The sequence below is a fragment of the Prunus avium genome, chromosome 1 (assembly GCF_965620075.1).
Source record: "Prunus avium chromosome 1, drPruAviu1.hap1.1, whole genome shotgun sequence".
Taxonomy (NCBI): domain Eukaryota; kingdom Viridiplantae; phylum Streptophyta; class Magnoliopsida; order Rosales; family Rosaceae; genus Prunus; species Prunus avium.
Window position 1 is genome coordinate 20,971,748 of NC_142284.1, and position 72,089 is coordinate 21,043,836.

The 72,089-nt window shown below is 40.1% G+C and overlaps 3 protein-coding genes and 1 pseudogene across 4 annotated transcripts; 2 read left to right on the forward strand and 2 right to left on the reverse strand.

Annotated features, from left to right (window-relative positions):
* Positions 1 to 209: 209 nt before the first annotated feature.
* Positions 210 to 3,843, forward strand: ABCF4 (general control non-repressible 4). 2 transcript variants are annotated; one of them, XM_021956521.2, is made up of 2 exons: positions 210 to 523; positions 1,426 to 3,843. In XM_021956521.2, exon 2 carries the CDS (start codon positions 1,438 to 1,440, stop codon positions 3,589 to 3,591), a length of 2,154 nt encoding a protein of 717 aa, XP_021812213.1. In that variant the 5' UTR covers positions 210 to 523; positions 1,426 to 1,437; the 3' UTR covers positions 3,592 to 3,843. The 2 variants fall into 2 exon arrangements, with proteins under 2 accessions (XP_021812213.1, XP_021812212.1); XM_021956520.2 differs by having other exon boundaries at positions 210 to 515.
* A 2,005-nt stretch (positions 3,844 to 5,848) lies between these two features.
* PEX13 (peroxin 13) lies at positions 5,849 to 9,405 on the forward strand. The gene is made up of 5 exons (XM_021956523.2): positions 5,849 to 6,010; positions 7,494 to 7,730; positions 7,820 to 8,163; positions 8,524 to 8,616; positions 9,093 to 9,405. Exons 1-5 carry the CDS (start codon positions 5,986 to 5,988, stop codon positions 9,303 to 9,305), a joined length of 912 nt encoding a protein of 303 aa, XP_021812215.1. The 5' UTR covers positions 5,849 to 5,985; the 3' UTR covers positions 9,306 to 9,405.
* Positions 9,406 to 26,966: 17,561 nt separating this feature from the next.
* On the reverse strand, positions 26,967 to 30,377 carry LOC110755350 (putative LRR receptor-like serine/threonine-protein kinase At3g47570). Its single transcript, XM_088254217.1, has 2 exons — positions 27,644 to 30,377; positions 26,967 to 27,496 (listed from the first exon to the last, which is right to left on the reverse strand). Exons 1-2 carry the CDS (start codon positions 28,434 to 28,436, stop codon positions 27,051 to 27,053), a joined length of 1,239 nt encoding a protein of 412 aa, XP_088110343.1. The 5' UTR covers positions 28,437 to 30,377; the 3' UTR covers positions 26,967 to 27,050.
* On the reverse strand, positions 28,473 to 30,354 carry LOC148297548 (LRR receptor-like serine/threonine-protein kinase EFR; annotated as a pseudogene).
* Positions 30,378 to 72,089: the final 41,712 nt, after the last annotated feature.

Here is a 72,089-nt window from a genome sequence, read left to right on the forward strand (position 1 = left end):
TTGATTTTGAAAATTAGTGATTCAATTTAATTTACCAAATTATTGAAATGGATTAAAATTGAATTGAATTGAATTGAATTGAATTGGGCTGAATCGGTTTATTTGGGCGGATTGAATTGAATCCTGTGTTCACTTTACCGTCTTTTGTCGGTTTTGTTGTAAATACCGTATATAACCTTGCTCTGCATCTTATCTTATGACAAATAATTTTTTTATTTAAAAATAACCTTGCTCTGGATCTTTTCATCTGGCCGCCGCCACGACACACCAGTCCCCCACCTCCATTGGTGTTTTCACCTGCTGGTCTCCCTCTTCCCTTCACGGCATCTGCAGTGCCCGTTGCCAAATAAACCTTTCTTATTCCCAGCAGCAAGTCCGTTGTTATTTGGGCTTTTGAATCTCACCAATCATTATTTAATTTTTTCTTTGTTCGGCTGCATCTGTGACTGTGGGTTTTCAGTTTTGGGTTTTCTCTAGAAACTACAGCGACAACATACTTGAGCTCTTGGTCTGAGGTTTGTAGGTTGAGTTTTATTTCTTTTAATTCGATTAAGATTCACCTATTTTGCAAGTCTTGATTCAAGTCTGTTAAATCATCGCATACAAAATCATGGAAATTCATTACTCTTTAGACTGATTTATGTGTTAGGTTCTTCAATTGAATTGAGTGATAAAACTTATGGATTTATCTTTTGATTACTTGCATAAAAATCTTCCCAAAATTTTGGGTTAGGAACTGGATGATTATAGGGGGGGCTGTTTTTGGAGCTTTGGTATTTTAAAATTCTTAGCCAATGAAAAAAAAAAATCCTCTATGTATATAGAAAACAAAATTTGGAATAAGGAATTTGGAAATCCTTGCAAGCTTCCAATCTGAAGTTGAACACCTCAAACTTTGTCGAAGGATTTTGTGTACACTGTCCACGAGAACCATCATGATGAGACAAATTTGTACAATATAGGTGATGCAGGAGCATCTACCCGTTAGCCAATACCGCTAAGTTTGAGTTATTTTAAATTGATAAGTTATCATTTGTTTTCCTATTCCAACTAGGATTTGTTTTAATTCCCTGTTTTGGTTTAGTTTTCCTCTGTCAATTAGGTTTCCCTTTTATTCTAAGGTTTGATGGCTATATAAGCCTAGTTAAGAGATGTAATAAGGGTCTTTTATCAGTTTTATTCACAAGTTACAGATTATAGAGTTTCTTTTGGGTCTCTATGCCCTAGAACTCAATTATCTTCGTTCCAACTTCTATTCTATAGCTTTATCCTTCTGTTCTCTGTATTTTGGGACTGTTTGGGTCACTGGACAGCAGCTTATAGCCGCTTTTGATGCTATACTTCTTTGTATTGTGCTGATCTGATTGTAATTTAACATCATCTATAGCTGAAGTTAGTTGAGTTTTGTTCCTTTTTTTTTATCAGATAACTGCTGCAATGGGAAAGAAGAAGACAGAGGAGGCTGGTGCAACCACGAAGGTTAAGTCAACCGGAAAAGATGCTCCTAAAGACGGGAAGAAAGAGAAACTATCAGTCTCTGCCATGTTGGCCAGCATGGACCAGAAACCTGATAAGCCCAAGAAAGGATCTTCCTCAAGTACAAAGGCGAAAGGTGCTCCAAAGCGTCCATCCTACACTGATGATATTGATCTCCCCCCCTCTGATGAAGAAGATGAATATGTGTTGGAAGAGGGCCAACAAGAAGAAAAGCAGAAGAGGCCAGAATATAAGCCACTTGATGTATCCATAACAGACAAAGAGTTAAAGAAGCGTGCTCAGAAGGACCTTCTAGCTGCCCATGCTGTTGAGCAGGCTAAGAAGGAGGCCCTTAAAGACGATCATGATGCTTTCACTGTTGTTATTGGAAGCCGGGCATCGGTACTTGATGGTGAAGATGGCGATGCTAATGTCAAGGATATAACAGTAGAAAATTTTTCTGTGTCGGCTCGGGGAAAGGAACTTCTAAAGAACACCTCAGTGAAGATATCACATGGGAAAAGATATGGTTTGGTTGGCCCTAATGGAATGGGCAAGTCTACTCTCTTGAAGCTTCTTGCTTGGAGGAAGATTCCAGTACCCAAAAACATTGATGTGCTTTTGGTTGAACAGGAGGTAGTTGCTGACGATAGAACTGCCCTTGAAGCAGTTGTTTCAGCTAATGAAGAACTTGTCAAAATCCGGAAAGAGGTTGCAGATTTGCAGAATTCAGCTTCTGCTGAGGAAAAGGACGGTTATGATGATGATGTAGAGGGAGAGAAACTTACTGAATTGTATGAGAAATTGCAGTTGATGGGGTCGGATGCGGCTGAAGCTCAGGCTTCAAAGATTCTTGCTGGGCTGGGGTTCACAAAGGATATGCAAGGCCGTCCAACTAAGTCCTTCAGTGGTGGTTGGAGGATGAGAATTTCATTAGCAAGGGCACTTTTTGTCCAGCCAACGCTTTTGTTGCTTGATGAACCCACTAACCATCTCGACTTGAGGGCTGTTCTCTGGTTGGAGGAGTACTTGTGCCGCTGGAAAAAAACTTTGGTCGTCGTCTCACATGACCGGGATTTCCTTAACACAGTTTGCAATGAAATTATTCATCTCCATGATCTGAAACTCCACATCTACCGTGGAAATTTTGATGATTTTGAAACTGGGTATGAGCAACGTCGCAAAGAAGTGAACAAAAAGTTTGAAATTTATGACAAGCAGATGAAAGCTGCCAAAAGGAGTGGAAATCGGGTTCAACAGGAGAAGGTCAAGGATCGAGCAAAGTCTGCAGCAGCTAAGGAAGCATCAAAGAGCAGGGGCAAGGGCAAGGTTGATGAAGATGACATACCAGTTGAGGCTCCTAAGAAGTGGAGAGATTACAGTGTGGAGTTCCACTTTCCTGAACCTACCGAGCTTACTCCTCCACTCTTGCAACTTGTTGAAGTCAGCTTCAGTTATCCAAAACGGGAGGATTTCAAGCTGTCAGGTGTTGATGTTGGTATTGATATGGGGACTCGTGTTGCCATTGTTGGACCTAACGGAGCTGGAAAGTCTACTCTGCTCAACCTTCTTGCAGGTGATTTGGTTCCTACGGAGGGTGAAGTGCGGAGGAGTCAGAAGTTGAGGATCGGTAGGTATTCACAGCACTTTGTGGATCTCCTGACAATGGGTGAGACCCCAGTTCAGTACCTTCTTCGCCTTCATCCAGAACAAGAGGGACTTAGCAAGCAAGAGGCTGTCCGGGCAAAGCTTGGGAAATATGGACTCCCTAGCCACAACCATCTTACTCCTATTGCAAAATTGTCCGGAGGGCAGAAAGCACGAGTTGTCTTCACATCAATATCCATGTCAAGGCCCCACATTTTGCTGTTGGATGAGCCCACGAATCATTTAGATATGCAGAGTATTGATGCCCTGGCTGATGCGCTTGATGAATTCACTGGTGGAGTTGTACTGGTGAGTCATGATTCTAGGCTGATATCACGGGTGTGTGACGATGAAGAGAAGAGTGAAATTTGGGTTGTTGAAGAGGGTACTGTGAGGACTTTCCCAGGGACTTTTGAGGAGTACAAGGAGGAGCTACAAAGAGAAATTAAAGCTGAGGTCGATGACTAATAAGGCCAGAGGCATTTGTTTTTCTTTTTCTTTCTCTCTTTCTTGTAATGATAGTAAAATTTTGCAGATTCCATGTTTTAAGATTTTCCATGAGTTTGCTTGCTCATGGACTACATCCTACTTACTGATGCATTTTTATTGTTTCTGTCATTTGAGTGTATTATAATTCTACTTTGGTTAAACGGAGTGTACCATTAGCTCATTGATGTATTTACTTCAGCATTTTATATGTAGTTTTCATTTTCAACAGCAGAGCAATTCCCATAAATTATTGTATTTTTTTTTAGGGATTTCTTCTAGGGGAGTTTGTTCTATACTTGTAGACTTGATTATAAGGAAAATTCTGTTGAGAAGACAATTACTTTCGAAATTGGAAAAATATTGTAATCTTGTTGTTTATGGTTTGGTTTGCTGTCTGTCTGTGTTGTGTTTAAGCCCCAACAATTGTTAAATTCTAAAAAGTAGCCTCTCTTCCCCCACACTATTATTCTAAGATACCCAAATGTATCAATCCAATTTCTCATCTTCGCCTAAAATAAATTTATGGTTTATGGTTTGGTGTAAATTTATGGTTTATGTTATTTGAGGGAATATAAGGGGAATGTATATCTCAGTGAGCTTCAATTAGGAACAAAAAGGGTATATAATGCAACCTTTTCACAAAAGTCATATTTAGTTCATGGTTAATATTTTAACAAGGTTCCATGTGATTGTATTAATTAGCTTTTGATTTAGTGATATTTATCTCTAGTTAGTTGGAGGAAGTCTCAGATTCAACTCACATGGATGACGATGACAATATATATTTGTGGTGGGTTTTATATATAATTAGTTGTGACTAGTCTCATTGTGGTGATTTAACCTTATTGTGTGTGTATGAGCAAATCACTAGGGAAAAGTTAGAGAGAGAGGCTCCTCCTTCTCTCTAAGTTTTCTCTCATCTCCACCGCCCTCTTCTGAGTAGCTGGTGTCTCTCCCGCCGCCCTTCGGGGCGGCTGCTCCGCCACCTTTGGTGTGGCTACCCTGCCTCCTTTTGTGTGGCTCTTTTCTCTCACTTTCGTTTTGTCCTTTTGAAAGCCCTTCCTATTTTGTATTCTCTGTTGCAGACCCTTAAGTCTTCTACTCCTTCCTCTGATCTTTCTCTCCCTTTGTTCTACAGCCCTCACATCTCCCTCATCTCTCTTTCCCTTCATCCCTCCCCCACTCCGTCGACCTATTTCTCTTTTCCCACAAAATCTAAAATCCAAAAGTCCTCTATCCCTAAGATTTATTTGGTTTGCCACTGGATTGCTGCAGTTGTTCTACTCCATCAACCCATTCTCAGATCTCATACTTGGATCTGCACTTGTGGGTTCTGCAAATCTATGGTCAATCTTGACCGCAACTTGATAGATCATTTGAGTATGACGCATGGGGGCTTGCTCTCCCAAATCCACACTCTACAGATCTCCTCTCTTGGCTCCCATGGCCTTTGCTTTTCTTGTGGCGGCGGCGGCATATCTGTGGGTGGTGACGGTGTCTTATTTTATTTAGGATTAGATATTAGGGTTTTTGCTTCTTGTGGGCTTTTGTTGTGTTGGGCTTGCTATTTTGGCACTTTAGGTTGGGTTTTTATTTTTTTTTCTGTTTGAGCCTAGGCAGTAGTCTTATGTTAAGAGATGGACTGGCTCCCCTGGGAGGTGTCAATACTCTGATCTCTAACTTGATTACTTGTTCATAGTGTCTGTTTGTGTTTAGTTTGCTTTATTTTGGGCTGTTGGTAGCCTTGTCGTGCTTTGCTCTTTGTTTGTTGTGTCTGGCTGTTGGTAGTCATGTCTCACCTTGATGTACTGTCTGTTGTTTAATGGAAAGTACATTTGACCAAAAAAAAAAAAAAACCTTATTGTGTGTGTATTGACTCGGTGTAAGAGTATACGAGCTAAATTGGATTTCATCAAGTCTCAAGTTTCATGTTTAAGTACATGAGTTAAATTGGCAGCTATCATGTTTACATCTCAACGTTTTAAATGCCAAATATCAAACAAAGTTCTTTCTGCATTTCATTCTCAAAGCCTTGAACAAAATGAGAAAAACAAAAACAAATCCGCCCAACGTGTTAAACCTACGCGGTCCATCGCTAAACGTCAAAAAGTCCACCCAGCAACGACCGGATCATAGCCGCCACTAAACGTGGGGCCCAACAAGGATTGACGGTCCACATAGCGATAGGACCCTTCTCAGCACTAGCAGAAATCCACAGGCCGACAGGTCCACCGTTCTAACCAAAATTAAAAATTAAAAATAAAATATATAAAACAAAAAAATCAATGAAAAAATAGTGAGAACAAGAAAGAAAGTCTGTCTCGAAAAGAGGAATGAGCTCTTCTATCGCATGACGTGTCTTTGCAAATTCTGATGGAGTCGAACCCCAAGCCTTCAGGTTCGTAAATTTTCCCATGAAATTTTTCATGAATTTCTGGCTATTCGATTTCGTTTCTTTTTAATTCTGTTGAATTTCGCGGTGTTTCTTTTCTGGGTTAGACAAAAGTTGGATTTTTTTTTTTCGGTCTTGTTTTCTTTTTGACGTTATTGTTAGTTTGGTTAAGGGGTGGATGGTTTGGGAGTTTTGGTGGGTTGTTAAGAGTTATTGGAGTTTTGGGTTTTGATTGTTGAACAGGGATTATGAATTTTATGTTGGAATTGTTTTGAGGATAGGATTTGTTTGTTTGTTGAGAAAATTTGCGAGAAAAAGGATGGAATTCCAGTTTTGATTCATTTCTTGTTCATCTTTTATGACCCTAGAATAACAAGCACATCCAATTGACTGGAAAAGACTCCTCTGCGCCCCCTTTTAAGTAACAAAGTGTTGGGTTAGTGTCAATGGGTCGAATTGTGGTGATACAGATGACGATTCGGCTACTGAAATATTTATATAATTTAGCTCTTTTATTAATAAAAAAAATGATTATGATTATTGCAATTTGGGTGATATGAATGATGGTTCAGCTATTGAAATGATTGACAGAATGGATTATCTTTTAAAATGGAGTACTAGATTTTATTCGAGCAAAATTAACATGTAGCTTGCTTGCTCATAGCTCTCTTTGTAGCTAAAGCTGTCGATAAAGTTACATAAAGTTTGTTCGCTCAGTATGTTGAACTCGTGGACTATCTTTAATGCTAGGTGGTAACCCCTTAACTCATTTATCACCCAAAATCCCCTTAGGTAGTTTGAGAAACTCAATGTCTTCTGTTGGAAAAACGGTTTCTCTTATTTTTTGTTTTCTTTCTTCTTAAGAGTTTTGTCGGGTCTGTCAGAGTTACCATAGTCCTTCTATGTTGATGTTCTTAGGGTTGTTTGGAACCTGTTGGAAATTTTCTGTGGTGTTTAATGGGTTCAACCAGATTTATCAGAAATAAGAAAATCAAATGGATAGCAGGGTAATCAGAAGCATGGGGGCAAGTAGGAAGGCATAATAGGAACTCGAGGGGAAAAAAAAACAAGAACGTTCAAATGCTTACCAATAAAACCCTAGGCAGTACAAATCAACTAATTATGACCTCCGAACAAAACACAAGAGAATTACCTGAAGCACCCGTGCTTCTACCAAAGTGGCATGGACAGTACCACTTGGACAGTAACTAGCTACAGAAGTTGAAATAAAAAATTTACAAAAACAAACTTTCAAAATCTAGCAAGGACACGCTTCGTGACCACAAACTGTTCCTGTAATTCAGAGATTTAGAGGCAGGCAATGTGCTGTGACATTTTTGGATTTTTGTAAATTTAAAAGATGTAGGAGTTGTAGGAAGTCTGTTTCTGTAACTTCAATGTTTATTAAATTGGTAGATTGTGGTTAAGGTCGTGTGGTAGTTATGGTATTTTTGCTTTGGAAAGTGAGTTACATTTTTGCCTTTCACAGCTAATGGTCCTCCCCCAAAACCGTGGGAGAGAGCAGGTTCCTCATCTGGTCCTGCACCTTTTAAACCCCCATCAGCTGGAAGCACAAGTGATGTAGTTGAGGCTTCAGGAACTGCTAAACCTGGAGAAATAGTTTCAAGTTCTGATAGAAATGCCACTATTAATAGAAATGCTCTTGCTAGGCCTGTTCCCTCAAGGCCTTGGGATCAGAACTATGGGAGCAGCAGCAACTACGGAGGTTAGTGAAAGCATGAACCTCTCCATCCCCTGATTTGTCACTTTCCAAAATTTATTTGTGTTTATTCATCTGTTTTTTGTTTTTCCTAGGCTATGGTTCTACTGTGAACTATAACTCGGGTTACGGCTCTGGAATCTCTGGAATGTCTGGAATGTCTGGAATGTCTGGAATGTATGGTTCATCATATGGCGGAACTGGAGGATTATATGGTGGGGGAATGTATGGCAACAACAGCATGTATAGGGGAGGGTATGGAGGTGGAATGTACGGATCTTCTGGGATGTATGGAGGTGGAATGTACAATAGTGGTCTTGGAGGCCAGATGGGTGGTTATGGAATGGGCATGGGTGGCCCTTATGGAGATCAAGATCCAAATGATCCATATGGTGGTCCTCCATCTCCACCAGGGTTTTGGATTTCAGTACTTCGGGTGGTAAGCATTTTACGTTTTTACTTGTTTATACTTTCATATTCGATGGATGAGAAATGCATAATGTAATAAACAAATGTATTATGAAAGTAGTAAGGTATAATAGACTATCAAACTTTCTAAATGAATGTGTCAAAATTAGCATAACATGAATCGTATTGTTTGCCGGTTTACCTTGTTTTCTGGAGCCTGCTTATAGGGCATCTGTAACTCTTTTCTTTTGGATGGGGATTGGTAGAACAAGAAAGGGATGTGCTTTTTAACACCCCTTATAATAATAAATAAAAAAATTAATTAGAGTTATTTTGGAATTTTGATGACTTTCATACTATTACTTATTCTCAATTTTTCCTCTTATGGCAGACGCAAGGTGTGGTTAACTTTTTTGGTCGAATTGCAATTCTCATAGACCAGAACACCCAGGCATTCCATATGTTCATGTCTGCACTTCTTCAGGTAATCATCTGTCATTGCATCTCTTTATTTGTCGTCAGTGTAGAATAAACTTTTGTTCAACACCTGTGAAATGAATTATTTCTTAGAGAAGCCCATCATTTTCAATCCCAGACATGAAGCATGCAGTAGGAAATTCCAAAGTCTGACATATTTTAATCGGAAGTTTAATGTGGTGGTTTAGAATATCTGGCCATCTTACTTTTTGGTTACATCTTGCCACCTTCCTTTAGTAGATGATTATTGAAATGGCAACTGGAGGAATTCCCATGTATCAGTTGCTGTAACTTTCATGCAAAAAGCACAGAAAGTTCCTATATCTATCTTATTAAAGATGTGGTGACTGGTTTGATAGTGCTTTCATATCCTCGCTTCTTTGGGGTGGAATGGAAAACCAATGGCCATAGCTTTGGAATTATTTTGCAACTTATTAGCCCCATTTAAGCATTTTCTAACTGGTTGTCAATACTTTGCTGCAGCTTTTTGATCGCTCTGGATTATTGTATGGAGAGCTGGCTAGATTTGTATTAAGGATACTGGGAGTTAAAACAAAACCCAATAAGGTTCATCCACAAGGTCCCAACGGGGGTCCTCTCCATGGACCCCATGGACCCCAGAACTACATCGAGGGTCCGAGACCTGCTCCGAGTGGTGGTTGGGACAATGTTTGGGAAAATGATACCAGTAAATGATGAGACTTTACGAAACAGTGTCATCTTGCTTGCCTCTGTGAATCTTGCTTGCATTTAGAGAACCAGAAAAGGAGAAAGGGATCTCTTCCACCTCCAATTTGAGTGAATGGAAATGCCAATATGAATGTTGATGTGGTGTCATGTAATCTCTGCAGCTCGTGCCAAATTGTTTATGGCTCATTAGATGACTAGCCAGTAAAAAAAAAAAGCAATAATAAGATATAAGCTTTGTATCAAGAATTTTAATATGGATGACTACCAATTATAAGTTGTGATGTTACATTCATGACATCCTCATTCTTGATCTTATTCTACCTGCCACAATAAATCCTCTGATCTTGGAAATTAAGCTGGGGTATTTGCTTTGTTTTTTCATCAATGTAGTGCTACACTAGGAGTGAACGTACTTCCACATCGTCCAACTAGTACATTGCTCCCTTGGGGTGTTAGTTTGTGTTTAAAAACTAAAATACATTACAACTCCTAAGCACAACACTACTACTTTAAGCACAGATTATCACTCCAAGTACAATCACTCCAAGCACGAACATTTGAATTTGGTACACTTCCACTCTAAGCACAAATATTACCGCTAAAAGAGTATGCATTGCCGCTCCAAGCGTAGACACTACCACTATTCGCACTTAGTGCAGTGAAGCACCTAGAAAAACTATATTTCCCTATAGTTTTTCATGATAATTGGGGGAGCAAGCTAGGCACATTCATTTTATAGGAGGCCAATGAGTCTGAAGGACTTAGTTTGGGGTATTTTTTTGTGCAAAAAATTGGCTTTATTTTAAAGTTAAGGAGTTTAAGGTCTTTGGAAAAAGTTAGCAGCACTCTGGCCCCCTTTCTCCTTGCCGACAACGCTAGGGGGTAGGTGGCCACTGCCCCTACTCCCCTCCGCCCATCTTCCCCTTCCTTTCCTCATCTCCCCATCTTTTTCTCCCATCTTTTCCCTTCGTCTTATCCCCTCTTCTCCTCCCCAAATAATCTAGATCTGTTTGTCTGTTTGTTTTGTTTGATTGTTTTTGCAGTGTTCTAGGTGGCTGGTGTTGTCTTTATCTCGACGGCGGCGACAGTAGTGATGCTGGATTATGTCTATCATCGGGAAAGTTGTGATACTTGGTGGTTGATGTTTCGTCTCTGTTTCAATGACAGCGGTAGCAATGACGCTAGTGGTAGTTGTTGGGATGTGGTGCTCTTCTCTACTTTACACTGACCAAAGAAATATGCTTGGTCATAGGAGGTTTTCTTTGCCCAATTTTGAGTTGAAGTGTAGTGCTTCTCAAGGGTTCTTTTATCGTTGTTGATGTGGTGACGATGGATTGTGTTTCTCCTCGGGAGAGTTGTGATACCTGGTGGCTGATGTTTTGTTTTTGTTTCAACGGCGGCGGCAGCAACGACGCTAGTGGTAGTTGTTGGGATGTGGTGCTCTTCTCTACTCTGTGTTAAGCTCATAATTTCATACATATACATGCCCTATTTACTTACTTCTTTTGCTTAGTTTCCTAGACTTCTAAGTTATTTGCCTTCCTTTGTGTGTTTTGTAGGCAAATAGAGCAAGAGAGCATAATTCATGCAATTCAAGCATGTTAAGGCCTAATTTGGATGAAGGGAAGAAGAGCTTAAAGACAAACTCAATTTTGGCTACAGCCCCCTGCCAGTCCAGTTTCGTAGGTCATATTGTAAGCTTTGTTTCAGCAACCTACATAGCTCGAATGAGGCCACATTCTTCATGAAAGTTGTTCCAATTGGTGTGTACTATAACATATCCAAAATTCAGCCCCATTGGATAAATCTGGAGTCCGTTACCTAGCAAACACAGAACCATGCTCAGGATGGATCTTATCAGCGCGGAAAATGAGTTAGCAATTTGTTTCGGCCTTAACTTCCTCCTCCGACCTTGGATTGGCCCAAATGATATATGGCTGGAAAGAAGACATTCTGAACTTCAAGTTTGAGTGCTTAAAGTCTTAATTTGCTTAAGGGAAGCCCAAGTTGTAAGCCCTTGAAGTTGCTGGTCATGCTGACCTCAGCATGTGCTGGTTGGATGCTTGGTCATGGTGAGCTAGGTATGAGCTATCATTTCTGGTTGGAAGCTTGGTCATGGTGACATGAAGATGAGCTAGGGCTGCTGGTGGGATCTATTGGTGAAGTGCATCAACCAATTCAAGATTTTCTAATACAAGTGCATCACCCAATTTAGATTTTCTAATACAAGTGCATCAACCATTTCAGATTTTATAAAACAAGTGTTGTATGCATTAGCCATATTGAATTCAGATTTTCACTTCCCCTAGGCCTATAAATAGGGAGGTTCTCTAAGCTTGTAAAAACACCCCAAGGGGGGGAGCTCTCAAGCACTTCTCTAGAGCTCCCTTCCCTTCTCTCCCTCAAATTCTCTTAGTTTTCCTTTCTAGTTCTCAATTCTAGCTTTCTTTAATGTTTTCTTAGTTGTAATTTATTTTTCTTGTAATGTACATTCTTTCTTAAGTATTCAAGTTTAATTAGTTTCCAAGTTTCAATTATGGTTTTTGTTCTTATTCATTATGCTTATAAGTTAATATTCTAGTTTGAATGATTGATCACCATTTAGGCTTGCATGTTAGCTATCTTGGTTTGAATTAAGAGTAGACACCATGCTTTAATTCGAATTGAACTATGAATAGGAAGAGTATGTATGGACATTCGACAACAGGGATTAGATACATACTTGGTTGTTTAAAATGTTCTTCTATGCTTAATGGGTTCCTAATGCTTAATTTTAGGTTAGACAACAAATGATCAAATTAGGGAATTAGGAACACAAGGTTATGACCACACACCATGGCTTAATCATACTTTAGCTAGAATCAATCCATTAATCTAAATTGAACTTGGGAACTTATTTGCTTGAGTTACTTATTTCTTTCTTCCTTGTTTTATGTTCTTTGTTTTTGTTTCTATTTTGTGTAGGGAAACTAAATTGGATCATTCAATCACCAATCCCTGTGGAATCGACCTCGCACTTACATATGCTATACTACCAACGGTTCGTGCACTTGCGAGTATCACAAGTTGAGGATGCAGCTTAATCCATTTTGGTGGAGCTAAATCTACGCAACAAGTTTTTGAAAAAAAAATGGGTTGTGTAAGCTGGGACTTAAACCCAGTTCTCTTGCTTGTTGGGCAATTGTCCTTTTCTGTTGGACTACAAACACAACTTGTCCATTAATGTCATTAACTTTAAAACTTGAAATTGTCCAGTTAAGAAAAAAAAAATAAAGTAGGAAAGCCAAATAGAATCAAACAATGTTACCGATCCCCGGCAACGGCGCCAAAAACTTGTTGCGTAGATTTAGCTCCACCAAAATGGATTAAGCTGCATCCTCAACTTGTGATACTCGCAAGTGCACGAACCGTTGGTAGTATAGCATATGTAAGTGCGAGGTCGATTCCACAGGGATTGGTGATTGAATGATCCAATTTAGTTTCCCTACACAAAATAGAAACAAAAACAAAGAACATAAAACAAGGAAGAAAGAAATAAGTAACTCAAGCAAATAAGTTCCCAAGTTCAATTTAGATTAATGGATTGATTCTAGCTAAAGTATGATTAAGCCATGGTGTGTGGTCATAACCTTGTGTTCCTAATTCCCTAATTTGATCATTTGTTGTCTAACCTAAAATTAAGCATTAGGAACCCATTAAGCATAGAAGAACATTTTAAACAACCAAGTATGTATCTAATCCCTGTTGTCGAATGTCCATACATACTCTTCCTATTCATAGTTCAATTCGAATTAAAGCATGGTGTCTACTCTTAATTCAAACCAAGATAGCTAACATGCAAGCCTAAATGGTGATCAATCATTCAAACTAGCATATTAACTTATAAGCATAATGAATAAGAACAAAAACCATAATTGAAACTTGGAAACTAATTAAACTTGAATACTTAAGAAAGAATGTACATTACAAGAAAAATAAATTACAACTAAGAAAACATTAAAGAAAGCTAGAATTGAGAACTAGAAAGGAAAACTAAGAGAATTTGAGGGAGAGAAGGGAAGGGAGCTCTAGAGAAGTGCTTGAGAGCTCCCCCCCTTGGGGTGCTTTTACAAGCTTAGAGAACCTCCCTATTTATAGGCCTAGGGGAAGTGAAAATCTGAATTCAATATGGCTAATGCATACAACACTTGTTTTATAAAATCTGAAATGGTTGATGCACTTGTATTAGAAAATCTAAATTGGGTGATGCACTTGTATTAGAAAATCTTGAATTGGTTGATGCACTTCACCAATAGATCCCACCAGCAGCCCTAGCTCATCTTCATGTCACCATGACCAAGCTTCCAACCAGAAATGATAGCTCATACCTAGCTCACCATGACCAAGCATCCAACCAGCACATGCTGAGGTCAGCATGACCAGCAAATTCAAGGGCTTACAACTTGGGCTTCCCTTAAGCAAATTAAGACTTTAAGCACTCAAACTTGAAGTTCAGAATGTCTTCTTTCCAGCCATATATCATTTGGGCCAATCCAAGGTCGGAGGAGGAAGTTAAGGCCGAAACAAATTGCTAACTCATTTTCCGCGCTGATAAGATCCATCCTGAGCATGGTTCTGTGTTTGCTAGATAACGGACTCCAGATTTATCCAATGGGGCTGAATTTTGGATATGTTATAGTACACACCAATTGGAACAACTTTCATGAAGAATGTGGCCTCATTCGAGCTATGTAGGTTGCTGAAACAAAGCTTACAATATGACCTACGAAACTGGACTGGCAGGGGGCTGTAGCCAAAATTGAGTTTGTCTTTAAGCTCTTCTTCCCTTCATCCAAATTAGGCCTTAACATGCTTGAATTGCATGAATTATGCTCTCTTGCTCTATTTGCCTACAAAACACACAAAGGAAGGCAAATAACTTAGAAGTCTAGGAAACTAAGCAAAAGAAGTAAGTAAATAGGGCATGTATATGTATAAAATTATGAGCTTAACACTCTGCGCCGACTAAAGAACTATGCTTGATCATAGGAGATTTTCTTTGTCTGGTTCTGAGTTGAAGTGGAGTGCTTCTCAGGGATCCTTTTACTGTTGTTTATGTGTTCCTCCTACGTGTTCTTTCCTGATTTCTGCTATGGTATGCCTTGCAGTTTGTGTGGGTGTTAAAGGACTATGATTTTACTCATAGAAGACTTCTTTTGACAATTGGGATGTTTTGCGGTCCTCTCATGTGGGTCTACTGTGTTGGTCTATAGTTGCAATTCTCGTTGGAGGTCTATGTGTTAGTTTTCGTTTTTTGATTTATTCTTTTATTGTAATGGTCCAAAGTGACCTGAATCGGACTCTCATGTTAGTCCATGACATGTGTGGTACTCTTTGCTCCTCTGGGGTTTGTCCCATGAGGTTGTCCTAGGAAGGATTTAACGAGGCCACTGTATCATGTCATTCTTTGTACGTCTTTGGTTCTATGAATGAATTCTCTTTCTTTAAAAAAAGGTCTTTGATAAAAATAAAATATGTTGATTATTTTAAAAGCAATGGCCTGCTGACAAGAACCTCTAGGTTGCTTTTTAAAGCTGCTTTCACAAGAAGCAGATAATAGCATTTAATGAATTTTTAAAATTCCCATAATACCATCAATAGTTTTAAAAAATGACATCGTCTACCACCACCACTAACCACCACAACCACCACTACCACCACAACTACCACAACCACCAACTCCACCTCCATCTATATCATCATCACCACACCTCCTCCCCACTACTACCATCACCACCACCACCACCACCACACCGCCACTACAACCACCACCCCTATGTAGTTAACACATAACACTTTCAACATGATGTCCATTTCAGTCATTATCAACAGTTACAATAGCTTTATATTAAAATTTACCAACATCATGTCCATTTTAGTCATTATCCACAATTATAATAGTTTTGTATTAAAATTTACCAAACGGTTTTCACATTACTTTTTTTTATACTAACAACATTTTAAAAATATTGTTTACCAAACATGGAAGTGATAGCAATCCTAAATTGACCCTTAGTTTATACATTTACGAACCTTTTTATTTCATTGTTTTTCTTTTTTCCCATTATGACTTAAAATGTAGCTACGTTAAGGGACTTGGATATTTGATAATTGACATCACTAGAGAAGTTACTGCTTCAAAATATTTAATTGATTACTGCTTATTTTGCACATAATTTGCAGGAAATAATATGAAAATTTGCACCAGTAACTGAAGAAATATTAGTTATACCCCAAAGGTTCTCAGTATAAAGACAGGCAAAAAAAACAAAGAAGGTTATCACCGTAGACAATACATAAAATTGATTTCCATATAATCGAGCGGAGGTAAATTCGATAGAAGCTCAGACATTGGACCATTAATTGCCTTGTCGATGATAGTAAAGAGTGATCTGTGAAAACCCATTCCAGTTCCGGATCACATCGATACGCTCCCACTGCGACACCTCAACATCTCCTATTGCTCGGAAGAGTGACACTCTAGGGCATAACTCTACAATAGGGTTAAATACTTTTTTGGTCATTGAGTTTTACACGAAAATTCAATTTAGTAATTGAGAAAAAAATTTAACTAAATTGATCATTGTGTTTCCCAAAGTTTACAATTTATAGACATTCCGTTATCTTTGGTTAAATGTAGTTTTTATTTTTATTTTTCTTGGAAGCACCTTCAATCTTCTTCCTCTAACTCAACAAATTAGGGTACATATATATACTGTTTGTGACAATAATCTCGCGGGAGAATATTCGCTTATGGATCCTTCAACCTTCGATCTTCCTTCTCTCTCCTTCTCGATTCCTGTAAAAAAGACTGGAGTAAATAAACCACACCCGAGGGTGTTGGCCAAAGGCCCTCCGATGCCTAAGTTAGTTCAAGTGTTTGTAGGAAAACAATAACTAAGCAAAGGGTACGGAGTTGTATGTAGGGTGTGAACCAGGCGGCCGGAGCCGTGTGTGGTGGCCGGAGCCGTGTGGAGAAAATATGGAGAGTGGAGAGTGGAGAGGGAGAGAGAGCTTCGGGTATTTTTCTCGGGTATCAGGAGTAGGTTTAGATGTACCTTGAATGATGAACAAAGTCATCTATTTATAGGAGCCTCGGGGCTAGGGTTTCGAAGAGATTGAGTCGGACTTTGATAATATCTGAATTATCTCGTTTAAATATAAGATAATATCCTATAATTAGGATATTATCCCTTTGATAAGATAATACCCGAATTATTGATATTATCTCATTAATTATAAGATAATATCCCTTTATTATGATAATATCCCAATTAATGATATTATCTTTATTAACTATGAGATAATACCATATAATTAAGATATTATCCAAATTAATTAATTATCCCAATAAATGGTTTAATTAATTAATTTAAGGGATAATCTTCTTTTCCACGTGGCGTGCTCTGATTGGAGACGAAAATATATGCTCCCACATATACAAATTAGGGGAAATCTTAGGTTGAAATCGAAATTGTGAGATATAAGGAAAAATAAAAAATCCAAACCAAATTAAAATGAAAATAACAACTTACCAATATATTTTGGTGCTCTATCACCTTGATTACTTCTCCTTTCCATCCAAAGTCACAATACTGTTCTTACTCAATTGATTCACGCTTCAATATAATATCGAATTCGTGAACTTATACCTCACAATTTTGATTTCAACCCAAGATTTCCCCTAATTTGTTAAACCCTAATATCACAATATATCCTAACTAATTGAGTTAGAAGAAGAAATTGAACGTGCTCCCTTAAAAAATAAAAATAAAAATTGTACTCAACGGAAGTTAATAAAATGTCTATAAATTGTAAACTCTAGGAAACACATTGACCAATCTGGCAAAAAAAAAATTTCAATGACCAAATTGAATTTTTGTGTAAAAACTAGTGACCAAAACGGTATTACATCATCAATCTTCCATTTGCACTGCAGTAGAGAACAGAAACAGTTCATTTGTTTGTCAAAATAATCATTTTGCGTTCTTGTTCAGGTATTTCTATCGTCCTGCTTAATGCACATGACATTCAGGTGATTACATGATTATTTGCATAGAAGCATATATAAGCAAACAAAGAATGAATGAACTAAAAATTACAAGAGTTCTACATTGATGGCTTCCTAGACCAGCTACAGAAATTACATTAGTGTGGATAGGAGTCACAAGACAAACCGTTTAAGTAACTTCCATCGAAATTTTCAGATCTGTGCACCTATGCAGTTCCAATCATCTCGTTAATGCTGAAATGTCCAAAATCTGGACCGGTGACTAGCCTTCTTCAGCGAGCAACAAGCAGCCAATGGATTCCCAACACAAGATCTCCTATGCCATCAATGACAATGGAGAATGGGCTAGTCCATATTAATTTCCCGACCCCATTGTAAAGCTAAGACCTTCTTTCAGCTCACGCACCTTCAATCGTGCCAGAATGGAAAGAAGAAAAGGATAGGAAGCTCCTGCATTTTAGCTCACACAAGCTTGAGGATGGATGTGAAAGCATTTTAGCATATTCTTCTGGAGTCCTCTGAAAATTGACCACGAAAGCCTCATAAGATCCTATAGTAGGCCCACCAACTTCCTTAATGCTTCTAATGCACTGCGTATACATAAAAGTTGTGCTATCAACACAAATATCAATGGGTTTGAACAAATCTTTGTTTTAAGCTTCTGCATATCATCTATCTAACAAATTCAGGACCACTTGCTGAGAATACAGTTAAATGCTACTACGGCGTCTCAAGAAATCCCAATGTATGAAGAAAAGTTAAGAGTATCTCACTACACTACTACATTTTACTATTTGCACAGCGAAGAGAAATTCGTCGCACATGACACACTTGCGCGACGAAAAAACTCATTCGTAGCACAAACTATCGTAGATAATAATTTTATATTTGTAAACTTGCACGACCAAAAAGTTCGCCATGAAATAAAACTTAGCGCGGCCATAGACATTATTGTTGTGCAAAGTTAGCAAGAAAAACGCGGGTTTATTTTATTTGGAGCGCCAAACGTTTGTGCGTCGACGACTGTCGTCATGCAAGGACACCTAGTGCGACCATACCGTCATCGTCGCATAAAGTTAGCTAGAAAACTGTGCGTGATATTTTATTTGGTGCCAAATATTTGCGCGACGACAGCTGTCATCGTGAAAGAACAATTAGCGCGACAACACACGTTATCGTCGCGTAAGAAAAACACGGGATTAGTTTTATTTGGCCCCAACAAGGTCTTAAATATCGGAGGTATCGGAAATATCGGAAGTCAAAAAATATGGAAATATCGCAGGAAATATCGGGATATTATCGGTATCGGAAAAAATTGAATAAAAACCACGGAAATTGTAAGAAAAACTTGGAAATTTTTATTGAAACTTTGCAGGATGTTTATTTAGTCAATTATCTATTAGTTTATCACAAAAAATTGGAAGGAAATGCATTGCATGATGGATTTAACTAATTTAAGTTGATTATATAGCGAGCTGGCAAACACCGTAAGTGTAGAAAATATGTAGTAATTAATGAAAGAAGATTAAACACACCATAATCATTTATATATAATGAATTACTACAATATTTTACACTTTATACATTGCATGGTAAGATACATGAGTGACTTAGTACCACATAGAGTTCCTATGAAGTTCAAAATTTTCACTATCTTCATTATCTCTATGTGTAGAGTAAGTATATTTTGAAGAGTAGTCATCAAATGATAAATCCCCAAAATAGTTTTGCATGTAATTGTTAACATGCCACCCATATGGATCCGAGATTGGTTGATGTTGTCCATAAGCAAAATCATTTGAAGATTGAGTCTCGGATTCTTTCCATGAGTCGCTTGATTCCATCCCAACAGGAATGGGATATGAAGGGTAGGGAAATGGTTGGTTATGAGTATAACAATAGTTACTACTCATCTCATGTGAAAATTTGTTTCTTGCAAAAAGAATTCAAAACAAAATCATGTATATATATAAATATTTTAGTATTTTCACAAAAACATAAGTGATATGGTGGTTAAGGTGTTGAAGGAGTAAAATGGTTTTCACAAATACCATGTATATAAATATTTTTGGGTTTCGTATCGGGATATTATCGGGATATTATCAATAATATCTCGATATATTGCCCAAATCATTCATAAAAATGTTGAAAATATCTTCCCGATATTATCGGGATAATATCAATATATTGACGATAACACTATGGTTAGTTGTTAAAATATCGGACCCCCAAAAATCAGATATTATCGGGATAATATCGGGGATATTATCGATATTTAATACCTTGGGCGCCAAATACTTGCGCGACAAAAAAAACCTATCGTTGCATAAAGTTTGATGTCGGCACGTCCATGAACGACGAAAATGGTCTATTGCGCGATAAAAGTTGTATCGACGAAAATGATTTCTCGTCGCGTACAAGTTAGATGTCGACACGTACCTGCACGACAAAAATGGTATTATGGGCGACGAAAGTGACCACTTGTGCGACGAAGTGTTATTTTTGCGTGACGAATCCCTGTTCGTCACGCAAAACCCTTCGTCATATAATCTGGATTCAGCCATTGTAGAGGCAGACTGCAAAAAAAAGCTATGCCTCTGCCTTTGCCTTTGCCTCGGCTTCTGCTAAGAATTCACTATGTTCATTGGGTAAGTATTTTTTGTCGTTAGTTTAAAAGTATTAATGTAAATTCATACTAAAGCTATTAATTTCGTTGTCTATAGGGATACTATGTGTGATTAGCGATTGGTGGAGAACGATTGAGAATGTATTTTCTTCGTTTTATATTTTAAAAATATAAAATTAATTACATTATGTTAAACTCATGTTGTTTTGTGAAATTATTTTTATATTATGTTGTTAAATTTGATTCGTGACATAGAACAATGTGTTGTGATGTACGAAGTTAATTGAAATTAACTTCGTACTTTTTTTTGATATTTTTATTTATTTATAGTAAAACTTAGTTTCCCATTCGAGGATTAGTTGGATTTCGTGCATGTATGCGAAAGCAGGACTGTGGTCCAATTAATTCTTGAATTGTCCCATTATTTGGACAGTTTGGAAATTCATAGTCATGTCACGTAATTTACGGCTACAGGATTAGGTTTTGGTTGTGAAGATTTCGGTCTCATCTCTGTACGTTCTTCAGGTGGTACATAGATATTTTATACCTACGGTACACCTCAAGAACTGTATCAAGATGCTGTCGAAATTCATCCATGTCGAAATCTAATCTTATGTAGCCGTAAATTATGTGACATGACTATGCATTCCTGAATGGGATATGACTCTTACCGGAGGCATAATGTGACATTATGATTTCGTATGAAGTTGTTGTGATTGTGGTTCCAGGAATTATGAGCAGGAGGTGGATACAGAACCCGAATAGATGCGCAGACGAATACTTAGATGGAATTGAGGATTTTATTGATTTTGCATGTACACACAACCCGGGTGCAACTAGAATCTGGTGTCCTTGTAGGAGCTATAACAACAGGTTGTGGGAGACAATTGAAAATGTTCGATTCTGCTCGACGAAGTTTCTGTCGTGCTGAAATTTGTGCGACTCAAATGTACTTTGCGCGAACAAATGTTCTTTGTTGCGCAAATTATAAAATGATGTAGCTAGATCTAGAAAAGGGAAGTACTGATACCTCTTTGGAAAAGAAGGTACTAGACTACTCAAACAATTATAGAGCCATCATCATTTTCGTGAGACAATGTCTGCTTTTCTTCTACCACTGTCATGGGTGAAAAAGAAGTGTTTTAGTTTTCGCTTCCTACCAAAAAGATGGGAGAATATAGGATAAATAAAAATGAAAATAAAAAGTAAGACAATGCACCATTTTATTTGGGGGAACTTTTGATGAAATTAAGTGTCTTTTTGGCACAAAATAAGAAAATCAAAACAAAAGGAAAGAGGCCCTTTTTCAATTTCTTTTTCGAGGTACCCAAACTAGGGTTTTTGGCAAGGAAGTTTTTGGGGTTTCATCCGCCAAGCGCAAAGAAATCATCCAAGTGAGAGTCGAACCTACGAGCATTAGGTATTCAGTGGGCTCCCATCCAATGTCCAAGTGCCGGGCATAGGCAGCAAGTGAAAGCTTGAGATGATATTGCTCACCAAGCCTAGTACTAGTGTTAATACCACTTTGCAAAACCCAAGGGAAGGTATCGTATAGTAGTGTAGTTCGGAAGTCCGAGTGTCGTATCCACAGAGAGCAGTGTAAAGAAAATAACAGAGATGAAAAAGAACAAGTGTGATTGAGAGGTAGATTTATGCAAGATTTGATTTAAAGAAAATTTAATTGATTAAAACACTAAGGCATTGGGGTTCCACTTTTGACATAAGCATGCAACTCTTAATAATTTGATCCACAAAATATTTTCCAATGTAGTTGTTCAAAATAATTAAAGCTCTTTTTAATTTCCTTTAGAAGTATTCTAAGCATAACTTGTACCATTGGCAACAAACTATCAAAAAATAAACTTCATCAAAATTCTATTAATCTTTAGTAATTCTCTTCTCTTTTAAAAGCATGAAAGTTTTTACTACACAATGGGAAAAACATGATTGAATGCATGAAATAGATTATCAAACATTCATCAATTAATTACAAAAAGAAAACTACAAATTCCATTTGAACAAAAACTACAAAATCACATTAAAGCTTAAGTTTGGATCAAACTAATAAAAATTACACACTCATATTAAAAGCTTTCCCCCTAGCCTTAGCTAGGGAGTTAGTTCCCCATAAAATAAAACTAAAACAGAAATTTAGAACTAGAAGAGTTGGAGGAAGGAGAGAGAGCTCAAGAGAAGATTGTGAGCTTGGTTCTCTAACTACTGCGGAGGACTTCTCTATTTATAGGAAAGTGAGAGTAGCTTTTGTTTCATCAATTCCATTCATTGATTGAATATTTCTTCCACTTGCCGACAAGCCAATTGCCACTTTGCCAATTTTGTCTATTTTACTCTAGTGCTGGCAGCATCTTCCTTTTCTTTTCTTCTTTTAGCATGGGTTGACACCTCTTGTTTTATCCATCATTGCATTTGCTGCAAGATCTCTCCTCCCATTATGTGTTTTCTGTGCATAGTCCAAGTTGATTAAGCCATCCTTTCCAAGTGTGGTAAAACGCAGAAAAAGAGTTGACACAAAAAATGATGCCACAGCAGCCCAAAACGAATTCTCTGAACCATGTTTGGAGTGGGAAGGCCTGAGGTGTCAATACGAGACACCCATTGGATCAACTTTCATGAAGATTGTATTCTCATCTGAGCAGTATAAGAGTGCATTTTGGGGCTTGCAAGTTGACTGCTGAAAATGGACTGGAGTTGGGGCTTCATTTCTTTTCTCTCCTTGGGTTGCTGCACAAGAAAGAGCTACCAATTAGAAAATTCAATTGAATTAGCCTTTATTTCAATGAAGTGCAATTGGATTTGTAAAATGCAATGTAACATTCTAATTGGTGCAAAATTAATTAAAACAAAGTACTAACAAATATAGATTAGGGATAGAAATTGTAATAATTATGTGTTTATCAACTAGTATTAATATTTAATTGGAAATCCCATAGGCAAACAAGTCTCGTAGTTCTACCGATTATCTAAGCTTTAAAGATGCTACAGAATCAAGTAAAACTTTAAAGATGGCAGGACCATTAATACTCATTCTGCGAACATGAATGAGATGCTACTACTTATATGCAGAGAATGATCACCAACAAAATTTAGTAAACTACCATTCGATTAGTTGACATTTAGAAAACAATTTCCTTGAATGATGTTCAGTTTACCATTCGATTAGTTGTTCTTCCATCTAGATATAAGTTTACAATATTGGATACCATTCCGACTGTGCCTTAGAAAAGGCATGACATGAGAGACAAGAAAAGCATAGACACATATGTACTTGACATCAGACAGAGTTGATTTTTAATTTATTTAACTTGAAACCTTAAGAAAGTTTATGCATTCTACCAAAAACATCGGTGTAAAACTTTCGTTCCTTTATTTTATGTTAAATCTCCCTATGTACATAGTAATCCTACACATCGGACATGACTCAGGTTCCACTGACAAACACCGCCTTTAAATTATAGGAATTCCTAATGCATGTAAAATGCAAACAGACTGAAACCCCATCATGTGTGAAATCCAACTAATAGAATTAACAGAAGTCTAACTAGAAAACTCCAAAATCAGATAGTGAATTCAGATATGGAAGAACTTGAAGAAATGACACATCATATGCTAATATGTATGAATATTTATGAATATTGGCAATCATATGTTGATAGGACTCCTTGCCATAATTCAATTTTATCGGGGCACATATACGTTAAGAGTTATTGAAAGGACATCCGGATAGAATTTATGACTCATTTCGCAGACAAACATGTATTTTTAAGGTTGTGTCAAACCCTTGAGACTTTAGATCATTTACATCATGATAGGCATGTGGGTATTCAAGAAGCAGTGGGTAAAAATGGGTCTCTCTCTCGCTATGCAAGGAAAGCCGTGCGTCACATCTAGGGTTTCTTCTCGCGTCCAGCCATCGTCTTCTCTCGTTCAGTCGCCTTTTTGCACTTAGTCGTCGTCGCCCTCTCTCTCTCGACCAGTCGCGCTCAGTTGTCTTCTTGTGCTCAGTCGCCGTTGTTGTATTCGATGCCTCTTCTCGCTCTTGTCGTGCATGTCTCATTGCCCTCCTCTCCTCAGTCCGCTCTTGTCTACGTCCTCGCCTTCGGTACAATGTCAACCTCTCTCAAATCCGTCGTTGCTGTGACTCTTCCCACTCTTCAGGGTTTGGTTCGATCGCTGTCGGATTTTCCTCCCTTGCTATTTGGTGGTTTGTCTCCTTGTGTTTGGGCCTCGTCTCCTCTGGTCCCTACCATGTTTGCGCCCATTTCTGATGATGATACCTTGGTTTCTAGGGTAGACTTCAAGGTTCCTAAGCGCCTGTGCACTGATGCCTATTCTAACAAGCCTATGGAGACTGGTCTAGTGGGGTCTCCTCCGAGCCTTCCTTAATGTGTAATTGGAGCATTCGTAGGCTTGGCATTCGGGGAATGCTTTTTTGCATGATACTTTGTTTTAGGTTAAGTGGCTGAGGCTAGTTTTATTATTGTTGTGCGGTGTTTTCTCAGTTATCCTCTCAACACATCTTTAACTCTTCGCCTGTCTTAAGGACTATGGATTCATAGGAGGTTTCCTTATCAGTGTTGGGATGATAAGATGTGTCTTTGAGGACTTTTTTGTTTCTTTTTTTCGTGGAATATTCATTGTACTTTGTCTCTTCTCTTGTGTTGCTCCCTCTAGACTTCTCTATTTCCAGCGCCATTCGTTATTGAAGGTGGATAGAGCTGGTATAATTTGTGGGTTATCTCTTTCTTTCTGGAGCTTTGGTGTGTTCTCTGTTAAATGCTCTCACTACCTTGTGGCTGTGCAAAGGACTATGATTTCATAGCAGGACACAGTTGGGTTGTGTTGAAGTGTTTTCGTTGGAGGTCTTTGTGTCAGTGTTGTGCTGAAGTGTTTTCATCGGACTCTCTTGTTAGTCCATGACATGTGTGGTACTCTTTCCTACCATGGGGTTTGTTCCCTAGGAAGGTTTTAACGAGGCCACTATATCGTGTCGTTCTATGTACGCTACTTTTGTTCTATGAATGAAATCCATTTCTCAAAAAAATAAAAAATAAAAGAAGCAGTGGGTATTTTCTTATTTATAGTTTCTCATAGTATGTGAGTTGCAGCTGAGCGTTTTCAACAATCTAAAGACACAATTCACCGACAATTTAAGCGTGTGTTGATGGCTTTATTTGGATTATCACCACGTATTATACGCCCAAGTAGTAGAAGGGAAACACCCCTCGAAATCTTGAATAATCCAAAGTATTATCCTTATTTTGTGGTCATGAATTTTTTTTTTCTTTTTGCAATTAATCATCACATGATACCATGTATTTCATTTAGTTATATTTATTATTTAACTTAGTTACTTTTAACTATATTGTGGAAGTGTATTGGAGCAATTGACGAGACACATGTAGCTGCTTGGGCATCAGCACAAAAACAAACTTCATACCATGGTAGAAAGGTTCTTATTACTCAAAATGGTATGTGCGCATGCTCTTTCGATATGAAGTTCACATTTGTTTACGCCGGATGGGAAGAGATTGCAAATGATTCTAGAGTGTTCACAGATGTTGAGGCCAGAGAACGAATTTCCTTTTCCAGAGGAAGGTATGAATAAATACAAAAAGTTAAATTGAAACCATTACTAACGTTATTATCACATGCAAATAACGAATTAATTAATAGGATATTTCTATGTTGTGGATGCTGGGTATATACAAATATGCCTGGATTCTTGGCAACTTACCGAGGTGAGAGATATCATTTGCGTGATTATAGGGGACTGCGCCGACCACCAAGAGATCCTATAGAATTATTCAATTATAGACATTCTTCATTACGTAATGTAATTGAGTGGTGTTTTGGTGTGTTGAAAGCTCGTTTTCCAATTTTGAAATTGATGCCCAGTTATCCTCCGTGTAGGCAGCGGCGTATCCCTATTGCATGTTGTAAAACAACATAATTTAATCCGAAGGGATGCACGTCGTGATAGGTTATTTGAAGAGTTTTAAGTAGAAGACATGATTGTTGAGGGTGAAGATATGGCTACACCAAATTTAGATATGTCTTTGGGAAATAATGCACAAATGACATAATTATGTTATTGTAATTTTTATGTAGTTTCTTTTTTTTTTTGGTTTTGCAATGAACATGTTTCTGTAATATTTGGTCTAGAAACTTGTGTGACTAAACACCTTTAGTCATAGATAGTTAAGATATTAACTTGGATAATTATATGGACACCAATGACTGTTTCGATGGACTAATTTAAACTTAGCCAAATGCATAGCTTGATCACTTTTTTTAATTCTAATTTAATCCAAGCTCCTTGATTTTAGTAAAATGAGTCAACTGAGGAAAAAATGTTTGGTGTGCATAAAAAAAAAAGAGTTAGACTAATTACATACATAAATGTATGAAAATGTTAGTTAATTTTTGTTTTTAAATCCTCCTACCAGACGCATATTCACTGTTTTTGTCATTTTCACATATTAGTGCCAGACACATTTTCATTGTTTTTAGACTAAGCTACCAGACGTGTTTTTGTTCTTTGAAAATGCATTTTTATTTTCTCGTTTTCATTCTATGAAAATATTCTCTGAAAATGCCCTCTAAAAACATAACTAGATGGGGCCTAAGAGCATCTTGGAATTCTTACAAGCTTAGTGGAAGGAAAATAGTTTTGGTGAGCCACAACGGCCAATTCAGCTTTTAGCTCTCATTAGCCCACATCCTTTTCTTGTAACATGTCTTCATTTTTTTGCCATGGTGATTTTTACCAAAGTAGCCATGCAGCAATTTGCAGAGGCTAAATCACTGTCAAAGACTTGCTGCTCTAGTCTAAATCACTGAACTGGTGAGAGCAACAGCACAAGAACCGAGCTGCTAATTGAAAATCAATTAAGCAGAATAAGCAGCAAAAGCATACAAAGATGGAAAACGTACAAAACATGACACCTTTAATTAACTTTCAGTTGAGTAAGCCAATACGAAAGTCCAGGCATAAACAGAATAAAGCATCCTTGCTTAATTTTCACACACATGGATATGCATATGATATCCTTATTCAAATAGTTTCTTGCAGCTCATTTCTCAAATTGAGATAGGAGTCTCTAGCTGCCTTCAGTTTGTTGACAACAACATCCATTTGCCCTCGCTCAGTTGGTGATATTGCAGAGCATGAGAGTCCTATCTTCATCACTGAAACCAAACATTCCTCCAATCTTGTTGCTTGGATAGGGCTGCCATGCTGATAGCTTGTAGTTCGTCTTGCTCGTATTTCACTTCCGTATCTTTCCCCATCACCACGTGCATCATTTCTTTCAATGAGCAATGAAGGGTCAATTATGTCCATGACATGGTCAGGCATTGTGATTGCTGTGAATTGGTGAATGCTTAGACCATCTTTGAACATGTCATCTGTAGGTCTTTTTCCAGTGAACATTTCTAGCAACAGTATTCCAAAGCTATAAATATCTCCCAGAATGGAAACTCGGCCTCCCATGCCATACTCTGTCATTCAATTCATGCATTATGATGTCTCACTCAAATCATTTACAACTTACATCTCATTTCGATTATCTTTCTTTTGTTTTATTGGAAGAGACTTAATAACTTGGCTTAGTCATAAATTAGGTAGAGAGAAAAAGAGAATGATACCTGGAGGAATGTAGCCTATCGAACCCCTTAACCCAGCTGACAAAGTTTGACTTTGGGAGTAATTATCTGATGCTTCCAAGAGGAACCTTGCTAAACCAAAGTCACCAACATGGGCTACCATATCTTCACCAAGAAGAACATTGCTTGGCTTTAGATCACAATGAACAATGGTTGTTTCACAACAGTGGTGGAGATAATCTAATGCAGAAGCAACGTCAGTCGCAATATTGAGTCTTTGGATAAGGCTCAATCTCTTACTTTGAGTTTGAGGTTGCTCATCATCTCTAGGATGCAGCCATGAGTCTAGACTTCCATTTGCCATGAACTCGAATACTAGACTCTTGAAATCATTACCCTGATTATCAATGCTCGAGCATGCAGTAATGATCTTGAGAAGATTACGGTGCCGTATACTTCTTAAAGCTTTGCATTCATCAATGAAACTCTTGAAAGCTCCTCGTTGTTGAAGATTTAATACCTTAACAGCAACTGCCCTCCCATCACTAGGAAGTACTCCTTTGGAAACAGAACCAAAACTTCCGGAACCAATCAAATTGTCCACAGAGAAGCCGTTAGTTGACTCAACAAGTTCCAAGTAAGAGACTGATTTCCAACCCTTATAAGAATCTGAAGTTACTAGGCCACCTCTTGACCTTTTCACCTTCGAACGAGCAACAATGAAGCATGACAGAGCAATGATGCATGCAACTGCACAAGCGCACAAGCTACAAGGATGATTACCTTTGGGGCAAGTAGTCGATGAGATGATGAATTGGACTTTTTGATGGAGCATGCATGTAAAAGTAATTTCGGGAGGCCACCACAGACCCTATTGTTTCCAATAATTGAGAGACCACTTGCATTTCCCTTCTTTTGGCAATTCACCTTCAAAATCATTATAAGAAAGATTGAGATATTTAAGAAACCTGAGCTTTTCTAAAAATTTGGGAATCTCCCCCGACAAGTTGTTGTGTGAAATATCCATTTCTTCCAAGCTTCTTAAACCTTTAAGAGACTCAGGAATTGTTCTTTCAAATTCATTACCTTGCATATACAGGCGCTCCAACATACTACAACTGCCTAGAGTTGTTGGGATTTCACCAGATAACTTATTTCCTGACACATCCAGCTCCACAAGATTTACCAAATCACCCACTTCAGATGGTAACGAACCAGTCAAAGAATTGTTAGAAATTCTCAAAGAAATTGAAAGGGATGAAATCCCAAAAATCTCTCCAGGTATGGTGCCTGTTAGACGGTTATTAGAAACGTCAAGTGTGAGTAGACTTTGGCAGTTCCCAAGACTTGGAGGTATACTTCCCTCAAACCTATTCGTGTTGATGAATACCGTTATCAATGAAGTCAAGTTACCTAGGGAGGACGGTATCGGCCCAGAAAAATTGTTAAAATGCAAATACAATCCTTGTAACATTTGAAGCTTCCCAATGACATCCGGGACACTACCACTGAAATAGTTGTTGTCCATTCCAAGAAGGGCCAAGCTTGTAAGATTTCCAATGCCTTCAGGGATGCTTCCATGTATCAAATTTCTCCCAAAATAAAGATATAAGTTGGGTAGATAGGTTGGCTATGGACCTTGGCAATTCTCCTCCAAAATGGTTATTTTCCAGACCCAAGTCCTCTAGGCGAGTACAATTAGCCAAGAAGCTGAGAAAATTCAAGTCACCAGCTTTCCCACTTCCTAGTCTATTGCGACTGAAGTTTATCCAAACTAAGCTTCGCAACCTTCCAAGATTTTCAGCAGGGAGTGTCCCGGTCAAACCATTTCCACCACAATCAAGCCTCTGAAGTCTAGAAGAATTTGACCACGACGCAGGAATAGCTCCTGTGAAGTTGTTCATACCACACGAAAAATATTCGAGATTGGGAAGACTAATGCCAACATTTGGTGGTAGCTCTCCATGCAGCTGGTTCCCAGTAACATCGAAAGATGTAAGGGAAGAAATATTATAGATCGAAGAAGGGACAATACCAAACAGATTATTCAATGAAATTGAAAATTCTGCCAAGCGTGTCAGACGCCCGAGTTCATTTGGTATGCTTCCTCGAAAATTGTTTTGGGTAAGATAAAGACTATGCAAATAAGAAAAGTTTCCTATCCAATTTGGGATTGCTCCAGTGAGATTGTTTTCATCAGCAGATACATAATATAAATTCACCAATGAACTGAGTTGGTTCGGAATGGATCCAATAAGCTCATTCGAAACTAAACGAAGCACTCTTAGTTGTGCACAGTGAGATATATTACTTGGAATTTTGCCGCCAAAGGAATTCCGAGACAGGTTGAGAGATCGCAGGCTTCCAAGACGACCTATTTCTTGAGGAATTTCACCAGCAAAGCTGTTGCTCACCAGGTCGATTCCAGTAAGGTGAGAAAGATTTCCTATAGATTTTGGTAAGGAGCCTGCCAATTTTTGAGCAGTCAGCTTCAAAATCACAACTCTTTTGGTGCAACGGTTGCATGTAAGGCCAACCCAATTGCAGAAATGAATGGAATCATTCCATGAGCTCATGACATGGAGAGGATATTGAGTGATTCTTTTCTTCAAGTCCAGCAGCGCCAGACGATCAGTTTCATTTCCAAAAGTATTACAACTAGGTAGAGTTGCAGATTCCAGAGGTGCGTTCATGCATAAAAGAAGGATTCCATGAAGGAAGGTAAACAAAATCAGCCTACCATGAGGCTCCATCCTTTCGTAAATACAAAGCAAATCTGAAATCAAGTGTTTGTTTGTTTGTTTTTTTTTTCTTTTGGCTGTCAAAATAAGAATCCAAGTTTCGTTTAGAGGAATTCAAAAGAAGGACCAAATGTAGTGTTGCATGAAATTGAAGACCAAATCTTATCACACATAGACAAAGGTGTAGTGTGTTATTGGTGGAAAATTTGAGTGGAGGAATAAAAAACTCAAACAAGTTTTGAAAGTGTGCATGGAAGAGAGAAACCTTATTCCAGAGAAAAAAAATAAAACGCTTCACTATGTTAGTGTTGGAAAAATTGTAGACTAAAACAATTTTGATTTGGGCATAAAAACAGAGGAAAACAAACAAACTTCGTTACCTAGTGTTGGAAAATTTTAGTGGGTGATAAAAAAATTCAAAATATTCTAAAAGTGTGAATAATGAAGTAGAAGAAGTCTTATCTCATTAAAAGGCTTAATTACTATTTTACTCCTTGAAACGGGCGCTCGGTTTCACTTTACAAGTTGAAAATTTTATCACTTAACCCTCAAAATCTCTAAAAATTGATGAAATTTTCTCACTTGACTATTTCCGTCAATTTCCATCCACAAAACAGTTAATTGAGCTGGCGTGACATTTGCATTTTAGTAATTTTAGCTATTAAAAAACTTTAAAACTCAAATAAAATATAAAAAAAGTAAAACTAGGTTTTTTTTTTTTTTTTTTTCCAAAACTATGCATCAGTTTGGTCTCTCTCATCGTGTTTTGTCAAAATATTCATAAAAATCGGTCACGTTATGGCACACTATCGTGTAGACCAAATTGATGAGTAGACAAAAAATGAAGGACAATATTGATTGATTTAAGATTTGTAGAACTAAATGAGAACTTTCTTAGAGACCACTATCGTTTTGCATAAAAAGGAAAAAATCTATTAAGAGAAAGAAAGCTCCACTGTGTTAGTGTTGGAAAAATTATGGTGGATAAGACCAACGTTATGCAAAAGCTCCACTACTTTAGTGTTGGAAGAATTATGGTGGATAAGACCAACGTTATGAAAGCGTGCATAAAACGGAAGAAATCTTATCGGAGAAAGAGAAGCGTCCATATTGCGTTAGTGTTAGGAAACAAATTAGTGGATGAGTAAAAGTTTATAATAATTCTCGAAGTTCCGTTAGTGGATATATAAATATATATGTTGACGCCAAAAACTGGTTCACAGGCTTTAAGGGTCAACTTAGTAATTTTACGTCTTCGGTATCCTTTTGGTCTTGGTATGGAGAGTAATCTGCAAAAGTAGCAAACGCTCGGTAAGACCTTGGGCACCGGTGCGGTACCGGCCGAAGGCTCTCCGATGCTTAAGTAAGTTCGGGATTAGAAAGTTCAACTGACAGATCAATAGGCTTGTATGCCGTAAGTTCTGATTACCTCTGTTTTGGGGTAGTTGGCCTCTTTTATAGGCCTTGGGAGGTGTGCACTTTGTTGATAATTTCGATGTGGGACTGTGGACGTCGCTTGGGAGCATGCCACGTGTCTCAGAAGAGTGTGTTGCCCTAATGGAGCGATCGGTAGGTAGGGTGCCGAGGGCGTCCCTGACCAGGCTCGATTTCCTCCACGTGTCTCGTTCTCATTGGCTGTTCATTTTGGGTATAAACAGGAGTCCCCCAAGTTCTCAGTCGAGATTTCTCGGTTGGGGACTTGTTTGTTTTTTGGTGGCTGCAAGGTAGCTCTACCGTTCGGTAGTCAGAGAAGGAGGCGCGCTGGGCCCTTGTCCCAGTGCCGATCCATTCAGAAACTTGCCCAGGAGCTCAAGAGTCGCCACTTTGAGGACTACCGTTCGGCAGCACTTGGCGCGTCGAAGGGGTTCCGAGGAGTCTTGCCGATTGCCTATTAACTTGGGGCAAGTTTGGTTATTCTTTCGCGATCTACGCACTGGGAGGGGGAGTGATGGGACAGAGTGACGCTTCGTCTTCTGTACCCAGCGTGCTGTCAGAGGTTCCACTCACCGTGTGACACGTGGTGTGTCTAATCACGCGGAGCGGCGCCATTAATGCATCGTTTGGTTTTTCGAGGCGTACCGTTGCAACTTTCGCCATATAAATAGAAGTGGTTTCTGAGGAGAAATTCACTTTTGCATTTGTGAGTGAGGCAAGAGCTCTGTCAAGGCGATTTCTGACGAGAGCAAACGGTAACAGAGGCGATTTCTGGCGAGATCATTCGGAAGGCAAGGCGATTTCTGGCAAGAGCAAACGGTGGCCAGAGCGATTTTCGTCCTTACACTTCAGTCCACCTAAGGTACCGTTCGGTAACTTTATATTTCCTTTCCTTTCATTACGCGTATGTCCTTCCTTGGTTTGAACTAGACTTAGAACTTTATCCAAGTGGGGTGTGGTTCGGTAGTCTGGTTGCCATAGGTAGAGATGTAGGCATCGGTAGGATAGTCCTCGGAATGGCTCTTAGTTTCCTTTCGTTGCTTTTTGTAGATGTCTGATAGGGAGTTTGGGTTTGAGAGCGAGCCCAACGTTTACGATGGAGAGTCTCCTGACAGACAAAAGGGTACCGAGAGTGATGAGTCGGGCCAGGATACCGAGAGCGATAGTGGCTCCGAGGTGGAAGTGGTCAGCGAGAGGTTTAGAACTGCGCCCACCCATGGGATCGGCAAGTGGCTCATGACTAGTCAGCCCCAGCCGTTGAGGGTCGTGTATAGCGACGGTAGGCAAGCTGGTTCGGGCCTGCACTCTGAGCCTCAAATGGGGGATGCTCGGATGCCGGAGGTATCTTCTAGTCACCGTCCGGAGGCCTCCACTTCCAGTCGTGGGGAGTCTTCTGAGCCAATCCCCTAGCCGAGGGTGACGATAGTGAACAGGGGGAACCCTAGGGTGCAGATGGGGGTACCGAAGGAGCAACTGTTTGGCATGGATTACTTGCCGCCCAACAAGATGACTTATCGGGAGCTGGCCAAGATCCGAGCAGAATACATGATCCCTGATTCGATACGAATGAGGATCCCAGGCCTTACCGAGTCTCTGAGTGACCCCAAGGATGGAGAGGTTGCATTCTTCACGGCTGTCCTTCAACAGGGCGTCAGGCTACCGTTGCAGCCTCCAGTTCAGAGGATTCTGGCTCAAATTGGGTATGCCTCTGGCCAGTTCAATCCGAACTTCTGGGCCATTATGATGGGGGTGATTACGACATTCGGACTTGCCGATGAGGGGGAGCCTACTTACGAGCAGTTCTCCCACCTATATAGTATTACCAAGTCCAAGAAGATCGATCATGGAGGCTGGGTTCAGGCGAACTGCCTCAGGGCTTCCGAACGGGGCCACTTCCTGAATGCCGTGCCGACCTCTCAGAAGTCTTGGAGGAATTGGCGGGTGATACTCTCCGGTGATTGGGAATCGCCCTCGGGAGTGCCAGTTCGCTTCCACATCCCCACCACTTTTCAGATCGCCAGTAGGTCTCTACCATGCCGATCGGTAGGTCACTGGTTTTCTGTTGTTCAATGGACTTACCTGTTGTTATTATTTTTTTTTTGCAGGCAAACTGAAGCAGCCTACGGCACCCTAGTCAGAGGTTCGGCATATAGACAGAGTGAGGCTGAAGGTTCCTGCCGTTGACAGGGAGTACTCGCAGTTCCTCTTCACTGAAAACCTCATCAGAGCCAGCCTTGTTAGCCCTGCCGAGAGTAAGTTCACTTGACTTTTTCTTTGCTGTCACTGAGTTCCTTCGGCTAACTCCAATGTTTGGTTCGTGTAGTGTCTGAGGCCAGGAAATTTGCAGAGGCTAAAAAGATGTCCGAGACCTTGAAGCGGCGCTACCAGGTGGCCGCAAAGGGGAAGAAGCAACGGCGGTAGCCAGAGGCTTCTACCGAAAGGGTTGTGGAGGCTGACCTTGAGGAGCAGCCCCTGGCCGAACGGCAGAGGCAGCGGACTGCCGAGCCCACAAACAGAAGGGTGCCGGTAGACGAGCCGGTACTCAGCCTGAGTCAGGGTGCCGAGGCTGCCACCTCTAAGGCATCCGGGAAGTGGCCGATAACGGTGGATCTGGATGCCGCTTCCACTCCCAAAAGGGTGCGGCTCGCTGACCACCCGAGGGCCATCTTCACGGCCGAGGATGAAGAGGGGCCTACCGAAGCAGTCACGCTTGCGTGTCCTTCCAAGACGGTCCAGTTTGTGAACCATATGATCGTGGGTTCGTAGATGGACTTGTCTGAAATAGACGAGCTGCCGAAGAAGGCCCTTTGGGAAGAGGCGGGGCGCGCCTTCCGTCTTCAAGCCACGGTAACCAGTCCCTCCCGTTGTCTCTCTTTTTTTTTTTTTTTTTTTTGTTGTTGTTGTTGTTGTTGTTGCTCGGTACTAATCTGTGGCTTCACGTTTCAGGCGTCTATGGACATGTGGCTGTGCATGAAGAGGGCCATCACAGCTGCCGAATGCGCCAAAAGAATGTACGAAGATGGCCGCTCCAAGGTTGCCGAGGCGAGGAAGGCCCTCCAGGACCATGCGAATCTTGTGCAGGATATGCACGCTGCCGAACGGCAGATTAAGGCTCACGAGGTCAAGCTTGCCGAGATGCGCGAGGCTCTGGACGGCGCTCTGCAGGCCGCTAAGGACGCCGAGGAGGCAAAGGGGGCTGTGCAGACGGCACTCGGCACTCGAGGCTTCCGAGTGGTCAAAGGGAGCAGAGATCGAGGCTGTCGTTCGTGAAGCAGTGGGGAGGCTACCGTTCCTCTGCGGAGTTCACCGCTCTCTTGGACAATGAAGTGGGCTCTGAGATGGCAGACCTCATCTACCGCTTCAAACGGTTCAACCCCAGGCAGAAGCTGAATTTGAATTTCGCTGCCGATCCCCCTCCTCTATCGGAAGGCATCATAGAGGAAATGATTGAGGAGTACGAGGGGGAGGACACTCTCGAAGATGGCCCGGATGCCGAAGAGGGTCCTGCTGCTGCCGCCGACGCCAATGCCGAGGCTGCTGAAGTCGAGGGTGGCCAATCTGCTGAAGCCTGAGTTTATAATTTTCTAATTGTATTTCGTTTTTGTATCGTTAATTGCCGTTGGTAAAATTTCCGAACACATTAATGCCGAGGGCATTTTTAATTTAAGTGTTGTTTTACTTAACAACTTGTGCTTGATTTATTTTGTGTTTGATCTTTGCCTGTTTTGTTATTGCCGTGGGCTAAAAACTTCTTAGGATAATTACTGATTGGGCCGTTGGCCACTTAGAAGTTCGGTAGGGGCTAAGCCACTGGCTTTCAGCCAGTCTTTTTGCTTTTGGTTAGCCAAGTGTCGTTTCTTTCGGTAAGCTAGGATTCGAGTGTTCTTTGGGCCTTTAGAAATACCGTAGGCAAGTCTAGGACCCCTATACCGCCGTTGGCTCGTACAAAGATACAATACTGCCGTTGGTTAATCCCAGAAAACTGTACTGCTGTTGGCTCGTACCTAATGCATGTTCTCGTGAAATTTTAAAAAAAAAAATTGACGAAGCTAGATTGGAATCGGTAGTATACATAAGAGCGTGGCTTTCAATTGCCGTAGGCAATGCTACCATGGCTCGTATGTAGATTGGAATTGGTAGTATACATAAGAGCGTAGCTTTCAATTGCCGTAGGCAATGCTGCCGTGGCTCGTATATAATGAGCCCTATCGAAATATTTTATTTGAAAAATGCTGATAGGCTATAAGGTTCCAAATTCCACACTGGATAATCTCATTTTATATATATGTGCCGTAGGCCAAAATACAAAATCCACCTTGCCGTTGGCTAGGGGGCATTACTTAAAGTAACTCTTGAGATGCTCCACATTCCATGGATGATCGAGGGTCTTCCCATCTGTGCCTCGGAGCCTGTAGGTGCCGGATCTGAGGATGCCGATGATTTCATAGGGCCCTTCCCAGGAAGGTCCGAGGGTTCCTTCCGTTGGGTTTTTGGTTGCAAGCGAAACCTTGCGCATAACCCAGTCTCCGATTCTAAAAGAGCGGGGTCTAACCCTTGAATCGTAGTACCGAGAAACGCGCTATTTGTATGCCTCATTCCGAAGGTTGGCTACCGTTCGGCGTTCTTCGATTAGGTCTAGGCTTAATGCGAGTGCAGCCTCATTCGCCTTCGGTTTGAAATCTTCCGTTCGGTAAGACGACTCGCCGATCTCGACTGGGACGACGGCTTCTGAGCCGAATGCAAGGCTGAAGGGGGTCTCCCCTGTGGAGGTTCGGTAGGACGTTCGGATGGCCCACAGAGCTTCGGGGAGCTTCTCCGGCCAGGCGCCCTTGGCACTGTTGAGTTGCCATTTCAAGAGTTTCTTGATAATTTTGTTCACGGCTTCTACCTGGCCGTTCGATTGAGGGTGAGCTGGGGAGGCGAAGAATAGGTTGATTTTGAGGCGAGTGCAGAACTGCCTGAAGAGCTCCGAATCAAATTGCCTACCGTTATCGGTGATGATGGCGTGGGGGATGCCGAACCGGCAACAGATGTTGGTCCAGACGAATTCTTCGATCCTTGCCGCTGTAATGGTGGCCAGGGCTTCGGCCTCGACCCATTTCGTGAAATAATCCACAGCGAGGACTGCATACTTAACCTGTCCCTTGCCTTGCGGCATGGGCCCGATTAGGTCAAGTCCCCATTGGACGAACGGCCATGGACTGACGGTCGGCGTAAGGGGTTCGGCAGGTATGTGCGGAATATTGCCGAATCGCTGGCATTTGTCGCACTTTTTCACCATCGCAATCCCGTCCCGATGCATGGACGGCCAATAGTACCGTTTGGATGACGCCAAAAACTGGTTCACAGGCTTTAAGGGTCAACTTAGTAATTTTACGCCTTCGGTATCCTTTTGGTCTCGGTATGGAGAGCAATCTGCAAAAGTAGCAAACGCTCGGTAAGACCTTGGGCACCGGTGCGGTATCGGCCGAAGGCTCTCCGATGCTTAAGTAAGTTCGGGATTAGAAAGTTCAACTGACAGATCAATAGGCTTGTATGCCGTAAGTTCTGATTACCTCTATTTTGGGGTAGTTGGCCTCTTTTATAGGCCTTGGGAGGTGTGCACTTTGTTGATAATTTCGATGTGGGACTGTGGACGTCGCTTGGGAGCATGCCACGTGTCCCAGAAGAGTGTGTTGCCCTAATGGAGCGATCGATAGGTAGGGTGCCGAGGGCGTCCCTGACCAGGCTCGATTTCCTCCACGTGTCTCGTTCTCATTGGCTGTTCATTTTGGGTATAAACACGTTAGTGGATATATAAATATATATAGTGAGTTTTGGTTTATGGATTCTTCAAATAAGTTTATTTGAACGACACCCTTGTAGATCCCACTTCACATTGTATTTCACTAATCTAAATCATCTATTTTTTAGATAATCACTTGAATCCGATATCATTTGACCACTCAATTGAGTAATTGAAATTTTAGTACTTTCTTGAAGCACCATGTTCATTGATTTTGTAGGATACAATTGGATGTCGAAATGGTTTCCAATTTGTATAATTTTTTGCAAGGATAATCTATGAATGTAGACTTAAAAAATAGATGTTTTGATTGTTGAAAAAATATAAAATTGTAGGGGACCCTAAAGGATGTCCCTCAAATAAAATTATTTGAAGGATCTCTCAATAGTAGGGGGTTGTATATACATACAAAGAGCTTCCATTAAGGGATCCCTCAAATACGTTTATTTGAGGGACACCCTTGTAGAGCCCACTCCGTATTGTATTTTACTAATCCAAACCATCTATTTTGTAGATATTCATTCAAAAATCATATCTACAAAAAACCACTTGAATCCGATATCATGACCACTCAATTGAATTATTGAAATTTTAGTACTTTCTTGAAGCACCATGTTCATTCATTTTGTAGGACACAAGTGGATGTCGAAATGGTTTTCGGTTTGTCTAATTTTTTGCAAGGATGATCTATGAATGTAGACTTAAAAAATAGATGGTTTGGATAGTTGAAAAATGGTCCATGTGTTTTACTACGTTGGCAAATTTAGTCCTTGTGTTTTCCATTTGGCCAATTTGGTCTATGCAGGCCCGGCCCTGGGCCAGGGCAGGAAGTGCGACCGCCCTGGGCCCTGACTCAAGGGGGGCCCAAAATTAATATTTTTTTGTCATTGTCAGGTCATATTTAACGGTTATATAAATAAAATAAAAGACCTATTGACATAAAGTAACGCCAGCGGTGTTGGTTAAGCCTGGTTTTTAATTCAAGTCCTTCCCAAGTTCGAATCCCAGCATTGTGTTTCCTTCCTTATGCTTTTTTGAGGGTCTTCAAGTATGCAGGTTCTTTTTAGTAGTTCAATGCTTCTTCTTCTTTTTGGGTCTTCCATCGTTTCTTATAGAGAGATTTATATAAAATAAGCAGGTTCTTTTTAGTACTCCAATGCTTTTATATACATCTCTCATTTTATAATATTATGTAGAGATATATAAAAAACCACATAGATGCATCTCTCATTTTCTTTTTTGTCTTCGATCCTTTCTTATATAGAGATATATATAAAATAAATGATACTATGTAGATCTCATTTTATAATATTCTACTTTCACATAGATTTTTCTTGTGTGGTATATATATATAAGGTCTATTTTTGGCGTTGCCCCGGGCCTTGAAAATCTCAGGACCGGCCCTGGGTCTATGTGTTTTGAACCGTTAGCCAATGTTGTCCATTCCCTTAAAATTTATGTTAATTAAAAACTAATTCAATATTAATAAAAAAAAGATAACTATTTGAATACAATTTTAAAATAAATAGATAAGAGCTAATCTATAAAATAAAAAAACCCTAAAACTTCAAAATTTAATAAATGAAAGACACCTCCTTCCAATTATCCCATCCGCCACCACCCCATCTCTCTTATTTCTCCCAAGAACAACCCACCACCCCACCCTTAATCTCTCTCTCTCTCTCTCTCTCTCTGTCTCTCTCAAGAACCACCCAAGAGTTTAGATTTTTGCTTCGATCCTCGTTGGCACGAAGAGCTATTTCATATTATTAGACAAGGTATCCCCCTCCTCAAGTTATAGTGTAACGTTCTTCAGTTAATCAACTCATCCAATGCATGCCCCTTCCGTATTCAAATCCCAAGCCATACCCTTTAGTTTTACAAACATACTCCCATCTTACTAAGTGAGGTTTGCTGGCACGATCAGAGTTAACCCAAAGAAACCTCTTATTTATTTTGTCCAATTCATCACAAGTACTCATTTGTAATCTAACAGTCTGTATAGTGTAAAGAGGGAAACAGTAACAGCCTTGATCAAGGTGGCTCTCCCAGGGAGGTTGACAAGTTTACCCTTCCAAGCTGACAGCTTACTTTGAACTTTTAGATTGGATTGGAAGGCACACCCAACATTAGTTGTGCTCGTGTATTAATAATGAGTTACCCCATCCCAGTCGCTCCCCTTGATCTTCTACCTGATCTCCGCCTCCATCTTTGCCCACCCAGTCGTCGCCCCACTCCCCCCTCTCCAACTCTCCCGCTTCAGATGTGCCCCTCCTCTCATCACCCTCTTTCTAATTGAAGGAAATATTGTGTTTTTCCATAAAAACAAGGTTCATTTAGACATATAGTTTATCAAAAATTCATTTGATAAGAAACGGAAGACTTTAAACAAAATCCCAGAACCTAAAAACAAAACTTTTCAAAGGATCTTGAGGTTCAAGGGGTTGATGTGCTACATAAACTACTTTACAAGAAAATAAAGAGAGAAAGGTAGCTAAAAACTCACCCTTGGAGCGCAACTTGAGTCCAACCCAAGCATTCCACCAAGTGATGGTGGTAGGATCCACTTTCTTCTTCTTCTCCAAGTCACAAAGTAGTGACCTCCAAAGACTTCACACCAAACTCCACTCTACTACAAAAAGGGAAAAAGACTACCAGAAAACAACGACAGTAGAACAAAATATCGTCGTTGTGTTTATGTTGCATTCCTAAAAGGACACAAATTAATGTGCAAACAACCAATTAAAAATACCCGCAAGTGCACGAATCTAATGAAGTATAGATTATGTAAGTACGGGGTCGATCCCACGAAGAACTTGTCGGCTTCCTATAAGTTCTAATTTGAGTACGTAAAGAACACTTAATTGACACACCACAAAAGCAAAATGGAAACTAAAAATGAGTAAAGAAGTGTAAAAGAAATGAAACAATACAAGAAAACTAGAGAAAAACACAAACAGCACTTTCTATCACCCTTTTATCACCATTTGGACAGATTCGTTTATCTATTTTTCCAGTTTCAACCTCTGTCCAGTGTTTGACCTATAACTTTCCAACCGTTTGTCTAAAATTCACGTTCTTTATACGGTTGGATTCAGCACACAAAAACGAAGAACACTTTGTAGACCAAAAGTCCAAAATAGTTACGAAAATAAACAGAATTCATTAAACAAGACACACAACGTATCAAACACACAACTCACACACACATTGGGGGGCGGGGGGGGGGGGGGGGGGGGGGGGGGGCTTGGTTTGGTTCAAGTGACCTATTTCTATTGCATGAAAGTAAATGGACCTTGAAATTAAATGAGAAAGGCAGAGATGAATTATCAAAATGTGAAAGTACCAAGTAACAAACACTAGGGTTTCGGAATCCACCCTAAACAATTCTACCAAAGTTCATGAATACTCAAGTGATGAACTCTAAATGTGTTGATGAAGATGTTCGCAATCAAGACCATGGGTCGTGGCTCAAGACGCATGGATTCTCTCTAATGTACGTAAAGTGCATGGTTCGTGCTACAATACTTGTGCCCTCCCCATAACCGAACCTAGGTATGGTTCGTACTTCGATTCAATTACAAGGAAAACCCATTAAGTTCAAAGAGAATATGAACATCACAAGAATCCTAATAGCATGGTGTTTACATTAGGTATTCAAGAAACCAATTCACATGGATGATTCTTACTTCATCCATTTATTGCTCAGGATAACATGGAGATACACATAATCCCAACAATCTCAAGAAGCATGCTTTCAAAGATGGCCAACCAAGGAAAAACACACATCAAGGATAGATTAATTTGGTGAATTGGAATTCATCAACAATATCCAGAAATTCATACACTCAAGCATCAAAATAATAAGGTAATCATGTTTAGGGCTTCAACTTAAGCCCTAGCTATGGAGTTTAGTTGCTCATACTTATTCCAAATACAAACTCAAAATAAAATTAGAAAGAGTTTATAGATTTTGAGAAAATGATGAAAGCTTCAAGGTCATCAATGGTGGAAGCTTTCTTCTCCACTTTGTTTGGCTGCACCTTGGCTTTCTCCTAGCTCCCAGCTCTCCAAAATCTGCTCTCAATGTGTAGAATCCTAGAATGGATAGGCTACCCACGTTCAAAACCTCTCCCACTTCAGATTGCACTTCCCTTTGCTCCTTTGCCCATCATTTCCAGCTCACACTTTTAATATAAAACTCATTCTTTCCTCTAAAGCCTTTGCCCATTGTCCCCTTGCCATGATGAAGCTTTGACTTCACAAAGATGCCAAAAGCTTCAGAAAATATCTCATTTACAAAGGTAATTCCTTGTTACCAAGAGTTATGGTAACAAGAAATTAAGATGACACAAAGGAGGTAAAAGCTGGCCAAATCCGGATTTCCAGAGCTGTGGTAACATGCTGGATTGGTTGGATAGGCAATACTTGTCCAATGGAGCTCAAAATTGGATATGTTGTAGTTAACATCCATTGGAACAAGTCTCATGAAGATCATGACCTCATCCGAGCACCAGAGCATGTTGATCCCAGGCCAAGAAGTTGACCTACGAAAATGAACAAAAACAGAATTTATAACTAATAATGCACTTTTAGCTCATTTTCATCCCAACCAAAGTAAAATCTAAGAAAACACAAAAAGGAAGTAAAAAGCTATAAAATGTCAAGAACTAACTCAAAATAGTGGTGAATAACATGAAAAATCATGTGTAAAAATGAACCGAACAAACTTCCCAAACTTATCTTTTGCTAGTCCTCGAGCAAAACAGAAACTAAAACAAGATTCGAAACAAAACTTTCCGAACACTTTCCAAAGAGAGAGCGACTTATGCAAATGACTTAAAAGTTTTCACAAGAAAAACTCAGTTTAGACATTATTCACAAGGCAGCAAAGTTCAGAACACAACATGTTCAAAGTGTAGTAGTGTGATGGCCAAATGGAACTCATTCTCCAATTTCAGTTTTCACACAACTTCAAAAATCATACCAAGCACAAATGTAACTTCAAATCTCACAAAAGTTGTCCTCTCACAAATGAATCACTCGGAAGAGGGGTACAATGCATCACTCAATAGTAAATATGAGAATAGAGTTAAACCATAAGGGACTTAACTCACAATTAGCAAGATGAAAAACTTGCATGAATATGATCTCAAGAAGGATGCTAAACACTTAAAAGAAGAAGAATGTGTGCAATTCAACCACATGACATTTAGGATCAATTTAGGTCTTTATTATAGGTTGTAATGGGGCTAAGGGTGTAAGGTGAGTAAGAAATGAAGGATATGGATACAACAAAGTCCAAGGAACTCACAATGTAAGAGCATAACAGTTGATTACAAGACTTTGAATCCCTATGCTTAAGATTTTCAATTTTTTTTTTTATTGTGATCAATTAAACCACAAAGCCTTATACCTCCACTAATTATGATTCACACTCCTTTCTTCCATTCGAACAACCAAGAAACATGGAATTGAATTTGAAACCATTGCCACTTAACCACAACTTTTCTCTTTTCTTTCACCCTTTGAGTGAAGTACTCTTATTTTTTTTTTTTTTTTTTTAAAATGTAATAACAAACTTCCCAAACTTAGCATGAAAAACACATCTAAATTAAAGCTCACGAGTTCCTTAGAAAGGTAAATTCTTGTTTTTCAGGCTAAGGCTAGAAGTAAAAATTGGTTACTTGAAAGAAAAGGCTTACATATAGGCTCAAGGTGGTTAACAATGGAAAATCATGCTTAAGCATGCATAGGGTTAGCTTGAAAGGCACAAACGGTCCAAAGAGGGCCTTAATATCATTTCTCAAATGTCATGTAATCAAATTGCACAATAATGAATGTCTTTTAAGTGCTCAACCAAGTCAATGAATAATGAGATCAAACAACAACTCGGATGACAAAAAAAAAAAAGAATACGTGTATAACACTCATGAATTGAAGCAAAAGGCTCAAAGCTCACATTATTTATGGTTATACAAGTCTAATTCATGCTTGATACAATTCTTTGGATCATGCAAGTCCCTCAACTGGAGAATTATGAAACAAATGGCAAGTGCATAGGGGGTTTCAAACATATCATGCTAGAACGATGCCATTTAGTGAATAACAAATTATTATATATTTTTTTTTAGCATTTTCAATCAAGTCATGTAAACATTCATCACAATCTCATCATATATGTCCGGAAAGTGACTTGAAAACAAAAAGACCCAAAACTGAAAACAAAACAAAATAAAAGAAAGTAAGAATTTAAGTGAAACGAAAAAGACTTGCTAACACTTCCCAAACTTAGAAATAAACATTGTCCTCAACGTTAAAGAATTTAGGCATCAACAATGTTATAACAATAAATAAAGGGAATAAAGCAAGTAAATACAAGAACAAACAATAAATACAATTACAACACGGTTGCAAAACAAAACAAAACAAAACAAAATAAAACAGAACAGTATGCCCTAACAATAGTCCTACGCACGCAGAAATCCAACCCAAAGAAACGCACAAACCAAAATGAAAGCCCAACCCAAACGAAAGCCCAAAAGCGAAGAAAGTATATAAAATAAAGAAATCAAGTCAGAAGCACAAAGAGCGAGAACTCAGAAAAATAGAAAAAGTGGGCCCTGATGTCTCGGCACCTGTGAGTCACGGGATACAAAGTGAGAGACGTGTCGACAAGCAGAGGTCTCTCTCACGTTCCCAAGCCAGAATTATTGGCTTCATAGGAAGGCGTGACGACTTTCGTTTCTCAAAAGCGCTGAAAGGCAGAACTGTAATTAAAGGGGTTGGGGACCAGGTGAGGTGACCTAAGGGGATAGGCCGTAAGGGCCGCGCAAAACACAGAAGCGCAGTGGCTAGGGTTACGTAGAAACTAACTCTATAAAAGAAGAAGAGAAAGAGTTGGGGAAAAACACACAAACTCATAAACACACAACAGAGAAAAGAAAGAACAAAAGAAAAGAAAGTTCAAATGGCCTCTTCCTATCCATTCTCGTTGGATCTCAACCTAGCTCCACCGACTCAGACTCGGGGCCAAGCAGTGGCACCAGTGTGGATGCCCTACTTTGCCTCTGCACGGGGGCCCGTGACAGTGAATGACTCAATACTGCTGGACAACGATGTTGCCCTTGGAGTTGCTAGAAATCTAGTGACTCCCAAGGATATACGGGTGCTGGGAGCAAGGGATGACAACCGGGTCGTGAGCGATGCTCTGGCACTAAGCGTGCAAAGCACCGCAACAGTCGCAAGTGTGGGTCATCGCCTACTTGCGAAGTCCCATGAGGTAGAGGTGCTGAGAGGTCAGTTGGCGGCAGAGCGAAGTATGGTGGAAGAGTGCCAGAGTATTATTAAAAGCTTAAAAAGGGAAAGGGCAAGGATAGTGGAGGTGAATCGACACCAGCTGGAGGCGTTGCGGGAAGAGAACAAAAATCTCTCAAAGATGGTAAGTGTTTACGCCCATGACATGAGAAAGCAGCTGGAGGACCTGGACCAACCGGGTAAACGCAAGAAAACAGATCGCGAGAGTAGGTACGCTCAAGCTAAGAGTGCGATCTTTGGGAGCTCGAGTGATGAGCCCCAAGAGGCTGTGCGTGAAAACCCAGAAGAGGACAGCCATAGGGCCAAACTCAAAGGTCCCATAGTCGAGACACCGAGCACTGGAAAGAATAATTCTAGTGTATTATTGGTGTGCCTGTTTGTCTTTGCCCTTTCCGTGTATATTTTTTTTTTCGTTTTCGGAAATGAAATAAAAGAAAAGAAAGTTGCAAAAGATAAAGAAGAAAAACAAAACGCACTTCCCAAACTGGAATAAAGGGAATGCGACAAACGAAAAAGAACAAACCACAGTTCCCCAACTGAAATAAAACAAAGACGACAAACTAAAAAGAAATCAAAACACAATGCACCAGAAAACAGGAAAGAAAAAAAAGTAAAGTGAAAGCAGAAATGCTTCCCTTTTAACTTGACGCAACCGCAAATTGCTCCGGAAATGCAAAGTGGTGTCGGCTCCCTTATGAGCATAAGTCTATTTAAACCACTTCTCGGTTGTAAGGAGGAGTACCCTGCATTTCATCCTGCAAACTCAAGAAAAACCATCAAATAGTCCAGATATAAAAATCAATGGCATCCTCAGATATGCTCATTGATGACCTTAACCTTGAGTTGTCGCTCGCACCACCAAATGCAGAGATAAGGGCTCCTCAAAACCCTATCTTCCCAAACTCCTCATACCACCATGGCTCGGCCTCAAACTTCTCTGAGGCGGTGCCGTGTAGGGCAGTACTGCCGGAAGGCATGACTATCAGCAGACTTACAGTTGCAGATCATCTGCATGTGGCGCAGAGGTCTGACAGGATGGCAGTGGACGAGTCCCACAATCTAACCGTGCTCAACGCGGTCTCGGCCACAAATTTGGGCATGCGCCTACTGGCGAGAACACGAGAGTGCGGAGCACTGAGTGAGGAGGTGGCGGCCCTGAAAGCTCAGGTGGCGGACCTGCAGAAGCGGCTCTACAGTGCCAACCAGCAGGTAGAAATGCTGCAAAAGAGAAATGAAGACCATGTAGAGCTGCTGCAGATTCTACAAGCAAGAACAAATAGAGGCAATTAGCGGAAGCCTCAGGTGGCGCAGAATGCAACAATGAACATGTGATTAGGAATTTAATGTACGCATTTTCACTATTGTGTTTGTAATCACATGTTACGAAATAGAATAAGCATTCACGCCCAATTCCTGATTGTGCATTAATGAATTGAAAACACTTCCCAAACTTATATGAAACACTGTTTAAAAAAAATGGAGATTGAAGATTAAACAATGTCATATAGAAAAATTGGGATGGACAAAAAGAAAATAAACAACCACAAACTTCAATAAAGAAGAAAAACAAAGAAAAACAAGTTAGAAACACAAACAAGTAAAGAAAAGCAAAAGTAAGAAAAACAAAGAGAAACAACAAGAAAATCCTAATTACCTTGGTTGGAAAATTGTAACCTTAACTCAAAAAAATAAAAAAAATAAAAAATAAAAAAAAATAAAAGAAAGTTTGAGTCTAGAGAAACTCCACTTTGAAGCGATTAGGACGACAACAAACTTCTCTGTTCACCTTGGGTTGCCTCCCAAGAAGCACTAAGTTTAAAGTCTTTTGCCGGACTTCCAACATACTATGGTCACTTGGGGGGCTTTGGCTCAATCGCCTCCTTGTGCCGAACATGAAGTTTCTTCAAATCTCTTTGCCATCTAATCAACCCATTTCGTATTCTTTTCTTTTTATGCGCGTGAGTAGATTTCAAAAGTAATTTTAAGCGCTCTTCAATACGCGGATTAGATGGATGAGGCACATATTTAGGATTGGGTGGCCTTCTCATTTGAGTAGAAGGAATGACATTGAACATGTGATTGGTACTTGGAACATGGATGTTCAGCTTGTCTTCCTCTAGTACTTCAAAAATAGAATAAGACATTAGATTAATTGAAGCACCTAAATCAAGTAAAGGTTTCTCAAACAATTTATCACCAATTATACAAGGAATTGTGAAACTTCCTGAATCTTGTAAATTGGGAGGAAGCTTCTTTTGCAAAACAGCAGAAACATCTTCCGTTAATGCAACAGTTTCGTATTCCTTGAGCTTGTTTGCATCCAAGGAAGGAATGTTGACTTGCACTTGCTTGAAAGTTTCCAATATGTCCTTGGCATGTTGATTTTTCCTAGAACTCATCAACCTGTGAGGAAAAGGAGCATGTAAGATATCTTCATCAGTAGGTTCACGACATACCTTCTCCCTTCTTGCCCTTCTTGCAAGTTCATGCTTTGGGATCCACTCAAGTGAAGATGCTGCTTGTTTATCTTCCCCCTTGTTGATTTCATCCTTTTCCTTAGGCCCAATCACTTGCTCAACCTGCATCTCATCATTATTTTGAATTAGACTTTCAGAACTATTAACCTCACAAATTACCTTACCAGTTCTCAAGATAATTGCTTGAACATGCTCATGCCCGATTGGTATCACTGTTTGGTTAGGCATCATCCCAACTTCCCTTTGACTCAAAGCTGTAGCAATTTGCCCCACTTGATTTTCTAGATTGGCAATGGCCTTATCCATTTTCTGCATGTGGGTATCATTCCTCTGCATGTGGGTGTCATTCCTCTGCATGATGAAATTATCTGTGTTTCTAACCATTGAAGCAACAATTTCTTCCAAAGTTGGTCCTTGAGGTGGTTGGTGAGATTGACTAAGTGGTGGTGGATTATAATATTGGGGTTGACCATAAGGTGGACAAGTATTATGTTGGCCTTGATATGGTTGATATGACCCTTGTTGAAAATTTGGATTGTCGGTCCACCAGAAGTTTGAATGATTTCTCCACTCCGGATTGTATGTTTGTCGGAAATATTCATTCATAGGCAACTCATTATGAAATGAGCCAAAAACATTTGCTTCCTCCATCACAAATTTATTGGAGTATTCTTACATAGTAAGTTCCACAATTTCAGTTGCGGCTGCCATTGGAGATGGTGGAGGTGACTCCTCGGATGTTCCTGTAAGAAAAAGAAACAAAAACAAATCAAGATAAAATGAAACAACAATCAATAAACAAAAATAAAACTAAGTACTCTAAACATACTCAAACAAAACAGATAAGCAACCGTGCCAGTTCCCCGGCAACGGCGCCAAAAATTGTTGCATTCCTAAAAGGACACAAATTAATGTGCAAACAACCAATTAAAAATACCCGCAAGTGCACGAATCTAATGAAGTATAGATTATGTAAGTACGGGGTCGATCCCACGAAGAACTTGTCGGCTTCCTATAAGTTCTAATTTGAGTACGTAAAGAACACTTAATTGACACACCACAAAAGCAAAATGGAAACTAAAAATGAGTAAAGAAGTGTAAAAGAAATGAAACAATACAAGAAAACTAGAGAAAAACACAAACAGCACTTTCTATCACCCTTTTATCACCATTTGGACAGATTCGTTTCTCTATTTTTCCAGTTTCAACCTCTGTCCAGTGTTTGACCTATAACTTTCCAACCGTTTGTCCAAAATTCACGTTCTTTATACGGTTGGATTCAGCACACAAAAACGAAGAACACAATGCAGACCAAAAGTCCAAAACAGTTACGAAAATAAACAGAATTCAGTAAACAAGACACACAACGTATCAAACACACAACTCACACACACATTGGGGGGGGGGGGGGGTTTGGTTTGGTTCAAGTGACCTATTTCTATTGCATGAAAGTAAATGGACCTTGAAATTAAATGAGAAAGGCAGAGATGAATTATCAAAATGTGAAAGTACCAAGTAACAAACACTAGGGTTTCGGAATCCACCCTAAACAATTCTACCAAAGTTCATGAATACTCAAGTGATGAACTCTAAATGTGTTGATGAAGATGTTCGCAATCAAGACCATGGGTCATGGCTCAAGACGCATTGATTCTCTCTAATGTACGTAAAGTGCATGGTTCGTGCTACAATACTTGTGCCCTCCCCATAACCGAACCTAGGTATGGTTCGTACTTCGATTCAATTACAAGGAAAACCCATTAAGTTCAAAGAGAATATGAACATCACAAGAATCCTAATAGCATGGTGTTTACATTAGGTATTCAAGAAACCAATTCACATGGATGATTCTTACTTCATCCATTTATTGCTCAGGATAACATGGAGATACACATAATCCCAACAATCTCAAGAAGCATGCTTTCAAAGATGGCCAACCAAGGAAAAACACACATCAAGGATAGATTAATTTGGTGAATTGGAATTCATAAACAATATCCAGAAATTCATACACTCAAGCATCAAAATAATAAGGTAATCATGTTTAGGGCTTCAACCTAAGCCCTAGCTATGGAGTTTAGTTGCTCATACTTATTCCAAATACAAACTCAAAATAAAATTAGAAAGAGTTTACAGATTTTGAGAAAATGATGAAAGCTTCAAGGTCATCAATGGTGGAAGCTTTCTTCTCCACTTTGTTTGGCTGCACCTTGGCTTTCTCCTAGCTCCCAGCTCTCCAAAATCTGCTCTCAATGTGTAGAATCCTAGAATGGATAGGCTACCCACGTTCAAAACCTCTCCCACTTCAGATTGCACTTCCCTTTGCTCCTTTGCCCATCATTTCCAGCTCACACTTTTAATATAAAACTCATTCTTTCCTATAAAGCCTTTGCCCATTGTCCCCTTGCCATGATGAAGCTTTGACTTCACAAAGATGCCAAAAGCTTCAGAAAATATCTCATTTACAAAGGTAATTCCTTGTTACCAAGAGTTATGGTAACAAGAAATTAAGATGACACAAAGGAGGTAAAAGCTGGCCAAATCCGGATTTCCATAGCTGTGGTAACATGCTGGATTGGTTGGATAGGCAATACTTGTCCAATGGAGCTCAAATTTGGATATGTTGTAGTTAATATCCATTGGAACAAGTCTCATGAAGATCATGACCTCATCCGAGCACCAGAGCATGTTGATCCCAGGCCAAGAAGTTGACCTACGAAAATGAACAAAAACAGAATTTATAACTAATAATGCACTTTTAGCTCATTTTCATCCCAACCAAGGTAAAATCTAAGAAAACACAAAAAGGAAGTAAAAAGCTATAAAATGTCAAGAACTAACTCAAAATAGTGGGTGAATAACATGAAAAATCATGTGTAAAAATGAACCGAACAGTTTAGAAAGACGACAGTAACAGAAAACCGTTGTGGATAAGTAACTAAAACATCTAAAAAATCGAGATCCGCTTGGGTATTTCTAAAACACGACACACCCAACTTAAAAAGCATCGTCTTATTAAACAGGTTTTCTTCAGACTTAAACTCTGACCCCAAAAACAACGACATCAGGTATTAAGCCACCGACGTAGAAAGTAAAGACGACGATTTACCAAAACAACCGCCGTATGAACTCCTAGATAAACACGACCAACTGTTCTTAATCAGCATCGTATAATTTTAATGGAATCCATGACGGTATATTACAAATCAGCGTCGTATTAAAGGCATGTACTACGGCGATAAAGATAAATTTATCTACGTATTACACCCCAATGTACTACGATGGTATCTATAACACTACTGTCATATAGAGTAATAGAGATCCACGACACTAGAAGAGTAGATAACGACGTCTAAATTAAAAAATATCCACGTCGTATTTTTACTATATCAAGACTTATTAAGATAGTACACCACGACGGTTCGTATAAGTTAGTACTAACCTTGTCGGTTTGTTTAATGAGCGTTGTATAATATTATTTTACCACATCGTTAAGTGAAAAGTACTGTCGTATTTATTCAATTTACACGACTACCCTTATCTGTAAACCGTCGTCTTAATTTTTATTGCTTTTTAAGATTTTTTTTTTCTTGGATTTTGGTAGCCTACGACGGTAGATCAACAAAATGACAAGAATTAAGAAAAACCACGACGGTTTATATAGAAAATTGTTGTCATAGAGAAATTAATATGAGATCCCAAGATATATGAAATCTTATCAATGGGAGCTATGTTTTTCATCATAATCGAACCACCAATGTGAGAAAGACAATATTTTATACATTGATGGCGTACATGTCTTTGTGTCTTTGAGATATACAAAGGCACATACGCATCAAAATAGAAACTATTTACCTCTAAACCAAACCCAGCCTGAACTAACGACAACAAACTTTGAGAAAGACAATTTTTTGAAAGTTAACAATGTATATGTTTTGGTGTCATTGAGATACACCAAAATACATACATCATTAACATCCAAATTATTGCCTCCAGAGAGGTGAGAGAGAGTCAAGGCCTGAAGTGAGGACTGTAGACAAGGTCTGAATTGAAAATTTGGCCACCAAGGGCCAGAAGAATGCGACTTTATTTCAAGTTGGAACTCTAAGTAAAAAATGAAAGTGAAAGAACGCATGAAAACCCCCAATTTATACAAATAATCTTTACTAACCACGGTGGTCCTTTTATGAATTGTGTCGTCTAATATTAAAATATCCACGACACTTATTTTCTTTTAAGCGCAGTATTAACCTAATATACCACGGCAGTAAAAGGAACTTTTGTCGTGTACAATCACAATCAACCACGTCGGTTTCTACTATCCTAGCGTCGTTTTAAAGACATACTAGGGCGGTTATTTAGAATATAGTGTCTGTTTGTTTCTACTAATCACGTCGGTTTCTTTAGTTATAGTGTCGTTAAAATTATGTTCCCACGTCGTTAAGTGAAATATACCATTGTCTATTTTTTTATACGACTGTCCCTTCTGAATACCGTCGTCTTAAATTTGTACTGATTTTTTAGATTTAATTTTTGAATTTTAGTAGCCTACGATGGTAGATCAACAAAATGACAAGTACGGAATCAAACCATGACGGTTTATATAGAAAACCGTCGTATGTGTTATAATTTTAGGCTTTTTTACTCAATTAAATCTTGAGAGAAATGCAAACCCAAGAGATATGAAATCTTACCAGTGGGAGCTATGTTCCTCATCACAATCGAACCGCCAACATGAGAAAGAAAATATTTTGGAAGTAGATGATGTGTGTGTCATCAATATTTTGGACCTTCACAGAGGTGAGAGAGACACACACACACGTCAACTTCCAAATTATTGCCTCCCACTCAAATCCGTACCTTCAGAGATGTAGAGAGAGACAAAGGCATATGCGACTTGAGTTAGAGTTGGAACCCTAATAGAAAAGTAAAAGAGAAGAAAAGCCCCAATTTATCTTTACATCCAGGGGTTTATTTATAAAGAGAGTGGTGTTATTCATATTAACCATGGTGGGGTCTTCATAAATAGAGTCGTATTAACATATATACCACGTCAACCAAAATACTCCTTTGTTGTTTAAATTGTAAATAACCACGGTGGTTCATTTTAAACAAACGACGTCTTAATTGCAAAAACCACGTCAGCAAAAGTAAACTTTTGTCGTGTAAGATTCTAAATAACCACGTCGGTTTCGTAATACTAAAATTCGTTTGACTTTATTATCAAACACGTCGGTTTATCATAAACAAGCGACGTATTAACTGATAATATCACGTTAGCAAAAGTAAACTTTTGTTGAGTAAAATTGTAAATAACCACGTCAGTTTCGGAATTCTAAAAGTTGTTTGACTTTATTATTAACCACACCAGTTTCTACTATTTTTGCGTCGTTTTAACGACATACTAGGGCAGTTTTTAACAAAACTGTCTTGTTATCGAACTTTGCGATTGTATATAAACTTTTTCGTCACCTGACCTAAATTTTTACATTCTCTCTAACCGATAAAATATTTCAGTTTCCTCTCTATTCCCAAAAGTGGCGTGTCTAAATCTCGTCATCTTCCTTGTCTTCGTCTCCAAATCTCCAAAGTTTACGTCGAAAGCAAACTTTCTTTACATGCCGAAGGTTTTTTCTCACTCTTTTTTTTTTTTGGTCAAAATCATTTCAAGTTTTTTTTTTGCAAAGGTTTTTCTAATTTTGATACCATGAAAGAAAGAGTCTAGAAACAAGACTCCGTTTTCAAAATGACGAAATCTTTCATTGGTTTGAATAATTTCACTAGTCTCTCACTCTCATGTCATGTTAAGACGACGGTTTTGTCTTGTTTACGTCGTTTTAACTAACACACCACGACGATTTAACTCCGTGTTACTGCAAATAGAACGACAGTAGTTAACCACCGTTGTGGTGTGGTCATTAATACGACAAAAACAAGATAAAACCATCGTCTTATTACGAGTAATACAAAAACGATCGTGGAAAAGAGAGATCTGAGCGGTTTTTTTAATAACCATACCACGACGGTGGTTTACAACCGTCGTGCAAAAGGAAATAGCACGACGGTTGTGTTTTTCTACAGACATCTTCTGTCTAATATTACATCGTTTTTTTTCATCAACCGTCGTTTTTTCACTTGCAGGTTTTAGTCTTCTCTAAACATGGTTTCGAAGGCTCAAATGAAGGCTCAAGTATCAAAAGGTCAAAGCAACGACCTTGCAGTTTCAAAGACTCAAATGAATGAAGACAAAGCAGTTCAAAGCAAACCCTCGAAGAAGATGAGATTTACTTCAACTTCCGAGAAAGACCCTAACTCAACGACATTTGATGAGGAGCCAAAATCGACTCGCGGTATCAACACAATGAGCCGTGTTGTGAAGAGGAAAATCCAGAAGATTAAACCTGTAGTTGAGTACAATAAAAGGGGCAGACGACATGGCAAGGCTACTGTTGAGATGCAATCTTACATTGGTGTTTTGGCACACACTAAAGTCCCTCTTGTGGACAAGAAATGGACTCAATTGCCCAAGGATATAAAGGAGAAGATTTGGGAAGCTGTTGAAATGGCTTATGTTGTTTGGCAAGGGGGCAAGAAGATGGTGCAATCGTATGCCACCAAAAAATGGAAGGATTTCAAGTCTATCTTAACGAGGCAATTTATCATTCCATTCACAAATGGCAAGGACAAGTTAAAAGAACCCCCTCAGCTATATAACTTCATAGAGAAATCGCAATGGGATGCTTTGTAGCTTCAAGGTTATCCCCATGGCCAGAATTTGAGGCTGTGCATTCTGAGTAGTTAGAGAAAAGGAAAAAACGCGAGTACAACCATAGGTTGTCTTGAAAAGGGTATGTTGGTTTGGAGGACCAATTAGAAGAAACCATGCCCGGTGAAGAAATTGATCTTTCTCTATTATGGAGGAAGACAAGAGAAGATAAAGAGGGAAACATCCCCGATCTAAAGGTTGTAGAGAAAGCAAAATTAATCGTAAGTCTCACTCACTCTGTTCTAAATATGAAAAACATAGATTTTCAATTTCATTTAGACATCGTTTGTTTTTCTAAACGTCGTTAGAAAAGAAACACAACGATGGTTTTTATTTACTGCTATTTCAAATAATAGGACGTCAATTTTTTCAGGAAATCGACGTCTGGATTGAATTACCACGATGTTTGTGCCTAATAAATCACTGCCAAGGAAGCTGACCGAAGGAATCTGCTGAAGGAACAACAACTCGGCCCTAGCGTCTATCCGTGGCCAAGTCATCGTTTGCTTCCTTTGTTCAAAGACAAGTAAGCTTATAAGTCAAAGCCATCACGGCCTCGGTAATATTGGCCAAGGATAAGCTCCTCAAGTACACGTCCAAAGTAGGAAAAATCAAGTGACGTCGCCACGTGGCATCACTTGATTTTTCACGTGGCATCTTGGTCCCACGCTCCATTTAATGAAGCAATGCCTCTGACTATAGCAGAAGACCCACGTCATGTAGAGGCATGTAATGTGCAGGAGGAAAGAGGATGTGATTGAAGTCAGAAAATGACGAGTAGAATCAAGGATTAGGTGCGAAAGTCTTACAACTGGAAGGATTAAGTCACTAACCATCCGACCCAAGCATTAAATGCTCCTCCAAGGCCTGAGATGCAGAGCCCACTTCCATGGCGGCGGCCGGGGTTTATGGGTGTCACACCACCATGCTTCATGTTCCCAAATGCCGACTGGACTACCCACTAGCTCTGATCAATCTTGCCATGCAGATTTTCAGCTTCATTGTCTCCTCATTTTAATGCAAAAGGGTCCATCCCGTAGAATTCATTCGGCCTTCATCCTTGCCGCAACCGAAGAATCCTGGAATGTGGGGGCAATGTTTGTGCCTAATAAATCTCGGCCAAGGAAGATGACCGAAGGAATCTGGCAGAAGGAACAACAACTCGGCCCTAGCGTCTATCCATGGCCAAGTCATCGTTTGCGTCCTTTGTTCGAAGACAAGTAAGCTTGTAAGTCAAAGCCATCACGGCCTCGGTAATATTGGCCGAGGATAAGCTCCTCAAGTACACGGCCAAAGTGGGAAAAATCAAGTGACGTCACCACATGGCATCCTGGTCCCATGCTCCATTTAATGAAGTAATGCCTTTGACTATAGCAGAAGACCTATGTCATGTAGAGGCATGTAATGTGCAGGAGGGAAGAGGATGTGATTGAAGTCAGAAAATGACAAGTAGAATCAGGGATTAGGTGCGAAAGTTTTACAACCGGAAGGATTAAGTCACCAACCATCATACCCAAGCATTAAATGCTTCTCCAAGGCCCGAGATGCAGAACCCACCACCAGGGCGGCGGCTGGGGTTTATGGGTGTCACACCACCATGCTTCACGTTCCCAAATGCCGACTGGACTACCCACTAGCTCTGATCAATCTTGCCATGCAGATTTTCAGCTTCATTGTCTCCTCAAGACCTCCCTCGTAAAAAGCAAGCTCCAACTACATTCAAAGGGTTCAACACCAAACACAAGCCTCCCACGGAGCAGATTATATTTCTCTGTCATTTACTTCTTGTCATTTACATTCCTGTAATGCCATTTAAATACATTTACTTGTTTTCTTAGGAGTAGTGGCAGTTTGTAGAAAAATCCATTCATCAATATATCATACGACCCTTGATTTTCAAGGCGCCGGAGCACCATCCTTGTTACTCTTTCGTTCATCCCATATATCATACGACCGTCGCCACCCAGAAACGTGCCGGAGCACCACCTAAAACCACCATCAGTACCACCATCAACGGCCTTGTAGCTCAGGCCGTGAACATAACGGCCGAGATCAGTTCCTCTCTCGGCCACAATCGCTCTGATTCGAAGTCAGATTTAAACAGGCGCAACTCATCTATTCATTCAAACTGCATCACTCTCAAACGCACGGTAAACCGTGCTGGCACGCCCGCACACAAACCACACAGCGCCAGAAGAAGGACGACTTGAGTTGACTCAGATCTCTTTAGCCCGGAACACCAAGCCGTGAGATTCGCGAACGCCAACACTTTTTGGCACGTCCGGTGGGACTTTTACAATACTGGAAGCCTTATGGTGGAAACTAGGTCACAAGCGAAGCTTAAAAACAAGAGAACTGAGATGACGTCGGAAACTCCAGAGTCAACCTCACCAATATCGATCGAGACCGAGCAAACAGCAAGCGTCTCGGTCAGCGTTCCGATAGTGACGGCCCGTACGATCGAAGCCATGCAAGAACAATCGCAGATGGAAGAGTTGATGGTTAAGCAGACCTACAGGATAGAGATTTGTACCCCAATTCCTTTACTGCCTCAAGAGCAAAGCCCCAAAAATCCAATGTCTGACAAAGCAAGCTGCTCGGGTGCCACTATTGTGAGACCCCTTGTTTTGGAGGAAGAAAATCTCAAGCTTGATGCTAATGTTGTTGAACAACAGTAAGATGAAACGGAAAATTCTCTGATTTTTGCGTTTTTCTGCTTTTTAAATTTTACTTTGGCGTCCCTATTTTTCATCTCCAACGTTAGAAATTTCAAACAATTGCGGTACATATTTACCGTTGTTTGAAATCTCATAATACGTATGTTTTGTCAAAAAACCGTCATTGTGAGTGAAATACCACGACGCTTTCAAATTATCTTCATTGCGTTTTGCATTTTATTTAGACTTTTTTTATATGCGACGTTAGAACTTGTACATAACGACGGTTTCTATTTACCGTCGTCTCCGTTCTTTACTACGTCGATTTTTTCAAGGAACCGTCGTTTGGAATTAAATACTGTAAGATCCCACATCGACCAACGGAGAGGGGGTAATGTGCCTTATATGTACATGCCCACTGCCATCTAGCACGAGGCCTTTTGAGAGCTCACTGGCTTTGGAGTCATGGGAACTCCGAAGTTAAGCGAGCTGGGGCTAGAGCAATCCCAGGATGAGTGACCCACTGGGAAGTTGCTCGTGAGCTCCCAAACAAACATGCCCACCTCCATCTAGCACGAGGCCTTTTGGGAGCTCACTGGCTTCTGAGTCATGGGAACTCCGAAGTTAAGCGAGTTAGGGCTAGAGCAATCCTAGGATGAGTGACCCACTGAGAAGTTGCTCGTGAGTTCCCAAAACAAAGTCGTGAGGGCAAAGAGGGGGGCCCAATGCGGATAATATCGTGCTACAGCAGAGCCGATCCCGGGATGTGACAAATACCACGGCGGTTTGTATGGTTAAGTTACTATCGGTTTTGTTTTACTTGTTTTACAAGCTATCTTCACTGCATTTTGCATTTTATTTAGATGACCGTTTTATAGTTTTGCGACATTAGAACTTGTACACAACGATAGTTTTTATTTACTGTCGTCTCCATTCTTTACTACGTCAGTTTTTTCAAGGAACCGTCGTTTGTATTTTAATACCACAACAGTTTGGATGGTTTAGTTAGTGTCGTTTATTTTACTTTTGTACAAGCTATCTTATATTTCTTTCTTTATTTCTTGAAACATGATTTCTCAAAGCTAGACTTGCCACCTCCTCTGTTAGCCCTATGCCAATATGCCGAGACGAATTTGATGGCTTTAAACAAAGCCTTGAGGATTAAAATTCTAGCCAAAGTGTTTGGGTGTGAGTGTGATACCTTCATCTTGCATGATGATATTTTTCAGGTTGCATCCATGGTTGAGATCGGAGCCACAGTGATTGCAGTATACATGAGGTAAACCTAAAAATTCAATTTTCATTTTACAATTCTCTTTCTTTCAAATGAAAAAACTCATTTGATTTCATATATTTAGGTACCTATTTGACTATTTAAAAATAGCAAACATGGTAAACCTTGTTGGTCTCGTCGACCCTACACAAGTTAGCGCTCAATCTGGATCGTTATCTCACAAATCAAAGCATCTAGCAGACCGACTGGAAAAGGCAGATGGGGACCAATTTTTCTTGGTGCCTTATAATCCAGGGTTAGTCCCCTTAACAAGATTTTCTTTGTAATTAGGAAGCACCTCTAAACTATTTAACCTATATATCCTAATTTTGTGTAAGGTTCATTGGGTGTTGGCGATTGTGAGATCAGATAAGGAGACGGTATATTATATGGATTAATTTCCAAATCGCACGGTTGACAAGGACTTGAGAAATATAGTGAATACGTAACTTGATTTACTACATTGTAATGTGTGTTTGTAGGCTAAAATATTTTTCATTAGCACTTTTTGTTGTCTTGAAGCAATGCAATCAAAATTTATAACTCACACGTAGGCAAACAATCACGTAAATCAGCCATATGGAAAACTCTACACGGCACTCCTCGACAACCAACAAATGTAGAGTGTGACTACTACGTGATGCGTTTCATATATAATCCATGATCCAGCCCTAGCATTTGAGAAGAAGGTAAAAAACTAAATTTAAGATTTAATTTCTTTCTTTTTTTTTTGTAAACTACGACGACTGTAATTGGAAAAATCATCGTTTGTATATTTATATAACGACAGTTTTAATTGGCTGATTTATTAATAACCATCATTTGTATTTCTATAACACGTTAGTTTTTGTCATTGTTTATTTTTGCCGTTTGAGAAGAAAAAAGAACCAGTTAAGTATGTCCAAGCAGATATTGACGAAGTCAGGCAAGAATGGGCAGAGTTTGTCACCAAGAAAATAGAGAGTAATCAGTGACCATATTTTTTTTTACAATGTACATATTTTTTTTGTAATTAGTGAACAATCAACAACTAAGGATATTTATGAGTATATGAATGACTAAAATTTGAACATGACAGTAATTCCAATAAACCGATGTCTCATGCTAGCGAACACGTCACAATAGTATAACTCACTGTCATCTTATGATAGTTGAAAACAAAACATCGACTGTAAATTTTAAAAATGACATGTACTTAGGCAAACACGACGGTTTATATATAAAACTAACGTCTACCGTATATTTTTAAGGAAAGCAATAATCCTACTTAAAATTACTAAAATATGTTGTACCTATAAACCATGACCATAAATACCCACAAAAGGACATCTTAAATCACTACAACGGCTGTAAATTTACAAAAAGGGACGTTGTAAATATAAACAACGTCGGTATTTACTTAGAAAGGGATGTTGTAAATTTAATCCACGTCGGTTCTTCAAAACATATGGACGTTTTAAGGATTAAAGATGACAGTGGATTCATAAAAAGCAAAGTTGTAAATCATAAACAACGTCGGTGTTCAACAATTTGACGATGTCTAAAGGAACTAGGACGACGCTGGTTTTTTTTCACACCGTTGTAAATGCATACAACGACGGTTATCTTTCAATATCGCAAGCAACCATCTCTGTCTTTGAATCTCTTGTCGCGTCTTGCGTCAGAAATGCGAGAGTAAGCCTATGAGTGCCTGACATGTGTCATTTCATATTAATATGACTGTTTTTGGTCAATCACGCCCTTGGTAACGTGCGTTCGAATCCCAGGAAAACCCACCTAATTATTTCATATTTAAGACATCGTTTTATCACGGAGCGACGTGAAAAGTATTTACTACAGCGTTTTCTTTAATATTCTTTGATCTCGAGTATTGGAAATACCTTCCTGTGAGGCATGTCCTAAATGTTATGCACATTGAGAAGAATGTTTACGATAGTATCATCGGTACATTGTTGGAGATCCCTGAAAAAAATAAGGATGAGATTGCTGCTCGGTTACATTTATTGAACATGGAGGTCAAAACTGATTTGCAACCCGAGTATGGAGAAAGACGTACTCACTTGCCTCTAGGGACTTGGAATTTGTCAAGAGCAGAGTGTTTGTGCCTGATAGATCACGGCCATGAGCTGGCCAAAGGAGCCCTTTCTCTCGGCCCTGACACTTGTTCGCAGAGGCTGAAACGCAGCGTTTCGCCAGGGCATTTCGCCTTCCTTAAAAATAAAAGAAGAAACGCTAAGGCATGATCATCTCGGCCTCAAGCGTAGGCCGAGGCCGAGGCCGAACAAAATTGCGGCCAAGGCATTAAAAGCAAATCATCACGTGACAGCAGGGTCCCAGGCTTCATTTAATGAAGTAGTGCCTGTTTAATGCAGCGAACCCATTGGCCACAAAGTAGCATTTAATGCATGAGGGAAGGTGCGAAGTGACTGAAGTCAGGATTTGGTGATAAAGATCAGAGTGATTAGACGTGGACATTCTCACAAGGATTCTGACAGCTTGAGATGTTGGTTCACCAGCTATCCAGGCCATAAATGCGTCTCCACGGCCAGAGGTTCAGAACCCATGATCGAGAGCGGCGTCCGAGATTCACCGGGATTTCTGGAGTCTCACCACCATACTTCACGATCCCAAATGTCGATTCGACTGCCCACTTGCGCTAATTAGACTCCACTATGCGTAAATTCAGCCTCGATTACTCATCCAGGGACTCTTCCTATAAATACAAGACTCGAGCTACATTCAACGGGTTCAACACCAAAACAAGCCTCCCACGGAGCAACTTATTTTTTCCTGTAATGCACTTTCAATATCTTTACTTGCTTTCCTAGGAGTAGTGTTAGATTGTAAGCAGAATCCATTCATCAATATATCATACGACCCTTGATTTTCAAGGCGGCGGAGCACCATCCTTGTTGTTCGTTCACTCACCCCATATATCACACGACCGTCGCTCCCTGAGCAGCGCGCCGGAGCACCGCCCAAAATCCACCACCAACACCATCACTCGACGGCCTTGTAGTTCAGGCCGTGAACCTAACAGCCGAGACCAGTTCCTCTCTCGGCTACAATCGTTTGACTAGGAAGACAGATCAAACAGGCGCACCATTCATCCATCCAACACTTATCGAAACATCAACGCACGGTAAACCGTGCTGGCACGCCCGCGCACAACCGCACCGCACCCAAAAGCAGGAAACCCCGTGTTAACGCACATCCCCTCGGCCCGGAACTCCAGGCCGTGAGATTTGCGAGGCAGACACAGAGAAGAGAGCGGTTTGAAATTCTTTCTATTGTATGAAGGTCCCTAAAGGTTATTATTCAAATATAAAAAATCTTGTATCTTTACAAGGTTCAAGACTTCTTGGCCTTAAATCTCATGATTGTCATACCTTGATGCAACAATTGCTCCATGTGGCAATTCGTTCTGTTTTGGAGAAGCCTGCAAAGTATGCAATAACTCGATTGTGCTTCTTCTTCAATGCTATATGTGCAAAGACGGTAGATGTTTCCAAGCTAGATAAGTTGGAAGAAGATGTAGTAGTTACTTTGTGTTTGCTTGAGAAATACTTTCCCCCTTCATTCTTTGATATCATGGTTCATCTAGTAGTACATCTTGTCAAAGAATTTCGTCTATGTGGGCCAGTTATTTTAGATGGATGTATTAGTTCGAAAGATATATGAAAGTGCTAAAGGGGAATGTTCAGAACTGTATATAGCTGAAGAATCTGTAGAGTTTTGCACCGAGCATTTATCTTATGTTAGTACAATTGGAGTGCGCCAGAAGATGGGAGTTTCAAAGCCATTATCAGGTTGCACAATGAGCTTAGTTGATCGGGACCTGTTGAACCATGCACATCTATATGTCTCGGAGAATACGGAGGAAGTCCCCCGTAATGCTTGATTTTTTCTTGTCATGTAGGGAACATATGATCCACATCAAGACCACTTATCCAAAATTTAGAAAGAGAACAAAGTGGCTGCAAGATAAGCACATTAGCACTTTCATACAATGGCTACGCTTTAAGGTATATGTTATTGAATAACATATTGGACTTTTAATTTTCTTCTTTCTATGTTAGATTGAATTAAGATATGATTAATTTGTAGGTTCAAAGTGAACTTAATGGGAAGACAATAATGGTGTATTAGAAAATTTGGGGTGGTTAGCAGCTGGTCCAAGCATGGCAGTGCCATCACATAGGAGCTATCTTATTAATGGTATTAAATTTAACACCAAGGCATAAGATGATGTGCAAACTGTCCAAAATAATGGAGTTTATTTACTTGCACATACTATGCAAGTTGCTAGTGCCAAGGATAAAAACCTACTATCTCCAATATGGGTTTTTATGGTGTCATTCAAGAAAATTGGGACCTTGACTACCAAAAGTTTAGAATCCTAGTCTTCAGGTGTGATTGGATAGATAACACTTTGGGCCTTGTAGTCGATGAACTTGGATTTACCCTTGTAGATTTGAGTAAAATTGGACATAGGAATGACCACTTTGTTATGGTTTCTCAAGTCAAACAAGTATTTTTTGTTGACGACCCAATGCATCATGGTTGGTCAGTAGTGTTATCAATGCCTAATAGAGAATATAATGATGTTATTGGTGATGATGTGTTAGGTAATATTAGAATTGAGTGTGAGTCATTTACTAGAGGGATACCCAATGTTGACACTTTTGATGACCTAGTGGGTAAGTTTGGGAGTGAAAATATTAGAGATGGGTGTGAAGATATATGGATTGATTTATTGTTGTAATGTATGACATTAGTTATGTAGTTAATTGTAAGACATTAATTAATGGCTCTATATGATATTAATTTTGCAATAAATTTCAATGTTTGACATTATTCTTATCACATTTTCATTATGCAGGCTTTGGGCATGACAAATCCAGTATTAAAAATACTGGGTTCGAGGTGTAAAATACGACAGTCCAGTAAACAAATTGTAAAAGCAGACATCTAAATCATAACCAACGTTGTATTTTAACAAACGACGTGTAATGACTATGCAAACGACCGTACATAAATAAAAACTGCCATTTGAAAAAGAAAACATGCCGGTTAATTATAATTATATTACAAGACGGCTAATAGATATTACCAACAACGATGGTTAGGACAAGCCGTTGCTTTCAAAAATTCACGTCGGATATTTTCAAATAACACGACGGTAGAGTGCTCTAATCGACGAATTTTTTGACAACATGACGACTACCGATAAATACTTAAGGTCGTCTAAAGCGAACAATAAAGGCTAAACAGTTTAATTACCTATCTTGAGAGCTCTTCTGAATGTCATTAAAACGACAACTACCGACGTCTCAGAGAATACACACGTCAATGATGGTTCTAGAAGCGCCGTTTTAAAGGCCAACCATCTTCGTTTCTATACACTTACCGACTTGGTAAGTAAAATAACAACTACGGACAGTTGAACACTATGGACTTAGTGGACTAGTTAACCACGACGGTTAGTTTGCAATAGTTGTCATTCAAACTTGTATCTACAGCGGTTTTCATCCACTCCACACCGTGAAAAGATATTTGAACGACCGTGTAGTAATATTCAGGTCGTGGTTAAAATTATGCCATGTTAATAGCTTCAGACGTCAGTTATTTCTGAAAAGTGTCGTCTAAAATGCTCCGTGTTTTCATTTTTTTTTTTAATCAATTAGACTTCGGTTCTCGCAGTACTCCGTCGTCATATATTCGTAATAACTTCATTCTTTTAACTTATTATGACGTTAATAATTGTTTTGAATGTCGGTGGTTGAAATTTGAGACGTGGAACATTGTTAACAAGGCGGTGTATTCCTGGAATGCGATGTGGAAGATTTTATAAGTGACGGTCGCTTTTCACTTGTGTCGTGGTTAATCTATTTTACGGCGGTTACTTTGTAAATCTTGACATGTAATATGCTTTAGACGTTTGTTCTGTTATGGAAACGTCGTCTAAGGTTGTCGAAGTTTCCTTTTTTTAGATATTAGACGTTAGTTTTTTCTTTTAGTTGACGTAGTATATCTTAACAACGTTGGTGTTGACGTTATAAATGACGGTATGTTTTCAAACGGAGTCGTGGTTAACATTTGTTACAGCAGTACTTATGGAGTTCTTGACATGTAATCTTCTTTTGACGTCCGTATTTTCCTAAAAGCATCATCTAAGGTTGTCGAAGTTTTCCTTTTTTGCTATTTTTATAGTAATTTGATGTCGGTTTGTCTTTTGATATGACGTTGTATGTATTAACGATGTCGGTTATTTGCCGTCGTTGTTTTCTGTTTCAAAAGATGGCGGTGGATTTCATGACGGTTTCAAAACCTTCTAGACGACGGTGGATTCCTGTCGTCTATTTCTATTTTTGTAGTAGTGTCTCTTATCTTTGGAAGGATGATGACTTACAAAAGGAGTTAATGGTGCTAGCAACACTCATCTTGGGACCGATTTTAGTTTGCCTAAGAAAGGGAGAGATTTGATGCTTTCCCTTGCTTCGTCCTCACCTTTGCAAGACTAAACCCTAGGGAGAAAATGAGCTAAGAGGTGCATATATAGAGCACATGGGAGAACTCTAAGGTTCTCCCTCTCTCTCTATTTGGACAACACAAGGGGGTGGGCCACTTTGGGCCTCTTGGTCCAGTTTGTCCCACTTATCTCTTCCAAAGCCCCTTTTACTAAAACCCATGGGCTTTTAGTTTCTTAAACAATTTCAAGGCTCATTCTATTTCAACGTAATTAATTAACTCTTTAATTAATTTTTTTCTTTAACCAATTAATCTAATTAATTGACTTAATTGATTTTGTCATCTTCCATTGTTATCCAAATTACAAACTTATGGGTGTACATTCTATTGGGTTCTAATTAGTGAGGCTGTGTATGATCTCGAATTCTTTCTTTATCGACTGTGAATTAAAACTCCCTTTTAATCTTCCCTTTCATGACGACCCAGTTACAAAATGTCCTCAGGATTTTCACAAACTGTGAGTGACGTTTAGCAACATGTCACGACTACTCATGCTAATATATAATATATTAGGAGAACCCATTTAGTTGGAATTACAAAGCAATTTGATCATTCTCTATTTCCCAATGTCCTTGATCTCATTAAAAGGATACAAAATTCAAGTCAAAACCCTAATGTGATCGTTGTTGGCTGTATGATTCAATATGAGCACAATTAGAAGACTCTTCCTTAATTGAGCTCTAACTCCGGCCGAAGATTCCCGAATCATATCTCATAACATTCTCTCCCTCTTACTGAAAGTTGAGATCCCTTGTCGTACACTCGCTTCTATGGACTTGTCGAAGATCCCGATGTTACCTTGAGCCGAGCCCAAGGATAAGCTCAACCTTATGATACAATCAGAGACCCACTACGCATCCATAAGGCAACCATGGTGCCTCAGGTCTAAGGATTAAACTTGCATTATTGCAACAGATGAAATCTTGTTTAACATGTAAGTAAAACTTCCATACAAGATTTCTAGTTTGATCACATTGAGTGAACTCATTTTCTAACGAGCACCTACGCACTTATCTCAATGTCCATACACGAATGACTTGAGACTAGTCATTCTTCTTAGTTGAGTAGATATAGTGTGCCGGTCTTTGCGGTTCGTCAATACCCAGTTGAGCGATCCTATAACTGTGAACATTTTTGGTATGAGTTATAGGGAAAGGTATCTTCACATCTAAGCTCTTTAGATCACTTTCCTTGTCTCTTGAATTCATGGACTTGTTAAATAGGTTAACGGTCACTTTTGGGTTGTTACCTGAGTCGACATACTTGCCTTTAAGTGTTAACCTAAATGGTTGGTTTGAATGACATTCCATGAAAGATTTCATCTAATGATTGGCTTACAGGGAATACATCTAAGAGCATCTCCAACAGTCTCTTCAACAGCTTTGGAATTCTAAAATAGGTGAGCCACATTAGAAAAACTCTCTTCAACAGCCTCTTCAATCTCAGTCATTAAAGCTGCAACCTTTTTCTCTATCTTCGGGATTGGTAAGTTGACTTTGGCTCTTCAAACATTTAATTTTACTTTGGAAAAACAGAACCTACCTTGAAAATGTTAAAAACATGCATTTTTCCTTTTCATATAATAAAATACATAGACATTTTTCACATGTTCTCATATTTTTCATTCTTTTCCATGATATTCCATTAATTGAATTGAAGAGTCTATTGGAGCAAAAATTATTCAAGTAGCAAATAAGACTTTTCAAATTGCCATGTAGGTCAACAAACTTCAATTTGAAGAATTTTATTTGCTACTACTGTTGAAGATGCTCTAATAATCTCCCACTTGCACTCAAAGTCAATCAGCTTCTTATTCAAAAACCATCTATCCTAGGTGCTTGTTGAATCAAAGTCGATGTTTTTAGTCGAGTGGTACTGCTATGTCATATGTCATAAGCATATCTAAGAGTCAAACTATCCTCTTAAACATGTGATTCTTCTAATCACAAGTTTGCTTATCTTAATGTAGGGCCCGTCAATGGGCCGGGCCGGGTCGAGCTTTAAAGAGGAGAGAGAAAATACCAGGTCGGGCCGGGCCGGGTGTTTTTAGAAAATTCAAAGCCCAAGCCCAACCCATGGGCCCAGCTTGAGAAAGCCCATCGAGCCGGGCCGGGCCGAAAAGGGCCTACTTCAATAGAAAAAAATTAAAAATTTAATCATAAGGGCATTTTAGTCCAAATTTGAGATTAAACACACTTCATTCCAATATTTTCACATCAAACCAAATTCATAAAACACCTAATAAAGTCACACAACTTAATAAGATTTTCCACAAAAATAATAAAACCAAGTATTATTTTTGAGGTTATTACATAATTAGACCGTAATACGTTTTAAGAAATAATTTTAAACAATAAAAAGGATGGTATGAATAAATATGCAAATGTTTGATGATGTGTTCAAGATGTTTGTGCCTGATAAATCTCGGCCAAGGAAGTTGACCGAAGGAGGCCGGTCGAAGGAACAACAACTCGGCCCTAGCATCTATCCACGGCCAAGTCATCGTTCGCTCCCTTCATTTAAAGACAAGTGAGCTTATTAGTCGACGCCATCACGGCCTCGGTAATATTGGCCGAGGACGAACTCCTCAGATACACGGCCAAAGTGGGAAAATCAAGTAGCATCGCCACGTGGCATCATGGCCCCATGCTTCATTTAATGAAGTAGTGCCTCTGATCACAACAGAAAGCCCATGATCCACGTAGGAACATTTAATGAGCCAAGAAAGAGGGGACGTGATTGAAGTCAGATATGGTGAGTAAAATCAGGGATTAGGTGCGAAAATCCCATGATTTTGTAAGGTTAAGCCACCAATCATCAGACCAAGGCATTAAATGCTCCTCCAAGGCCCGAGATGTAGAGCCCACCACCAGGGTAGCGGCGGGGTTTATGGGTGTCACACCACCATGGTTCACGTTCCCAAATGCCGACTCGACTGCCCACTAGCTTTGATCAACCTCACCATGCAGATTTTCAGCTTCATTGTCTCCTCATGACCTTCTCTATAAATAGAAAGCTCCAACTACATTTAAAGGGTTCAACACCAAACACAAGCCTCCCACGGAGCAGATTATATTTCTCTGTCATTTACTTCTTGTCATTTACATTCCTGTAATGCCATTTCAATACATTTACTTGTTTTCTTAGGAGTAGTGGCAGTTTGTAGAAAAATCCATTCATCAATATATCATACGACCCTTGATTTTCAAGGCGCCGGAGCACCATCCTTGTTACTCTTTCGTTCATCCCATATATCATACGACCGTCGCCACCCAGCGACGCTCCGGAGCACCACCTAAAACCACCATCAGCACCACCATCAACGGCCTTGTAGCTCAGGCCGTGAACCTAACGGCCGAGACCAATTCCTCTCTCGGCAACAATCGCTCTGATTAGAAGTCAGATTTAAACAGGCGCAACTCATCTATTTGTCTGCCGCGCAAATCTCACGGCTTGGAGTTCCGGGCCGAGAGGATATGCGTTGACACGCGGCTTCTCGCTTTTGGGTACGGTGCGGTTGTGCGCGGGCGTGCCAGCACGGTCTACCGTGCGTTGAGATGTTGATGAGTGTAGGATGGATAAGTGGTGCGCCTGTTTGAACTCGTCTTCTAATCAAACGATTGTAGCCGAGAGAGGAACTAGTCTCGGCTGTTAGGTTCACGGCCTGAACTACAAGGCCGTTGAGTGATGGTGTTGGTGGTGGGTTTTGGGCGGTGCTTCGGCGCGTTGCTCAGGGAGCGACGGTCGTATGATATATGGGGTGAGTGAACGAACAACAGGGATGGTGCTCCGGCGCCTTGAAAATCAAGGGTCGTATGATATATTGATGAATGAATTTTCCTTACAGTCTAACACTACTCCTAGGAAAGCAAGTAAAGATATTGAAAGTGCATTACAGGAAAAAATAAGTTGCTCCGTGGGAGGCTTTGGTTTGGTGTTTGAACCCTTTGAATGTAGCTTGAGCCTTGTATTTATAGGAAGAGTTTCTGGAGGAGTAATCGAGGCTGAAAATCTGCATGGTGGAGCCTGATTAGAGCAAGTGGGTAGTCTAATCGACATTTGGGATCGTGAAGTATGGTGGTGTGACCCCATAAATCCTGGTGAATCTCGGCCGCCGCCCCGATCATGGACTCTGCGCTTCTGGCCGTGGAGACGCATTTATGGCCTTAATAGCTGGTGACCTAATATCTCAAGCTGCCAGAATTCTTGTGAGAATGTCTACGTCTAATCACTCTGATCCTCATCACCAAATCCTGACTTCAATCACTTTCCACCTTCCCTCGTGCATTAAATGCTTATTCGTGGTCAGTGGGTTTGCTGCAATAAACAGAGGCACTGTTTGCCGCGCAAATCTCACGGCCTGGAGTTCCGGGCTGAGGGGATGTGCGTTGACATGCGGTTTCCTGCTTTTGGGTGCGGTGCGGTTGTGCGTGGGCGTGCCAGCACGGTCTACCGTGCGTCGAGATGTTGATGAGTGTAGGATGGATAAGTGGTGCGCCTGTTTGAACTCGTCTTCTAATCAAACGATTGTAGCCGAGAGAGGAACTAGTCTCGCTTGTTAGGTTCACGGCCTGAACTACAAGGCCGTTAAGTGATGGTGTTGGTGGTGGGTTTTGGGCGGTGCTCCGGCGCGTTGCTCAGGGAGCGACGGTCGTAGGATATATGGGGTGAGGGAACGAACAACAGAGATGGTGCTCCGGCGCCTTGAAAATCAAGGGTCGTATGATATATTGATGAATGAATTGTCCTTACAAACTATCACTACTCCTAGGAAAGCAAGTAAAATATTGAAAGTGCATTACAGGAAAATATAAGTTGCTCCGTGGGAGGCTTTTGTTTGGTGTTTGAACCCTTTGAATGTAGCTCGAGCCTTGTATTTATAGGAAGAGTTCCTGGATGAGTAATCGAGGCTGAATTTACGCATAGTGGAGTCTGATTAGCGCAAGTGGGTGTCCAATCGACATTTGGGATCGTGAAGCATGGTGGTGTGACCCCAAAGATCCTGGTGAATCTCGGCCGCCGCCCTAATCGTGGTTTCTGCGCAGCTGGCCGTGGAGACGCATTTATTGCTCTGATAGCTGGTGACCTAATCTCTCAAGCTGCAAGAATTCTTGTGAGAATGTCTACGTCTAATCACTCTGTCTTCTGTCGCCAAAACCTGACTTCAGTCACTTCCCACCTTCCCTCATGCATTAAATGCTTATTTGTGGCCAGTGGGTTTGCTGCATTAAACAGGCGCTACTTCATTAAATGAAGCATGGGTCCCTGCTATCACGTGATGATCTGACTTTAATATTTCTGGCCATGATTTTGCTTGGCCTCGGCCTCGGCCTGCACTCGAGGCCGAGATGATCATGCCTTAGCATTTTTCTTTTTATCTTTAGGAAGGCAAAGCACCCTGTTGAAACGCTGCGTTTCAGTTTTACGAGTAAGTGCCAGGGCCGAGAAAAGGGGCTCCTTCGGCCAGCTCATGGCCGTGATTTATTAGGCACAAACATTGCCCCCACATCCCTGGATTCTTCGGCCTCGGCATGGGTAGGGCCCGAATGGATTCCAAGGGATGGACCCTTTGCATTCCTTCTGAAGTGATTGACAACTGGGGCATTAAATGCGCAGGCCAGTCGGCGCATTTAATGCCTCAAGCACGTCGTGCAGGTCATTATTGCCCAGGCTCACTCGAGGCGTCGTCTCACCTCGTCAAGTGAAATGACGGTCTCTGGACTTTCGCCACGTCATCGTGCTCTTAATTCGCACGAGCCATCATTCTTAATCGAAACGTCGGCCGCTAAGTTTCTGTCATATCTTCGCGTGTTCTGAGTGCGCTGTCAGGCCGTTTCATCTTTCGAGAATCACACTTCTGTGTTTTGAACTCCAGTGCCAGTATAAAACTCAAACTCCTTCGCATTTTCTTTCACACGCCCAAAATCTCTGAGTTCATGTTCTTCGAAGGTTCACACTGACTTTCCCCAGTTTTTCTCAACCTTCTTTCGATTACTCAGTGACCTTCCTTCTTGCTTCAATCACTTTGGAGCCCTCCTTCGATTCCTGGGCTTCGTCCTCCCTTATTTCAACCTGCCCTAATGATCCTCGTTGCAGCCTCCTCGAAACCAGGGAGCCATATATGTTGAGTCTAATGACCTGGCAGTTTGGCCTGGTCCAGATGACTTGGCAGTTTGATGAGGGCGAGAGGACCTGGGATGATGACCCCAACGTGGCCGAATTTATGCGGCTGAGTACCCGAGTCACATCCATGGCCGGAGTGACGGCCCTTACCATGGCTGGAGTGATGGCTCCTACCATGACCGGAATGACGACCGCTTACCATGGCCAGAGTGATGGCCGCTACCACAGCCTGAACGACGGCCGCTACCACTGCCGGAATGGCGACTGCTTACCATGGCTGGAGTGGCAGTTGCTTTCCGTGTCCGGAGTGACGCCCCTTGCGCTTTCCATGGCCTGGAGTGAAGCCCTGGTTTTAGGCTGGCCGTGGCTGATGACGATATGGGTGGCGGAGGTCCTGCCTCGGGGGAAAGCGTCCGATTGTCTAGCAGGAAGACCATGGAGCCGAAACGCGTAGATTTAGGGTGTGATTTTTCTTATGTGTGTTTGTACTCGGCCATGACCTGGCCGTTCCTTTGTAAACGTGTCCCCCTTTTTAAACTAAATGAATAAAATGAAGTATGATTTCCTTTAGTTCGTCTTTGCCGTGTTGCATACTCCACTTTCATCATTTGTAAATATTCATAACTCTTTCACGGCCGTCTCCCATAAGGACGGGGCGTATTTCTTCAAATACTGGCCGTTGATCGGTAAGTTGTGCCACTCTCCATCCCTATCCTTTAACTGAAATGCACCTCGGCCAAGAATTCGTTCAATAATGAACGGCCCTTCCCAATTGGGCGAAAATTTGCCGAACTGAGGGTCTTTTGTCCCGATGGGAAGCACGGCTTGCCATACTAGGTCGCCTTCGGCGAAAGCTTTTCGCTTAACCCTTTTGTTGTAAGCCCTCGCCGCAATCTGCTTCTGTGCCTGCATGAGGTTATAAGCGTCGAGTCTAGATTGCTCCAAATCTTCCAACTCCTGAGCCATGGCTTGTGCATAATCCCCCTTTCCTTGTTCAGGCTGCTCGGCCACACGGAGAGACCGAACCTTTAACTCCATTGGAACGATGGCGTCGTGACCGTAGGTTAAGGCGTAAGGAGATGTGCCCGTGGCCGACCGCTTTGAGATTCGGTAAGCCCAAAGAGCTTCGGGGAGCAAGTCGTGCCACGCCCTAGGTTTTTCCTCGATCATCTTCTCGAGGATGCCCTTGAGACATCATAGATGTCTTGTGGATATATTGGTTGTCTTTGAGGGCAGTATACAGTTGTGTGGTAGGAGACATGACCTAAAAATGTTTATCAAGACTTTCAATAAAGTCATGGAGGCAAATGAATGCATAAGAAGGGATCTCTACTCTTTTTAAGGAAATAAAATATTCCAAGGATATGATTGATCAAATCTCTGT

What these genes read in the sequence shown, in the direction of transcription:
- ABCF4 (XM_021956521.2), top strand. Translation starts at nt 1,438, where the DNA reads ATGGGAAAGAAGAAGACAGAGGAGGCTGGTGCAACCACGAAGGTTAAG.
- PEX13 (XM_021956523.2), top strand. Translation starts at nt 5,986, where the DNA reads ATGGAGTCGAACCCCAAGCCTTCAG. An exon ending in GAGCAGCAGCAACTACGGAG is followed by an intron (nt 7,731 to 7,819) that starts GTTAGTGAAAGC and finishes TGTTTTTCCTAG; the next exon opens with GCTATGGTTCTACTGTGAAC. An exon ending in GGATTTCAGTACTTCGGGTG is followed by an intron (nt 8,164 to 8,523) that starts GTAAGCATTTTA and finishes CTCTTATGGCAG; the next exon opens with ACGCAAGGTGTGGTTAACTT.
- LOC110755350 (XM_088254217.1), bottom strand. Translation starts at nt 28,436, where the DNA reads ATGCTCCATCAAAAAGTCCAATTCATCATCTCATCGACTACTTGCCCC. An exon ending in GATAGGCTACATTCCTCCAG is followed by an intron (nt 27,497 to 27,643) that starts GTATCATTCTCT and finishes ATTGAATGACAG; the next exon opens with AGTATGGCATGGGAGGCCGA.